Source organism: Tachypleus tridentatus, chromosome 13 (assembly GCF_004210375.1).
Source record: "Tachypleus tridentatus isolate NWPU-2018 chromosome 13, ASM421037v1, whole genome shotgun sequence".
Taxonomy (NCBI): Eukaryota; Metazoa; Arthropoda; class Merostomata; order Xiphosura; family Limulidae; genus Tachypleus; species Tachypleus tridentatus.
In genome coordinates this window covers 164,219,567-164,280,514 of record NC_134837.1, presented here as the reverse complement: position 1 = coordinate 164,280,514, position 60,948 = coordinate 164,219,567, and the positions used below count along the sequence as shown (strand labels likewise).

General features: G+C 34.8%; 2 long non-coding RNA genes across 2 annotated transcripts; one reads left to right on the top strand and one right to left on the bottom strand.

The window, feature by feature from the left end:
* Nucleotides 1-6,210: 6,210 nt before the first annotated feature.
* On the top strand, nucleotides 6,211-28,463 carry LOC143238361 (uncharacterized). Its single transcript, XR_013020548.1, has 3 exons — nucleotides 6,211-6,638; nucleotides 15,183-15,309; nucleotides 26,627-28,463. It is a non-coding gene; the product is annotated as an uncharacterized LOC143238361 (long non-coding RNA).
* LOC143238360 (uncharacterized) lies at nucleotides 11,915-54,850 on the bottom strand. The gene is made up of 8 exons (XR_013020547.1): nucleotides 54,717-54,850; nucleotides 32,085-32,183; nucleotides 31,356-31,514; nucleotides 30,972-31,105; nucleotides 28,688-28,778; nucleotides 27,355-27,493; nucleotides 24,040-24,175; nucleotides 11,915-12,092 (listed from the first exon to the last, which is right to left on the bottom strand). It is a non-coding gene; the product is annotated as an uncharacterized LOC143238360 (long non-coding RNA).
* Nucleotides 54,851-60,948: the final 6,098 nt, after the last annotated feature.

The window sequence follows — 60,948 nt, the reverse complement described above, 5'->3', positions numbered from 1 at the left end:
AGTTGCTGTGCAACTACTCTGATATCCAGTGAAAGGGTAGCCTATCCTAATTCTTGCATGGTTAATATGCCACAGCCTATGCTGCCAATGTCTCTTCCAGGATATTACATTGAAAAAAAATGTGTGAAGAACCTACTGTGCATATGGAACATTAAATTATTTTTATTGAACATCTCATATTTTGCAAAACAGCGAGGTAGATAAGACTATTGGTATCAACTGATGGTGCTTTATATAGAGGTTATCTCAAGAGCAGACAGTGATTATTGCTGCTACAGCTCTGAGAAACTAGAGAAACACAAGATGGACTTGGCTACAGACTTGGAAGAGTGCACCTGTAAAACTTATATACAAAACGTAGTACTCAGCCCAATTCTCTCAAAGTTGAGTGGGTAATGTTTTGTACATGCTGGAGTATAAAGATGAGAAATAGAATTCTCGGTTGATACACGAGTGGCAAAATATCTTGTAGATTTTGCAATGTATCAGACATTCTAAGTGATGCCACCACTCAGGCAAGCTCTAGAAAATGAAGATAAACAGAATACAAATGGAGAGGTCATGTTCTTACTCTATTTAAAGGATTTCATTTACAGGATGAAGATAATTACTGCTGACTTCGGTTCTGGTATTGGTATTCTTGCATTGGACATACTACAGAGCTAATTGGCCCATTTTCCCTGTGCAGATGAAGAACTGATGTTCCACAGTAGTTATCAAATGTCATTCAGATTGAGCCTTGGAACAGCAGACTGCACAAGTGTGTATGAAAGATGAAGTCTCAGTATCCCCATGTACACAAGTGGTATTCTGTGGTTTGCTAACTTTGTGCCATGTTTTTTTTATCCAAAAACTAGTAGTATAGCTTAGGTAATTACTTATTTAATGTTGTTTTACAATTATGGATAAACTTTTATCCAGTTGGATGTTTTAAAACGGTCATCAGTACAGGAAGCAAAGTAAAAGTAACCAGTGCTAGTGGTAATACTAGGATTGCATCTGCTGTGTTATGTTCAAAATTATATATATATGGTTACAAACACATCTAAGACTGCTAGTTGAGGATTGTGGAGACAAATTAGGTTCAATGCAGTGGCATCAGTTCAATGAGATGTTGGCAAAATATGCTGATGTATTTATGGCATCAGATGGCTGATTAATTCATACAAGATACATGTGGTGCATGCTTGTTTAGACAATAAAGACTTCCTTAGAGCACTAGAGGCATAACCAGTACCGAAGAACAGCGAATGTTACAGGATGAGATCATAAAGCCTTCAGGTAATGCATGGTTATTTCCAGTAGTCACTGTAAATAAGGTAAGGAAGTACACCCAGGTTATGCATTAAATGTAGATGAGTAAACACAATAACTGTTGTCGATGCCTTTCCAATACTAAAAACAGATGAATCTGTTGACGTATTGTAAGGGGCCTGTTGGCACAATATATGTTAGAGCTGATATCCATACACTGGTAAATCTAGTTGGATGAGAAAAGCAAAACTAAGATTTTTCTAGCATAAGAAACGGCTTTTACATGTTTTGTGTCAAACCATTTGCCCTGTGTAACATACCCACCACCTTCAAGAGGCTAATGGAAGAAGATGCAACAGAAGAAGTGCCTAATCTATATCGATAATGACTTACAGTTTGGTATATGTTGGAGTCTGTGGTTGAATAGCTGCAAATGGTATCACACTGTATAAAAATACTGGTTTGAAGCTGAAACTAGGAAAATGTTCATTTATGTACATGGAATTGTAATATCTCAATCAAATGGTAGATAGAAAAGGGATTTTCATGTATCCTGCCGAAATAAAAGTGGTGTAATATTGACCTCAATCTCTGACCAAATGAGAAATCCACATTTTCTTTGTTTTACATTGTATTACCAATTGTTTGTAGCCAACTTTGTTTGTGAGTCAATATTGACTCACTGTTATCTCCTCTAACTAAGACTGAGGCAGAAATAAACTTCAGGTGGAATGAGGAATGTGATAAAGTATTCAAGTTTTGAACTATTTTAGCAGAAAATTGTTTTAAAGAACAACTTCTATAAAACATCAAATTATTATATGAGGCATCGGTAGATATCTCGAATAATTACTTTAATAAACAGGAAGTAACGAAGTATAAGAAAGTATGTTTATGAAGCAATAATGTTTATACTGGGTTTTCAGAAAGTCACTGTGCAATTTTGTAATCATATTTTATTATATTTCACATTTTGATCCCAAAATGGTTTTAACAACTGAAGAACGTGTATGGCTTGTAAAACACGTATTCTGAGAAGGTGGTAGATACACAGATGTGGTGCGACAGCCATTTACTGAGAAATTCTCAGATACACCTGTTCCACATCGCAATGCAGTTCGTAACCTTGTTGATGAGTTTCGGGAAACAGGATCAGTGGATGATGTCAAACGCTGTGGAAGGCCAGCAAAGCTATCGGAGGAAAAACTGTTGGTTATTTTTGACAGTGTGATGCAGAGTCCATCAAAATCATTACGAAAGTTAGCTCAGCAGAATGATATTGGTCTTGGAACTGCTCATAAGGCCATCAGAAAGAAATTAAAGCTCTTCCCATAAAAATAATGGCGGTACAAGAACTGTAAGCAACTGATAATGACAAACGAATACACTATTGCAGGTGGTTTAACCGATTTCTTGAAGAGAATACAGCTAATGTGTTGGATGTGACCTTTTCACCGACGAAGCGTGGTTCCTACTCTCGGGTTACGTTAATTCACATTCAAGATTGTGGTCATCCGATAATCCTCACAGTTTACACGAAACACCCCAACATGATTTCAAGGTTGGTGTTTGTGGGTTACGATTTCCAGACATGGAATTGTTGACCCTATTTTCTTTATGAACACAATAAACAGCGAGCGCTATTTTTCAGAGATTCTTCACACCTTCATCGGTCAGATGACAAGTGATGAAATCAATTACTCATGATTTCAACAGATGTTGCTACTGCCCACACATCTCACAGATCCATACAGTTATGAAAGGAATATTTTGGAGACCGCATTATTTCCAAAGACGTGTGGTCCCCACGCTCACCAGATCTTAATCCACCAGACTTTTATCTATGGGGAGCAGCAAAATAGCAGTGTATCGAGATCATCCGCGCACGCTGGATGAATTGAAAGCAGCGATAACAGTATTCATTCAGTCTATTTCAAGCCAGCAACTGATAGCGGTGTTTAGAAACAAAATAAGAAGGATCCCAGCCTTATTGATGCCAACGGTGGTCACTTTCAACATTGTTTGTAATTGTCATTCATATTTATCTCCTGTTTTCAATATTAAAACATGTCTGTTAATAAATATATACGTGCACAGTGACTTTCCGAACACCCTGTAGAACAAAAACAACTCCAAGAATATACTAAGAAAGTTGTTGCCGTATGATCAAATAATATTTAGTTTAAGATGAACTGACGTTATCATGGGCAAGAGAGAGTTATTTCAAAACAGAGATTCAGAAAAATCCCCTAATTGTTTAGATTGGAACAGGCATACACTATCAACGTTAAAAAGTGTTATGCAAGCTATAAACTAGTGATGAGAAACTGTCTGTTGTATGTTTGAGTTGAAGTGAATTGACGCTATACAGGTTAAAAGAGGTTAAGCAAATTTGGACGTTGCAACCAAGAAAACCCTGAAAGGTGGACCAATGCTACAGTATGGGTTATTGTTTCCAGGAGTATGATTCACTAACAAACTTAGAAATTCGTAAACAAGAGAGAAACCTTGATCATTTGATGATGCGTCAGTGGAAGTATTGGTAATTAACGAGTGTCAGAAATCACAAACAGGAAGTCAACTGACACCATGGTGCTATACTTAGGCGGCAACAATTTCCCACTCAGTTGGTATAAAACAGGGGTTCCCAACCTTTTGGCACTCGCGACCCCTTACCTAAAAGTTTGAAACCCATGTGACCCCCTACTTAGGGCTTACTATCAGCAGCTTAATTTTTATTTTATTTTCTGTGAAGAAGAGGAAAGAAACATCTAAAAATATTTAAAAATTCTGTAATTATTTATTAGCAAATTAAATCACATTGGTCCAACCTGAATTCACAAAAAGAACATATATTTCTTAAAATAATATTAACATAGGTTTGAACAGCTATCCAACCCAGCTAGTGAGATGCCTGATGTTGCATTTCAGCAGCAAGCTTTGAAATTCGTGGCCGAGCGTTTGTTAGAGCCAGTCTCATGTCATCTCCAACATCCAATCTGTTCTTATTCTTTGTTTTTATATTGACAAGAGTGCAAAATCCTGCCTCACACAAGTAGGTAGAAGCAAATGGAACAAGGACACGTAAAGCTATCATGCTGACTTTGGAGTATGACTGATACATAGCGCACCAGAACTGAGTCACGGATTTCACCTTGAAGAGATCACGAGCTCAAGAGTCGTTCCTTAGATCCAGAAATTCATCTTGGATATCATCTGGGATGTTGGATACATCAAGTTCAGTACAAAATGGGTTCCTTACCAGGGCCTCCTGTTCCTGTGATATCTCAGGAAAGTAACGCTCGACTTCCTTTTCTGGAGACTGAAGATGTTCGGTAATCTCATCCTTGAAGAACTGATCCAGTTGGATCTGAGACTCATCCGTCACTCCACAAAGTTTTTCAAACATAGCGATGTTTCCAAGATTGGTTTTCCGACGCCAGTTCTGCAGTTTGGAAACAAAGGCCCGAAGACTATCTTGAAAAAGGAAAACATGTGTTTCCCTTCCTTGAAGCTTCAAATTGAGCTTGTTCAGCTGGTCAAAAATTTCGGCTAGGTACGCAACCCTTTTATCTCATGCTTCATCTTCGAAGTGAGCTACAAGATCTTTCCTTTCTTGAGTCTCCAGGAATAGCTTAATTTCATCTTTCATTTCAAAGGCATGATTAATAACGTTTCCTTTCGACAACCAACGTACTGCTGTGTAGAAGAGAAGGACTTCGCGGTCAGCATTCATGTCTTTGCATCGTTCTTTGAATAGGCGAGTGTTGAGTGCTTGAGTCTTCACATAATTTACAATTTTGATTACAGATTCAAGCACTTCCTGCAGAGAGGCAGGGAGAGTCTTACTGGCGAGAGCATATCAGTGAATCATGCAGTGGATGCCCTTTGATTGAGGTGTTAGCTTCTTCACTCTCGACTGGAATCCTGATTTCGATCCCAGCATAGCCGGTGCCCCATCCGTACAAACCCCACACACGTTTTCCCATTGAAGATCTTCGTCTTGAAAAAAAGTTGAAACTTTTTCCATGACATCATCAGCTTTTGTTGTGGTTTCAAGTGCACTGCAGAATAAGAATTCGTCTTTGATGCCACCTGAATTAATGTATCTCACGAAGACAAGCAACTGAGAACATGAACTTACATCTGTTGGCTCGTCTAGCTGAAAGGAGAACAAAGGGGAACCCTTGATTTCAGTCAAAACCTGTTCCTTCACATCCATAGACATTTTAGAAATGCGCCTCTGTATAGTATTATTTGACAGGGATACTTGCTGCATCTTCTTTGCACTGGCTTCTCCAAGAATAAGATTTATTGTTTTCATCATGCAGGGTTTAAGAAGTGTTTCTCCAATCGTGTGAGGCTTTTTTTTGTTTAGCAATTTCGAATTCAATCTCATATGAAGCTTCCACCACGGCTGCACTGCTGCTGAAACGACCCACTTCTATCGTTCCTTTGGCTTTTAAGACACCGTTCATGCCGTTTGAAGAAATCCAAACCCTTCTTTGCGTGTTCTGGATGTTTCGTCTCGAGATGACGCTTGAGTTTTGATGGTTTCATTGACTATGCACTCAGGACAGCATGGCACAAAACACACTGTGCTTTCTCGATGCCGTCGTTGGCGAGCACAGTGGTGAAGCCAATGTTGAGGTAGCATTCTGAGTATCTGCGCCGTTTAGCAATGGACACAACTCACCTCTACTGCTTACTTATCGCCTTGTTAAAATAAAATAAAAATGTTGAATGAACGCTTTGGCAACTGTAGATCTTACACTGACTACTTGTGGGGGGTGCAGGTAGAGTAATGATGGGGTAAGTATTGGGAGGGAAGGGAGCGTGGCCAGTCGCGCGATTCGTCATCCACCAATCAGCAACGGACATGTGACTCACGTGTCGACAGCGAGCGCACACACACTTAATCACAGCTAAATAGACACACAAGCATACGTACATGCGCGTGCACTCACATACTCGCTACTCACTAGTACACACATACATATAGTTGCAGACACACATTCACTCACAGGCACGCATACATACACCCATAATATCACCTAATGACATTGAACTAACGTAGCACACGTTTTGCTTTGCACCGAAACAAAAAAATGTAAGAGCATGAAAATGTAATTGAAATAAAATTAATGTTATCCTAAGCTACTTCTAACAAGGCTACGCGACTACCCTGCCAAGGCTTCGCGACCCCCCAAGGGGTCGCGACCCACCGGTTGGGAACCCCTGGTATAAAAGGTTCTGTAACAGGCGCCACAATAGACAATATCTTCAAACTCTGGCAAGCACTCCGACTGATCTAAATATTCAGAGAAAGGAGAAAAAATCTCTCTTACCATTAGTAAAAACACCATTTCCAGGTCAAGTTCTTTGTAAGTATTATAATGCCATTCTTTCTTAAACATCAGTCATTATGATAAAAGAGTTAAAATGACTTCTTATGATAAACGAGAATAAAGATGAATTATATACACGTGTGTAAATATTAATTGTTTGACGACTTAAATAAGCGTTGTTAGTTTCTCTGTTTTAACTCTAAAATCTCGAGTTAGTAACCTGTGTGCTCCATTCGCCCACTGCATCCTCACTTCAAATAAATATTTCATGTAACAGCAGGCAGCATTAGTCGAAACTACAACAGCTAAACCAAAACACTCCACTCGGCCTGCCTGCAAGTCAGCCCACGATCACGTTACATATACTTATATAGTAATTTCCACATAAACACACATCGCTTTCAGTTACTACAGACTGTATTCTTATAGTATAATGAAAATAACACTAACTGATGTGAAATTAACTAATAAATGTAAAAAAGAAAAAGAGAAGGTATTTACACTACTTCACATTCTACTATGACAGTCTTCTAGTAATTGTACATAAACCAATACTCACGTACAATCTTCCTTTTTAAGAAGTTTTTACGATAAGAAAATAATCACTACCCAATGGACCACCATAAGCTCTCCAAGAAAAACAAAAGAAAAGGAACAAACAGTTAGATAAATAGCAGTAAAGTTTGACTAGGTGCATAAAAAACGGATAATGGAATCAGTGTTGAAGAAAGAAAGGATGTGCTCCACAGAACAACCCTTCCCATCAATATCAACACCCCAAAATGGGAATTGTGTTTATTAAAGTCACCCAAGATGAAAAAGAGAGACAGTAACTTGTAACAAAAGCACTAAGGTCTATATGACCATAAATCTCTCAATAAAATGGGAAAAGATAACAAACAGGGATAGTATGACCTTAGGAGATATAGATGACTATTGCCCTAAGAATGTATTGAGTGGTACAGACAAGGTGGGTATATGCTGGTCAAACAGTAATGCCACGCCTACATGTCAGCAGAAACAGATTCCAGCAACTAAGGGTGTGAATGAATAACTGTTTGGCTTCTAGGGGCCAAATGACACAATGGGGATAAAGACAGGAGTACACATTGACTTGTTTCCTCTCTTATCCATAGAGGGTAAAAGACTCTTCACACAGTGTGAGAAAGGTTTTGTAGGAGGTATGTAAAGATTTGTCTACACACCCATTACAGTAGTGGAATGCAGTGCAGCAGCATACATTCTAAATGGAGTGGGGAACAACAACTTCTGAGCCCCCGGATAAGAATTGTTGTTTAGAGTATATAAACATTGTACCTTTTTCTTCTCCACCACCTTTAGCCAAAATTGAAAATAAAAGGGATAGATAGGAACCATTACAACTGATGCATTGAGAGTCCAGTTGACACTTATATGTGTCATGGTTTTTGCCACTACAACAAGCACACATAAAAGAACCATGACAAGATGAATTTTAGTGTCCAAACTGTTGATATTGGAAACATCTGAGAGGGCTAGGAATATATGGATGTATCATACAGTTAAGATAACCTGTTTTGACAGAAGTAGATGGATGGGGCAAGATAAATGTTAAAATTAGAACATTGGTTGGCAGTACAATTCCATTCTTGCAAGTGGAGATGCATTGCACAGCAGAAACTCCTTGACTGGAGAAACCAGAGAGGATCTCCAACTGGGAGATGTTCTTTAAATCCATTTCTATGATAACTCCTCTTGAGGAGTTCACTATAGTGTGGTATAGATGTTTCAACCAAGATGTCTCCAGAACATAATGTACCTCCCTCATACAGTGGTAAGTCTATGGACTTACAATGCTAAAATCAGGGGTTCAATTCTCCTCAGTAGACTCAGCAGAGAGCCTGATGTGGCTTTGCTATAAGGAAAGCACACACACACACACACAGAACATAACTTCTTGACTGACTTGATAGAGCCTGCAAGCCCCTCTAAATAATAGAAAGAGACATTTGCCCAAAGGATTTCTCAATCAAGGGATATGAAATGGACTTGGGTGGTGAATGTGGAACACAGTCCTTTATATATGGTCCTTTACCAATTAATTGTATTTTTATTGTTATATTTTTATTTGTAAGTCATGGATCCATAAGAAAACTATTCTGTACCAACTGATCCCACCCACTATGCAGTCTTATGAGAGGATGCACTAGAATGCCAAAGAAAGAGACTATAGCAATTCCAGTACTCAAACAGCAGCTTCAGATGCAATGTTTACAACACCTGTTAAGAACAATCAATACTATTACTCAGTTGACCCTGAAGGCCACTCCAAGGCTACTTGTTTACATATATTCAAGGCCAAAGTGGTGTGTTGCAGTGAGTCAGACACCACTCAACCACTACGATCCTTTCCTCCCCTTCATGGGCCAGTCACCACACACAGTAAACACGTGGGTGGATGTACAGATCCCAGAGGAGGTAAACTGAAATAATATAATTTTCCCAAGGAGATCCCTTCACCACATACAGGAATCCACTTCCAGTGGATTCTCCAGTGAGGTAGTGGTAAGTCTTTGGATTTACAACACTAAAATCAGGGGTTTGATTCCCCTCAGTAGACACAGCAGATAGCTTAATGTGACTTTGCTATAAGAAAACATCTTCTCTTGAAAATAAAAGAGCAGATGAGATCTGATTGAGATGTAAACATCTTGTAAATGGAATTGATAGCATTGATTGTTTTTTTTTCATACTTAACAGTAAGAATAGTAGAACTAAGGGGCATGAATATAGATTTTGGCAAGGTAGAAATCATCTTTAGCTTATATTTTTCTAACAGGGTAGTTGGCCTTTGAATGTTGTGAAGGCAGTAACTTTATGAGTTTAAGAGAAAGCTGTATAACAGTATGAATGACAAGGATTGGCTGTTAGGATTATTTTAAACATTTATTTATTAATACTTTTGGTTTTGAGTATGGGACAGCCAAGATGGACCAATATTTCCTATATTGTTCCAAAACATTTTCTTATGTTAAATTAAATATACAAGTACAAAAATCCAGTTCAATTTAAAAACAAATTTGAAGCAATGAACGACGTTAACTTGAAAGTGAATTTTATGTATTCTCGTGTATAAGTGCAAGTCAATTAAGATTATTGTCACATCAGATACTGAAAACTTGTATGTAAAAAGTTTAAAGTTAACTTTGATCAAAAGAAATAACAAATAAACAGTTGTTTTATTTTGAAAAAAAAACAACAAACCAAAAAGACAACACTTTATTTCAATACCATGAAAAATACAAATTAGCACAGCCATGTGAAAACACTTTATTTCTGCACATGTCCATCTTTATTGATGACTGAATCTCAAGGAAAATTTTGATTAGTTTACTCAATAAACACTAACTTTGCTTAATGTTATATTCTTTCCTAGCTTGTATTTACACACTGTTGATGTAATAAATACTAATAATAGTGACACTTTCAAAATGCATCCTCTCATTTTTTTATTCAGCACTACACAAATCCAGCAAAAATTCATGCTGAAGCCAACATCAAGAAGAATGCTGAAATCAAGATGTTTTTGTGTGTCTGCTCAGAAAATTTTTAATATACCCAATTCTGTCCATTAGTTATTTGAGAAGCCATATACGTTATACTAAAGGTCAATATAAACTCGTGTATTGCCCAAACATTCACTGACCTTAAGCACAGATTGTGATAAGCTTGCAGCATTAAACATGTTACCACAACTGATAACATCTCTAAGCTCATGAAACAGAAAACTTTGATTTATAAGGAATATATTAAGGATTTTTAAAAATGTAGTCATAAGCAGGAATACAGTTTTATCCTCTAACCTGATAATACAGCAATGAGTTTACATATGGGTTTTTAGATTCTAAAAGCCTGGTGACAATAATAACAACAAAATTGGGAATGTGATGATATTATTATGTATGGTCTTGAATGTAACCATGGAAGTACATGTGTATTGATAAAAATGACTCACACTGAAGATATGTAATGGGCCTAATTAGCATGGAGCAAAGTTAGCTGTATTACACAGGTGTCTTTACATAATGTCTGTAAGTAAATAGCTTAGACTATTTATCAAAATATATAGTATAAAAATGTTAAATATACGCGTTTTCTTCTATAAATTACCAAAAAGTCAAGGATTTCAAAACAAGATTTACGTTCCATATTTGTTATATTGAGAGGAAAAAAAAACACTTAAACTTTGGTGAAATGTAATGGCAAACTGTTATTGAATCATAATTTGAGTTTCTGATAACAGTGTGAAGTCAAAATTATATTCATTATATGCTTCTTTGTTTTGAGGAACTAAAGCATAACAGTATAACATTGTGAAGAGTTGTACACAGATTTTTTTTAATGTTCAAACACTTTTATCTGTTAACTTTTAACCCTCTTACCACTCCTTTCCCATTTGGGGTGGGTAGGGAGGCGAAGATTTTAAAGAGATTCAATAAATCAAAAAGCTAAAATTGATCTAAACTGCTAATAAAATGGCCATTAAAACAAACTGAAATAACTGTAATAGTACTTATGTTCTATTTTTCATTAAATGATACAAAACAAGTTTATTATATATAAAAGCTGATAAATAACGTGATTAATATGTCTAGATATTTTTTGGGAGATGGGCCCCTTTGGCTGTGCTTCTCTTTAAAAAACAATATAACATTTTGTTAACAAAAATTCAACTTAAATTATTTTACAAGATGCATATTCGAGCTTTCATACAGAAAATGAAAACATAACTGTAGATATTATACAATAAAACATGTTCTATTATATTCAATCATTTTTTTTAAACATGAGTTCATTGTTTATACTTTGTGCAGCTGTGATGGTATTCTCATCTCATGGTAAGAGAGTCCAACATTTATAACCAGGCACTTACAACAGTATTTGGTTTGTTTTGCAGCCATACACCAGTAATTAAAGCTCATATCATACTATGTTAAAAGTGCATAATGACTAGTACATGTACGGAAATCAGGGGAGAGATGTAACACTGCAATCACATCCATAAAGATTAACTGTTATGAAAGTTCAAAACGTTACTTCACAAGCTGAAAAGTTAGGAGAGAGCTTTTATGAACCTACTCTTCTTATAATTATGATTTTTTACGTTTTTGAAGTACATTACATTAACACATTCATCCTGCAAGATTCACATGAAAAATCTGTCACATGTTACTCATATATACCACCTTAGTATGACAGTGAAGTTGTACAGGTTCATTTTGTGATTATTAGTGATAGCATCAAAAAAGGCCTTGGGTAGCAATTTCTAACACTTTCTTACTCATGCTAAATATTTAAATGTATTTCTGCTCTACAACTATTTACCACAATAATTACAGTCTACAATTTACTTCTGTGATTATTGAAAAAGGCTTCCAACAGCTATTGCCAAATTTTTGGAATTCTCACCAGGCAGGTGCTCAAGCTTCCACAATTTGACAGGAAACAGTACTGTAACATGAGTACAAAATAAAGTTTTATGTACTGATTAATATAAATAACATAAGAATATATTTATATATGTATAGAAACAAAATATAAAAATCCTATAATAATGAAAGTTTAAGAATGTAAACATTTTTCCAATGTTTATATCAACAAATACTCAACAGTCAAACAAAATTAAACAAAACCAAAACAAATTTAAAACTTCTGACTGATAATATTTTCCAATAATAATAATAGAGAAGCCCAAACAAAAATAACAAATCATGCACAAATCAAATGGATCCACCACAGGGTATAGGCTATAACGTGGGATATAAAATGTACCTTAAGTTTTGAAGGTGAATGCAGAAGTAGGGCTCACGTTGCAGTTGGAAAACACCATCTCTCAGTCTCACATGAAGAAATTCAAAAGTAATAATAATAAAACTAATAAACATTAAAAGAAATATAAATTAGGAGAGCAAGGTATGAGTGATCAAGCTCACAATATCCCACATCTATATTGCCCTTCACTATCTGAAGACAGTTATGGAAAGGTAACTGCTCTCCTTTTTCTGTTTACATAATCCCTAATTATGTACAGTGGAACCCCTCTAGTCAGGCCAGTTTGTCTCAGTCCCAAAGGTGGCTGCTTTAGAGGGGTTCCACTGTATATGGACAGTTAATTTAATCATATAATTACATAAATCTCCAAGAAGCCCTAAAATTTTACATTGATCTTTAGTGCATTTATCCAGAAAGCTTTTGCATATTCCTGATGTTTTCTAAATACCTTGACGAAAGCTTGTCATACTTTATTAATATAACATTTCATGCCAATTTACATACAAAATAATCTGATACAGAAAAAAGATATAAAATGAAATAAAATACTATAACAGAGACTCTCCCCAAAAGACTTAAGATTTTTTTAAAGAGTTATTTTAAGTCTTTTTATGAACAAGCATTTATAGGTTTTTTTTAGAAAATTCTTACTACTGCATTTAATTGTTAGTGAGTATATTACTTAACATACTTATCCCTCAAATCATAGTAAGTATATACACAGCAGCTTATAACTCATGCATGATGTATAAATACTTTCTTTTATGTGAAAACATATATTTTCAAAAAATAAACATAAAACTCTGCACTTATTTCATCAAATGAGGGATAAATAATGAATTTTCTTAAAACTACAGTGTGGTCTCAAAACAAGTATGCTGAAATTAGAAGAATATAAACTTATAACTACCTGTAAAACATAACATACCAAGCAAAACAAACATACCCAAAAGTTCTTTAATATTACCATATAACATCCTATCTTTGGTATGATGTCATAACTGATGACATTGTAAGTATTTGTTGTGTATTGTAACCAAGGAGCATTTTACTGTACTGATTACAACAAATGTCAAATCTATGTTTTCCTTTCAGAAGTAATACCCTAAAATGCTGCAGCTTAGTATCAAAAAAGGATTTTTTTGTGGATTATTATTTTATGAGTACAGAATTTAGAAGAAATAATCAACCAAGAGTAAATCTTACATTTAAGCAGGAGCACCTAGAAGTATGTATTGAAGGTAAGGGAAATAACTATGAACATATCATATAACATAAATTTATGTAAGACACTACAATGGAACCCCTCTAAGAGACCACCCCTCAGATTCGGTCACCCCTTGAAAGTGGTCATTCAATCACAGTCCCTTTTTTTGTTTACATAATCCCTAATTATGTACAGTGGAACCCCTCTAATCAGGCCAGTTTGTCTCAGTCCCTGTATTATGCATATAAGTGATGTGTAAACAAAGAAGCTAAGTATTTTGTTACTTTATACAATAATTATGCATGTACATGTTTGTGTGGGGTGGGTTGGGTGTCACCCCCTATTTTTTGTGAAGTAAAAAAAATTATGCTTATATAGTTGTAATATAGTTCTGCATTGTTCATACTGTTCTTATGAAGCATTAGCATTTTTTAGCTTGACGAGCAATAGCTTCTGTTGATACTTTGTAACTGACAGAAGGGGTCAAAATTTACACTTTCCAGTTTCCCAAGGAAATCAAGTTTCATGAGGGCAACTTATCAGAAACGCTAGATAATTTGTACCAGAAATTGCTAAGTTATTGCATATTTTTGATAAATATTTGCAAGCAGTCAGACCATGACATTGATATCTCTTACCTATACATCGATTATCCAATTCATTACAACTCTTGCATGCTGTTAGAAAATTTATCTTCTTTCAATTCTAAAGATAAAAGTATATGTAGTTTGGGAAAGCATGGAGACATGCTATGTGGACAGCCATCTTTAATTATTAGAGTTACAATTTAAAATGTGCAGTAATCTCATTATTGTTTTTTTAAGTTTATTTTCATATAAAAGCAAATATAAATAAATAATCTTATCAAGTTACCAGATTATTCCTTTATGGTGTTTTCAATATAAAATATCATTTTAAGTCTCTTTAAGGAACTGTATAATTAAAGAAAAATTATTCAACCACAGATTGCAATTTTAGTATTCACTACACTATAATGCAGCACACAAAGTGATAGATAAGTAGCATGCAATTGTGAAAGCTAGTATATATGAGCCGATTATAATTCTGTTATAATCAACATGAGACATTTCAATTTTGAATTTATAAAAGAAAAATAAATCAGCCCCCTTAGATAAAAAACTGTTTAGCCTGAGGCAAAATCCACTGACAAGCCTACTGACATTGATTCGGGTAGCAAAGTGAAGAAGACCAAGAAGATAGCAATATCCCAAAGACACAACATCAACTTTTGTATGAATGCCCATGACATTCATCAGATAACTCTTATAAAACTATGGATGTTAAAGTTGTGGAAAAAGGCTTACCATTATCCTTGCCTATTGACAAGTGTAAATGTAAGTGTAGATTATGATCTTAAAGAAGCTTCCTCTTCTTTTTTTGGCAAGAAAAGAAATTTAACTCATAGAAGGTCAAAATTTGTAAGTCAATTTTGCTTTAGTGCAATATGTATGTTAATTTATTCAAATTTTGAATTTGATATTACATGAAATAAAACTTCTTTAACTGTATCTACCCAATGCAACTTATGAATTTGTGCTCAGCTTTAGGTTACTCCTGGAGCAAAATCCATACCAATGGGAGGTGAAGCAAAGAATTATCATCAGCTACTTGAATAGAACAGGCTATGAGCTCAGTAAACAAGAATGAAAGTTTTAGACCAGTTAGAAGGTAGGCATACCATGGATTGAAATTGAACAAAATAAAATATGATGTTCCTATTGTGTCACATATTACAACAAAGTTAGCCATTTAGAGCAATACAGTGATTTCCACAGGTAATGTGAGGCTTCATCTACAATACAGATCATGCCAACAAAGAATCAATTATCAATAGATTTGTGGCTACATTCAAAATTGTAAAACTCAACTAGTCATACAATGCTTTCACTGGAAAGGTATGGTGGATTTCAGTGTGTCAATATTACATCACAGTATTCATCTAATAAAGTGTGTACAGGGTTTGTGAAATTATTATTGAAAGTTTGAATGCAGCTTTGATAAATTATATTCAAAGTAGCATATTTTTTCTGTACCATGTGATGGTAGTACAGATGTTTCTTCACTGAAGGAGCATGTACAATACTTGAAAGATTATGAATATCACACTGTACATTTGTGAAATGTGGAAAATCCTGATGTAGACGAAATTTTTCATGATTTGTATAACAACCTGAAAAATTAATTAAAAGTGGATGATATCTTAGGCCTAGTTTCATCTATAATAATAACAACAACATGTAGAATTATACAGGCTTTTCTCTGTGTTAAAATACATTTATTTGTAAGCTTTCAGCACAAACAAAGGGTCTGAGAACAGCAACTAGACATATCAAACTTGTCCACCAGTGATATAACTTCTGGTGAAACTTGTTCTTATGAAAGTGCTTTAATTTTGATTGTGAAGTTTTTTGTTGAAATAATTTCGAACTAGATTATTTAATGAAGCCTTTTTTTTTTCAAGCTTTTGCTAGCTCTAGCTAACAACAGTTATGCTGTTGAACAGTTTTTCTTTCTGTGTTAAAAGTTAGACTTCTGCTATTTAGTAAATCTTTCTTAAAGTTTCTATGTAGAGTTAGTCAACATTTACAAAGAAGTAAATGCTCTAACTCAGTGATGTGATGAATATTTGTTCTTAATCTGTTTTAATCTATACACTCTCTAACCTGTTCAGTGCTGTAGACGAGATAACTTGTCCAAGCCGATCGGTAACACAGTGGCCACGGACGAGTTAATTTGTCCTCAATAATACCTAACTTCAACGTTAGATGTCAGTACCATACATGCATTAGACCTACTTACAAATTGTTTCACTTTTGATCCAAAATGGCATCACAAAAAAAGTTACAAAATGAAGAAGCATTAGAGTTGTATTGTAGCAGCTGAAATACTTGGCAGTCAACAGGTTAATCTATAATGTGATGTCTATTTAATTTTGATAAAGGTATGTGGATTATGTAGTCCTCTGTTTCAGCTGAAATGTTGGTAAGTATTAAAAAGTAGTGACCTTCCATTGTTCTTCCACTTAAATGGATAGTCTTAAAATGTACTGTTGTTTGCTTCATTAAAATTTTAATACATGTGTGAATAAACACTGAATAGGTAGGATAAGAGAACGGCCAGAAAATACAGAAAATATTAAAAAAAAACAAGAAATTTATAGATCAAAACTGGTCCTTGATTGTGGAGTCATTAGCTAAACAAACATTTTTGCTGTGGACTTGGCCTTGGGTTGGTGAGGCTGGGTAATAACTATCATATGACATACCTCTTGATCAATTGTATTATCCTACAAAAATTGTCTGAGATTGGTCAAAAGACCATGTAGTGGTTTCAGATGAATAAACACAAGTTTTTTTACTTTGATAAGATTAGAGACTTTTTCTGGTTCATACCATATAACAGATAACAAATTGAGATGAACACTAGTTCTACAAAGTTTGAAAAACGTAACTGATAATGCATCAAAAGACTCAACTATCTAAAACAGTTCTGTATAATTTATTTCATGTGTAATGCTCCTTTTTTGGCTTTAGTAGTTATTCTTCTAGTCAAATTATAATTTCCCTACCTTAAAAATTCATTTCTGAAACCTACTTACCTTCTTCACATACATATTATTGTTCAGTGCTGTCCTCTATATGCAAAAAAAAATTTACACATACCACAAGCTTTCTATCTCCCCTCCAATGGAATTCACTGATCCCACTGCTTGTCTAGTGCAAATCATCATGTCTCAACCCTTCACCAATAAGAGTGCAACATATTCTTTAAAGATGTATGTGATTTTGTTTAATTCTACTGAACAATGATTTCAAGTTTTGACAGAAGATGGAAGCACCACTTTTCAGTGGGAAGTACTTATCAGAAATACATTTATGGTGTAGGAAAATTATAACTTCCAATACAATACTTTATCTCTATTCACATAAATTGCTAGAATCCCATACTGAATAGGTGAAAGGAATGAAACAAGCACACTTTAAAAATGTTTGAAGGACACTACCTAAGATGAGACAGTCATATTTTAGGATCTGATGGGAAACTGCACCACTTCTGAACCAGGTATATCCTTTGTCCATCGCAGAAAGATGTCGCACATATGGGTGGAAAACAGAGGTGCACATTCAATTAGTAGAGAACTACGGCCAGAACTTGATTTGAACCATGCAATATTTATGAAACTAATTCCCAGAAATTATAAAAGTTGGTAAAATTAAAAGATGTCTTCCTAGGTATAGAATAGTTAGGACATGATGCACCATACACAGCAGGTCAACTACAGTTCAAACCTAGGCCACTGAAAACAAATATTCTTGTTGGAGTAAGAAAGAGAACCTTAACCTGGTAAGTCAACTACAATTAAAAAACTCAGCCACCTGGTGTAGGTAGGAAGGAGGACCATATCATCTTCTCCTCAAGTTCATGAGACTGGAGGGAATCTATTACCTCATGACTTATGAACCAGGTACTAGCAAACCTGATAAATTGATAGATTGACCCAGGAACTCGACATCTGATATCTAAAAGATGTCTACATAATATAAGCCATCTCCCTCAAAAGTAAAACTGACCAGTACCACTCTAAGCAAATTAAAAATCCTTGGAATAAAAAATATTGAGGGTTAATGAAGAGAAAAGAACAGTAACAACCTGCAGTTACCTCCACCATGACCCATAACACTGATAGAGTAAAAATGAGGGAGGAATATAGAGACCTGTAATACATGTGTGAGAACTTGTATTCTAAATCCCAAACCAAGCCACTGAGAACCAGCATCAGTACGGTGGTAGGATAAGAGATCTCAATCAAAAGGGTAAACTGCAATTCCAACATCTCCCTCCCATTTGTTTTTATGCTTTATACTGGAGGATATTACATCATCTACACCAGCAAAACACCACCACCTTACTCTCAACATAATGGTTTTACAATCATTTCTATTTTTTGTTAGTATTTCAGGAGGATGTTTCCATGGTTTACAACTCTAGCAGTGTGGAACTAGCAAGTGATAAGAGCTTTCAAACACCACTAGAAGAAAAGTGGGGGTGGATAGATGGGTAAAACATGATAAAGAATTCAGAGATACAACAACACCTGAGACAGTGCAAAGGGTGACCACCAAATTCTATTTGTAAGACAGATCATATTGATTTATTCAATATAAGACATGGGAAGCTATTCACCTTTGCTTTACCCATGCAGATCATGGGTGGATATGGTCCAGAAGGGGCAAACTTATGAAGAAACTATTGTAGAACACCCCATCTCTGCAGTATGTGTTGGGTAGCTATGGAGTTCAGTGGCAGATTTAAGGTTGTGTGGGCCCAGGGGCTAATAATTTTTGTGGGCCTTACATCCTGTGTAATTTTACATAGAATAAAATTATCAATTGGCTTCTATCAAGACCATAGTCCCTGAGGATGATCCTCCACTAGTCCCTAACTAAATACACCACTGACGGAGTTATAATATGCAAGTCAAATGGATGGACAGTGTAGATTTGAACAGTTAAAAATACATTCTCAGGTACCATTTGCTACTGAGTGGGATGCAAACAATGAGCATCAATAAAAGGGAAAAGAGAAGACAATAACTCAAAGAAGAAGAAAACTGCAATCTGATGCAGATGGTGAGAGACAAATATATCATGAGCAGTACACATGCCTGATTAAAGAAGTACCTCCAAAGGATGACAAAGATGAAATTCCATTGAAAAGGTATGGTATCAAATGAGGTGAGAAGACACTAGTAACAGAGCCAATTGAATGAAAGGATCAATCAACTGGTAGAGGAGGAAAGAAAAAAGAACATGAACAGAGGACAGTTGCCAAGAAAAAAAAAAAGAGGTGAGAATAGACATCACAGAAGGAAGCTGCACAGACAATATAACAGAGAAGAGTAAGTACAGGACAAATCAGGATGATAATAATTGTGTGAAATGGAAGGTGAGGAAGTAGCTAAATAGATGAATTATCCTCAAGAGCTGTTGAAGTGTTAGTAAAGAAAAGTGATCTGGAGAAGGGAGAAGAAATATAGGAGGATAAAGAGTACAGATAACATCAATGGCAAATAAACAGATCACTGATGTTCACTAGCAAATAGAAAGAAGGAAGGAAAACATAAGAGAAGGTGAAATAAGGAGCACTAGGAGAGTGGTTCAAACATAAACAAAGTGGGGCAGTGCAGGGCCACAGTAATATCCCATCCAGAAGAGCTGTCTGATGCAGCAGATGACAAATCTGGAAGTACTAGAGAGGCAAATACCTATGGGATCAGGAAAAATAAAATGTGTGGGAAAGGATTGCCCAAAAATCCGAGATCAAGTTGACAGAAGACCCCTGATCCAAAAGCTGAGAGAGGATATTGATGTGATTAAGAACAGTGGGTTGATTAGGTGAAAACCCTGGACCCAGAAATCAACGATGGAAAAAAATCAATTTGTACTGAGAAACTTCCATGTATGAAGGGTGACTGAAACATGTCAAAAAAGAGGCTAACCACTGATAGAAGTTGGATCACTTCACTAATGACCAAGAAAAACTAGGCATGAAGATAGAAGACAGAAAAGTTGGATAAATCACTAGTGACTGAGGGTGCCAAAAAGGGAAGGATAGAAAGGAAAAGGTAATTGAGGAAGCTGAAGCTGAGTAAGCTACTGAAACCACGGATGAGATGGACAGTAAAGAGCTATCAAAGGGACTAAACATGGAGTGTTAAAGATGATAAAAATCACAAAGAGAAGGAGAATAGAAGTTTAGAGAAATGTGTAGATCTAATCATGACTCAAAACAATAATAGCCATAACAAGAAAACATGGAATGGAGACCAAAACCAAGGCAATTTGTGGTTAAGGTTCACAGCAAAAGTCTCAGTGTGAGAAATACCTCACTGAAGTCAAAGTCACTGGGAAACAAAAGGACCAAAAGAATACTCCATCAAATAAATGTTATCTTGACAAATATTGATCCACCACAAGAACAAAAAGTATCCAGGACATGACATGCAATGATAGGAATACTAAGAGTGTGGGCCAAAAAATGAAGATCCAACATATAAATACAAAGGTAGGTAGAACTAGTTCTGCCTCAATAACAGATAAGCAACCAGTAAAAAAACGTTGAATGTTTCATTTTTAGATGATGTCTGACTTTATGGAGAAAACAAATCAATACACAATTTAGAGCAAGAAATTCCAAAATGATAAGACTTCTCAGCTGCAGACCAAAACCTTTGAATTTTCCAGTTGACCAACACATGACTCCCATTCACAAGGGATATGTCTGTGAAATGTGGAAAACTGGATGACAGGGAGAAAGTGTGACACTCACCTACATGTGAGACATATCTAACCACCAATCCCAATCAATGACAAGAGGATGAGGCAGGATAATAAGAGCCAGCAAAGGATCCTGTAAAATTCAACTGGTTGTGAAAAGCCCATGAAAGAGTCTGCAACTGAGCCTGATCTAAGATAATGGATAGGTCATGGTAAAGACTTCTCTGGCTTGATTGACAGTCCATTATAGACACCTTCAGAAGTAGCTGATGAGGGTAACAGGAGGACTCCTATTTGAAATGAGTGAACAACAGCCAGTTGAACAAAGAAACAAGAATGTGCAAACTGAGAGCATACAAGTGTCAAACAAATGCTCTGAATGCCTGACCAAACATACAGAGCCATAGAAAATTCAAAGGACAGTACTTGAAACAAATAAACTACCCCATGAAGGATAAAACCAATAAGCAGATCATAGGTGATAAAATATTGGGATATGTAGATATTCATTTGTCCTCTTTTTGTGGACTGTTTCTCCAGAGGGAAAAAGGGAAAAACAAAATAGGCCACCTGTCTTTGATTTGGTGCAAGGAAAACACAGCCTGGAGAAAGATGATGAACAGGTGCAATGGACTGTAAAGACAGAAAACCTTGTACTTCCTCAGATAGATGAAGAAAGGTCTCAGGATCCTAAGATCCTAATAGTGAAGGAAAGGGGTACCAGGGACAAAGTAGGCAGAGAAAGAAATAGTAGGATAAGTCCCTCTGATAAAACCCAAAGAACCCATGGAACTGTAGTTAATGATCACCAAATACAGCTACGCTCCAAATTGACCAGAACCTTCTGATTAGACTCTGATACTTTTGGCAACATGCCCATCAATGCTAAATAAAATAACAAATGAAAAAATCCTGGATGGGGGACAGGGATGGGAAAGGAATAGGGGCATGTTGTGGCTCCAACAACAACAAACAAGCAACTATAGAGAAAAAGGTTGAGTGTTGATGCAAAGATTACACAAGATTCCAAAGTCTCAGATCCATGATCAAAAATATGTCATCAAAGAAAAATGCAGAAATTGAAAACAAAACAAAACTGTAAATATATCCAGGACAAGGTCACACCATGACCCAGAAAATCTAACTACAGTGATAACATGTGTAAAGTGAGAGCTAAAGATGATAAATGAGCCAACATTGAGGTAATAAGAAATCATAGAAAAATGGGAAGTTGGGTAAAGCACAACATATTTGAAAAATCATATTAAAAAATGATGCATTAAGCCTAGCTGATTCTGCACGAGGCTAGAGAGAAAAAACAAATCTGGTAGTATAGAGAGGCTATCAAATCATCACTGACCCAAACAAGCTTGGCTTGTTTTGCAAGATTAGTGAGGAAAGTTCAGAGGAAGAAGGCTGACCTATAAATTGCAGACAATCACAGATAAATCCATTGACAGGTCTCCTCCATCTGCTACCTGTGAAAATAGTGCTAGATATAACATCCAAAGTGGGAACATGAACCATAGAATGCATTGTAGAAATATACAGATCAAAGAAAAGTGTTTGATGTAAAATATACAAGTATAAGAAAAAAAAATAAAGATTGGGAAACTAAATTAAATTAGAATATTTATTTAATATAAAGAAAAAAATAATGTAGAAACCTCTCTTTGGAAATTATTAAAATTATGACTCACATGAAGAGCATTAAAAGAAAAAAAAATCTTAACATGAGTACTGCCAAACAAAAGTGATAGTTCACTAAAATTGAATAGAAGGAGTCACATGCACCACGAAAGTATGTCACATTCTTATTGGTAGAGGATTGATACATGACGATTTGCAAGAATGCATTGGAATCAGTCAATTTCAATGGAGGGAAATAGAAAGCATGTGAATGCATATATATATATATTTTTTTCATATGGATGGTAATATTGAATGAGAATAGCTGTTTATGTGAAAGGAGGTAATGTACCATATCAAAATCTGTATTTAGTACAGACTGAGGAGGACTGAAATGTGCAACTAAATATTACATAAATATAATGTACATCTAGAGACTTCTTTATGATTGCCTTAGTTTAACTTGTAACACATCACAGATTTAGTTACTTTAATCTTCAATTTCATTAAGATCAACCTATATTTCACTCATGAGTTCACTGGGTTATATCACCAAGTAGTTGTTTCAGTCGAATATGTTATGACCATTATAAAATTGACTATTAAAAGTCTAATACATTTGGTTGTTAAGACTTCTTAAATAAATTATATTTCAGGTATTCTTTATACTTAGCTGTAGTTGTTACAAATTAAAAGTTTGTTCAAAGCTACACAGAAATATATAACAATCATTAATTTGTTAATTAAAATATTAAAGGTCTTAGTGTAATTTATCATTATTAATTTAAATAAAAATTAAAGAACTTTATGTTAATAATTTTCTGTTATGGCACTGAATCAAATCATATACGAAATTACGTCAACTAGCCTTTTATGGGGTAAGCCTCATGCTATAGATATTATGAAAATATTATTTCATAAAATACACTCAATAATATTGTTTAAAGTATATAGACTCTGGCTTGCTTATATCAGTTTATTGTTTAATTTTAATATGATTTACAAATCTGAAAAGCATGTATCACATTGTGTTATAACAACTTTCCTTAACAGATAGAGAAATGTTCAAAAATAAATACGATTTCTACTCTAGAAACTGCCAATAATATGTTTAAACATTGCTCTTTCTACTCTTTTAATTCTTCTTAAGCCTAACTACTATATGCATGCTTAATGACAAAAAGTACATAATTATATGCCAATTTTGTACTATCTTAAGATGTTATAAAAATAGTAACATATTTATGTTCATTATATGTATGCTAAATTTAAAACTCATTAACATATTAGTTAGATTCCTAAAGCCACAAGCCTATGAATTATTACAACAGCAAAAACTAGGTATCCTATTCATACAATTCTGCTAATTTATTATATTTAGTAATGTTATAAATGAGCTTACAAGCTGCATCAAGCATTATTGTCTTTGTTACTTACCAAAATGCTGATAACTTCTATTACTAATAGCCTTAAAGAACAAAAACTAACTTACAAGTATCTCCTTCTTTAAGAACATCTTCTAGATTTCCATAAAAGTTGTTACATGGGTTTCTGGGCCTTAGTCTAATGTGATTATATCCACGGACCTGAGCTAACCATATTACAAAAGTGCTTGCAACCACGTCTACCTGTATTAATAAAGATTCATTAATAATGAAATATTAATAAAGATTACTTCTGCAAAGTTTAAAAGATGAAGTGGGATATACCACAGAAATGAACTGGGTAGAGAACCTGCTAGATGGTAGAAATTAAAAAAAAACACTAAATTACACTTGAAAAATTTAACAAAGTACCAAAACATACAATCTGATAAAAAGCAATTTAAATCTCTGAAATAGAAGATCCCCTTGTTCAACTAATATTAATTTGAGACAAACAAGATCCATAAATAATAAAAATTTTAATTATATTTAGAGAAATTCTCCCTTTGAGAAATAAATGCATTGTAAGAAAGAAGTTAGTTCTGACTATTTTTAATTATTTAATTATAAATCTCAATGGAGAAATAAAGACCAAACTGTTTTTGAGAGGCTTAACTTGTATTTTCCCTATACATTAATGGTTTCTTGTTCTGTTAAATCAATTAATTTGTAAACTGTTAATTAATATCCAATAAAGACCTGAACAATGGAGGGAGGCTTGATTAAAACTTAGTTTAACACTTTCTGTCTTAGCAAATAAGTTCCCTAAAAAGTAAAATCAACTGAGAGAGGGTAATGCTTATACAAATATCTGACACACACCTTCCAATACCAGGGATTCTTCTGGTAAAGGGAAATGAAGCTGAATTGGTGATGAAGCATCAGGGTTGTGTGTATATGGAAGTTGGAATTTCAAAAATGTTTGTAAATTTGCTTATAAATTATTTGATCTACTATAAATAGTCTACTAGTTTAATCATCACAAGCTTCTCAAAATATGCTTTCTTTATTGTCAATTACAGATATCCTTTTGAGACTGTTCTAACTTTCAATTACAGTAAAGAACATGAACATAATGGACTGGTTTTTAACAATACCAAGAAATTATTTTTATTTTTTATAAATAAATGATCTTAAACAAGCTAATTCTTGAAATCAAGAGTCTAAAACATACATTTATATTTTCTTGAAAATGTTTGAGTACACCAGATGCAGCAACTTAAATGAGGAGTAAACATAATTAAACTGTAGGATATTAAAACTTGCACATTAAAAAAAATGGTAAAAGGTACCTACCCCTTAGATTTGGCAAAAAGAATTTAATAATACCTCATGTGTACAATGACCACTGAAACATTCAGGTTGCTAAAACCATATTTTGTTCTTGCACAATTCAAGAGAAGAATATATAGATCAATGGGCTATGAAGAAAAACATCATCAGTCTACCTTTGTTTTACCATGATGAGATCATGAATGTGACATTAATGGCTGCCGTAATCTCAGTGGCACTCAGTAGGAGTGAGAAATGGGCGAGGTGTTGGAGGAGGAGAGTAGAGGGATGGGTGACCTATACTCGATATAAATTTATCACTTAGCATGACTTACAACTATTATTTATTCTATATGCAATTTCCACGTGAATATTATATAAGTTCTGAACTTGTATTTACTATATTATCTGTTTGAAACAGTAACATGTGCAACTTAGACCACATGAGAATCAAGAGTGATTAAGAAATTTCACATGTATAATTTTTATCCACCATGACAATCTACAAAAGGAATCAAGTATCCATATACTTTATTGATGACTCAGCAAATAATGATTAACACTAATTAGCTAGTGTTTAGTAATATGGCTACTAATGAGCAAAAATGATAATATTTTAAATAATATGGGCCAAGAGGCATGTCATATGGTGATTATTAGTAGATTCCATCAACCACAAGCCACACCCACAACAAAAATATGTTTCTCTAGCTATTGACTCCACAATCAAGGACCAATTTTTATTCATAATTTCTGTTTTGAGTTTTTCTTAAAAAATGTAAGGTTTTTTCATTAAAAATGTCAAACATCACAGTTTTTACAGAAACTAATTGTAACCAAAGCACAAGATCAAACCCTGAGGTGGCAGGGTTATATCTGAAAAATCCTTTGCTTTTCATATGACCAATTATTCATGTTGGGTGTTCAAGAGTAAGATCACTATGAAATCTCTTTATTTTGGTCCAGGAAAGAGAAAGAACTTTTAATATCACATATCAAGAAGCACTCCAAGTACCAAAGGGGTGTAGAGGGGGATTAGTAAGTGCAATAAAGTAATTGTTACACCATTTTTAACCAAATATAATTTTTTTCCCAGTGATACTTTATATTTTATTAGTTATTTTTCCTATTCAAACTCTACACACATTCAGTCGACCTAAAATAAGGTGAAACAAATCTAAATTACACTTTTTTTCTTTCTAAAATGATTGCAAATTGTAACATAAAACTATAATTGTTCATCCTAAATAGCTTAAAGCTCTTAACAATATGTATATTTGTTTGTGCTTAATTCTACAAGGTGGCCCGTAAGTCCATACCCATCCATATGTTATTATGTTATATTCAATTATGCATGTATTATAAATGTTTCTTTTTTTTCAGAGAAATATGGCCGATGTAAGCCCATTTACACTTGAAGAGCATATTGTGACAAGTACGTGGGTACATGAGCGCAAGAATACTGGTGACTCCCTGGATACATAAGATAAATGGATGGGTAAGGACTTATGGGCCACCCTGTATTGCTCTCTGACTTATGTTTAGCTCATAACCTCAGCATACAAGTTTTAAATCATTACGTGAATGCACAGCTTATGTTACTAAATTGAATAATGTAGTGTACAAACTGTTCATGAATACACCTCAAAAATAATAATAATAATTTTAACTAATCTAACTAAGTAAGTTTCTAACTTTTACATTTTAGATACTTTTAAATAATAAATAGAGAATATACATGAACAACAAGAAATAGTGCACCTAATAGTACAAAATAATAACATGCACTGAGCAAACTCTCTGAAAAGCTGTGACATGCACACTTTGGCTTACTCGTAGTCAGAAACTATAGACAAAGCAACACTAGTACACAGCTGAGAAAAGTACTGTTCACTGGTGTATTGTGAGAAGTATCTTCCTAGCTGTTTCATGCATCCTTTTCAGCAGCTGTTAGATAGGTACACACATGGAATATGTAGGATGGGTAAGAACTGAAAAAGTTAATAAACCGTTGAGCTACTTCAGAGTAATTGTATATCCATGGTTTCTAAAGTAGAAAAGGAAATGAGGTTTTCATTAAACATTTAACTACAAAATGAAAAACTTCTCACCTTCTTATAAAAATATCCTTTGTAATTAAATGACATCAGGATCCAGTTTGAATGCATCATCTCAAACATTGGAGGTAAAAAATATGGTCGTAAATAAAATTTACGAAGAAACTTTTGTGCAGCCTTTCCACAGTTATTCCTGCATATAACAAAGAGGTATATTGTTTTTTTACTCTTTTTGCAAACAGGTTTCTCTAGGTAATATAAAAATGTTAATTCACAAACCAGTTTGAATAAACAAGTTAACTACCAGATTATGAAAAAGTCAATAAATTAGATATACACAGTAAGTTTGGTTGAAAAGAAATAAGGTACTAAAATAGAAACATTTCAGTAACAAATAATATGAGCACAATGAATTTTTCTTTTTTTCAGCCTCTGGAAGTTATTTCTAGGGACACACTAACATATTAATAGGATTTCAGCCTGATATCAATATAAGAAAAAAAATTAGATTATTAGCTACTGGTTATTTGTTTTTCTTAGTTGATATTTTGCTTGTTGTCACTCACTGTTAAAATTTTGTATTTTATTATTATGGCCAAATCAATCATCATTACACAACTCTCACATACTATTCTATAAAGGCCATCAAGTTTAATGATGTCAAGTTCCTCAATACTGATCCTGATAAATTTATCAAGATAGTAATGTGTTTGCATCAGTTTCATAAAATTATAAATATCTAGATGTTAATTTAAAGCAATAATTTAATGATACGATTATTATTTTTTCTTAAATAACTCCAAATTTTATTTTTCACATCATGAGTCAAGATGGAATGGAAGCAAATAATACCGGACATGAATTTTAGTATATCTGTCTATAAAATGCATGCAGGTATGGTTGAGTACCATACAATGCACAAAAAGTGAATAAACTTTTTGAGGTTGCATAATTATGCTGGATTTGTATCATAATATTTGCATTGTGTTTTGAAGATGAAATACATCTTCTGTTCTCCAAGGTGGCAAAACTGTTAGGATGTATTTTGTAAAAATGCTTAATAGCTTCATGCTGTTTTTTGTGGTGACGTTGGGAGTTACATTTATATGTATGAAGTTTCTACTATAAACTAATAAAAGTTAAAGGTACAGTTCAAAAGTTAATGTGTGTATTGTGTATATTTTCATTTTGCTAAGTTTCTCTAGAAGCATTAAAGTTTTCAGCTTTTCATGACTGTTATTCTTTTTATTCATTTTATGAAATAAACTCAATTACAATAAATTCACTTATAGCTAAAATTTTGATTTGTTACAGTAGTTTAAAGTACCTTACATATACTAAAGATAACATCAGTATAGACCAATATGGTTGGGTACTCATCACTTACTTGTGTTAGTCAAGAAACTTTAAATCTGTGCACTCCTATTTACTTCTAGTTCAATGACTGGCCAGATAACTGATAATATTATGAGGTATGTCTGTGAAAACAAATGACTGAATTCTAAAAATACTGAATAATACTGTATATAGAATTTATAAACTGACATGGTAACAACATTTCCCAAGATTTAATTTTCAAAGCTATGAACATTATTCAGTACATACTTCATATGTAGAATTATTTTCTTTTCAGTAAATGAAATTTAAGAACACTAAGCCATATCATGTATGTAATTTTTACACTGAAATGTGGTATTAGTATTTATAACAAAGCTGCTAAGGCTTCATGCCATTATCTCTAACTTTGAGCTACTAATATAAGGGAACATAGCTAACCAGCATTGTACCACTCATGCTAAATGTGTGGGGAATATACACTGCTGGTCAAAATCTTAAGGCCAATGAACAAAGAAAAAATATGCATTTTGCATTGTTAGACTCAACCAATTATTTGAGTAGAGCTTTGAAAGATGAAAATAAGAAAAGAGAAAATAAAATTAAAAAACTATTTCGCATTTAATATGGAAAATGTAAACACTATGAAATTAGCCTAAATACTAGCTGATCAAAAGTTTAAGACCATACCAAAAAGAAGCTATAAACAGTGTAGGAAATGCCCAACAAGAGGTCTCAGTAGTGAGTTGCATGGCTGTCATTGCAAATAACTGCAAACATTCGCTTCGCATGGTCGATATAAGCATTTGCAGAAGGCTGGTTGGAACGTTATTCCAAGTGGTGAAGATGGCTTCACGAAGATCATGCACTGTTTGGAATTGACATCCATTTCTATAGACTTCCCTTACCATCCAAAAAAATCATGTTATTTGCCATGAAAAAGTCCTTTGTCCTGCGAGTATTGTGGATTGCAGCATTGTCCTGCTGAAAGATCCAGTCATATCCACACAAATGAGGGCCTTCAGTCAATAAGGATGCTCTCTCCAACATGCCAATGTAGCCAGCCACTGTTTGATGCTCCTGTATAGCCTGAAGCTCCATTGTTCCATGGAAGGAGAAAGCACCCCAGATCATGATGGAACCTCCTCCACTGTGTCATGTACAAATTGTCTCCAGTGGGATATCTTTATCGTGCCAGTGATGTTGGAAGCCATCTGGACCATCCAGATAAAATTTTTTCTCATCAGAGAACAAAACCTTCTTCCACTTTTCTATGTCCCATGTTTTGGTGCTTCTTAGCAAAGTTTAACCAAGCTGTTTCGTAGTGTGGAAGGAAGCAAGGCCTTTGTAGACATTTATAGTTTTTAAAGCCTTTCTCTTGTAGATGCAGTCTTATTGTTCTTGAGCTGCATTCTGTGTCTGTAAGGGCCTTAATCTGATTTGACGATCGGCTGTTGTCTTGCAGGACAACACGTTGATTCCTCTTGCTCAACACGGGCGAAAATATTTTGGGCCGACCACTTGAAATTCTCGTTCCATATCCCTCAGGGTCTTTTAAGAAATTTGTAACAGCAGTTTTACTAAGCCTAATCTCATCAGCGATGGCACATTAAGAGAGACCTTGCTTTTGTAGCTCGACAATTCTGCCACGTTCAAACTCTGTCAACTTTTTAGCCTTTGCCATATTTTTATCCAATGTAACACAGTAGATGTCAGTAGGAGATGTTGACAATGCTAATGCTTGAACACAAATGACTAAATTTTGTTACATGTTTACCGATTAACGCTTTGTTTCAGTATGGTCATAAACTTTTGACCAGCTAGTATTTAGGTTAATTTCATAGTGTTCACATTTTCCCTGTTAAATGCTAAAAATCTTTTTTTTTTATTTTCTCTTTTCTTATAGCTATCTTTCGAAGCTCTACTCAAATAAGTGGTTGAGTCTAATAATGCAGAATGCATATTTTTTTTTTATGTTTATTGGCCTTACGATTTTGGCCAGCAGTGTATACTATGGTAATTGTGGATTCAAACCTGGATCATCGGTTTCAAAATCCAGAACTATACCACAGGGCCGACATCTCCATTCTGAAAAGGTTATACTGTTTGGAGTAAATTGTTTCAAGTAATAAAAGAAGATATATAAATGCAAGTTTCTTTTTTTAAATTTTATGTTCATGGAAACTTCATTGTCTTGTACCAAAATGTAACTAACACTAGCCCTAAAAAGCTTACCTTACCTCTGGTATTTAATACTATAATTACAAATTGTATAATTCATTTTTATAAAGTTATAGACATTTTGTAAAACTAGTATTTCAGTAAATATGACTTACCAGTGAACATACCACTGATCCATTTTGGGGTATGTCTTTAAATTGTGTAAAAATGTTTGAGGTGTACAAAACCTCAAATTTGTTTGAAACATACAAACACCAAACCTATTTAGTCGAGAATCATCCAGATAACCCTGAAATGAGGAAAAAAGTACAGTAACTTTGAAATTAACTAGTTGAAAATAAAGTTAAATATAATTTTTATCTGGTACTTTATTCTGGCATGTTATATTTTTATAATCATTACATATTTTTGTTTTATTGTTAGTTAGGTTGGTATATTACATAATCTACATATTTACTGAATTGATGTTTAGTTTTTATTTGTGTAAATGGTTTACTTTGTTCAGAAACTACTGATATTGTACCTACTAGTTTACTTACCTCACTTAAGTTAGCAATACTGAATGATTCCTCTGTGATTGGCCAGTTATTGGTAGATTCCATTACAATTAATGGTATATCATGTTTCAAAAAATGCTCAGTAATTTCATCCTGTGATGTTTGATTACATCTCTTGATTTCTACCACATCTTTACATATCTGCAAATTAGCAGGTTATTTCAGTGCCAGATTAAAGAAATAAATTTACATGCATCAGTTGGTATAATTAACTAAGTATATTGTTAGAATTTTAACAAAGAACTTTACATGTATAGAAGACTGGCTGAAAACGTCCTCCAAATTTACTTTTTATAGCTGTTACCACACAACATACTAATAATCATGTGAAATTAGTTTTACTTTGAACTATACCACATCATAATCTACACAAGCACTTACATTATATTAGAAATAATTAACTATCAAACAAGAAAAGACTTTCTTTAATTAGTTTTTCTGAGAAACTTTTCAGTAAAGACCTAGGATATCATGCTATAGTCTATATTTCTAAGCACTGACACTAAACTACATTATGAAAGGCTGTACTATATTTTTATTTCTAATATTTACTAAAATAATATTTTTATTTGCTTTATTACAGAAAAAGTTTAAAGGAGTTTCAAAACAACAAACTTAGTAATATGAGATTAGGATACTGAAATGCACTGTAAAGGCATTTAACATAACAATTCCAACAAATATTTAAAACACAAAAATAAATTATATTACCTGACAGTCACTCTCTGTAATCTTATTTATTGAAAATAAAGGATTATCAACAAGGCAAGAATAATAATAAATTTTTGTCCAGTCCCAAAATGGAAGAAGCTGTCAAAAAATGAAAGCACATTTTAAATTTTTTTCTAAAAATGCACAACAGGAATAAAAACTATTATTTACACTAAACTTAAATAAAAATAATGTTTTCACATAATAATAAGATATTTTCCTTGATAACAAGGGCAATTATTACAGTCACTAAACATATTTATTCTATACAGATGAGAATAATAATATTAATAAAGTTTTTATCTTTCTTGGCAACTACATATTTATTATTTTGATATCTTTTTAAATCCAACACTAAAAGTACAGTATGTCCTATACTACTTCATTTGTTGTAATTCACAATTTTTACAGTTCTTCTTCTGCAAGACATAAATACAATTTTCATCCTGGCTTCATTGATAATTCAAAATGTAAATATTTCTAGAATAAAAATTTAATTTTTACTGTAATGTAAGAAAATAATTAAAAGGTTTAAAAATCATGGTGTGAGCTTGTTCTTTTAAAGTTAAAGGCAGATATGACTTAAAAATTAAAGATGTTAAAAACTTTAACACCTTTGATCAAAAGTATGCAAAAATGACAAGACTAGTGGTCCAAGTTTTGCCTTTTCTGGTCCAGTTAAGTATTGTACAAAATACATGTTTAAGGCAAAGAACATGCTTTTCAATGCGTATCAAATCTATGAACGTGGTTATCAAATTACTACCTCCTCTGGTCTTGTTATACAACATATATGTTTAAGGTAGAGCTCTTAAATTCATGTTAAAATATGCATGCTTATAGCAAAATGTTTTTCCTACCCTTCTCATATTGTATAACATGCGTATTTATTAATTAAGACAAAGAATTTACTTTTCAATTCATATAAAATATTTTGTATAATAATGTAATTAATACAGTGGACAGCACAAAGCTCTGCACATGAGTAGCAATTAAACATATTGAAACTTTTTGTTTAAAGCTTATAATTAAGGACTCTTTTGAAGCTACATCAACAAAACTTACAATACAAGTTAATCAAAACATAGTGCTATCACTAAATGAAGTATGTGATACTTCAATATGAGTTGAGTCAAATTTACACTGCAATGATCACAAATTTTTGGATGATAATTGAAGTAAGTGGTGTTTGATACTGTTGGTAGAATTAGTTTCAAGCAAAAAATAAAACTATAGTTAAACACAGAAATGTAGGTGTTACTGTAACTTTCACTTGCGTTTTTTCTTAACATAAAATTTAAGATACAACATAATACAGTAAACAAAATAAATACAGGCACTTATTAGTCAACTAAACAAAAGCAAGCATTGTGTCAAATTCAATAGGCAATTATGTTCTATAAATGTATCCTCATATTGTATCTCATGCACAGTACAATTTGAGTAGCATTCTCAAATGTACTTAATACTTGAAATATATTAATTTGTTTAAAGTGCTATATAATATTCTGCTGATTTATATAATTTTAAAGAGCTGTTAATGTCAATTTTAGCTATAATGAGTGCTTTGTTATGCAAATTTATTAACAAAATCTTTCACTCTGCTGTACACAGTGTCATGACCACATTTCATGAAGCTGGCTACACCACAATATTGCATTTTTTTTTGGTTTGGCTAACTAAACTTCTTTCATCTCTGAAAATGCAAATATTTCCCAAATTTTAGAGCAGGGAAAGAGACTTACTCTTAAGTCACAAACTTTATTTCAAACATTTCCTGAAATATCATGTGATTTAAGCATAAATGAAAATAAACAATGTTTTTAGATTTTTGTCAAAACCTGTGTAATACAGGCTAAAATAAAATGTATAAATCTACAAAGAAATTAAATGGATTACAAAAATGTGATGCACAAGTGGAATGTTCCATCAGAACTCTCATAAAATGCTAAATGTAATTTAATCTCATCATCACAGAAATCAAGTAATTCAATTTTCATACTATAGAGCAGTCATTCCCAAACTTTTTTATGCCACACACCCCTAAAAAATTTTAACATGTTCTCGCACCCCTCACAGTAATTATTTATTTAAGAATAAAGGTGAAGGTGGCCAAATCAAATGTTATCTCACACCACCTGGAACACATTCTCGCACCCCTGGATGGGAACCACTGCTATAGAGTTTCAGAACATAACAGTGATATCCATTATGGGTCAAAATGTGCATATTTCGAGAACATCATTTTTTTATGTTGATTTGTTTAAGTATGAATTAGCTAGCTAGCTTACTGAATTATGTTTACTTATTAGTTATTATAGAGGCATCAATAATAATTCTATCACATTAAGGTAAAATCTACACTTCATCTTATTGCTATTTTTCTAATTTACCTAATTTATCTGGGCTGTAGAAAATGACACCACATACTGTCATCCAGTTAACAACAGGATCATAAAGTACTAAACTAGTACTAAAGATTAACAAAAGAAATGTTGCATGCTTGCTATATTAATGAAGCTTTGCAATCTGATTGCCTAAGGTATTGTTTTATTGTTGCCTTGTATTAAGTAATTTATAGAACTTAGCTTAAATAAAGTTATAATCTTCTCAGAACAAATACAAAGAGCATTGTCTCTAGATTTGAGTATAAAAGTTTTGTGAGTAATGGCCACAATAAAGATGAAAGGAAAAACAAAACATTAAATAAAATGAAGCAGTTCACTTGAAATAATTTGTATACACTTCACAGGATTTCAATAAAGTTATCACAAACTGCTAACTTTAGCTCAGGCAACTGAAATAATAAATAAGGACATTTAAGTTTTCAACACCCCAGAAAACTGAAAAATTTTGGATTTTGATTCTATACTGAATATTTTTTAATGTTTGTAAAAGATGTTTTGTTAATTCTTCATTTGTTTCTTATTATATTAAGTTCTCATTGTTGGAATGATTCCATATTTAATATTAATATGTAAAATAAATTTTAGGGTTTTCATTCAGATCCTTTTCTCTGAGAAAGGATTTTACTTGTTGATGGAGGTGGTATGAGTTTTTAAGTACCAATGTCTATAAACATGATATGATTGTATTCTCCAGGAATTTTTATAAATTCTTCTAACATAGCACAGTTTTATGGGTACCAATGTTTCTCACACTAAAAGTTATCATTCTGAAATAAAAAGCATAATATTAGGGTATTTTGAGAATTACTCCGTCGTATTTCAGTCAGTTCATGTGAGGTTTGGCAAAGAGATAATTTTTACAGGTCCCATACACTGTGTTTGTGTGTTTTTCTTACAGCAAAGCCACGTCGGGCTATCTGCTCAGCCCACCGCGGGGAATCGAACCCCTGATTTTAGCGTTGTAAATCCGGAGACATACCGCTGTACTAGCGGGAGGCAGGTCCCACCCACATACGTACAATAATATGGGACATTCTTATTTTTGATAGTTTTGGAAAAAGTTAGAAGGTTAAATAAGCCCATAATTTTAGGGCTTTTATTCAATTACGTTTCTACAGGCAAAAAAATTAGTAAATAAAAAATTAGCCTTGCCTATTTTTTTTTTTATAATTATAGAAGGGGTTATAATAATACAAAAATTGTAATTTTAGGATTTTATGACAATTGCTTCCCAGTATGTCAGATAATTTACATGGAATTTGGTACAAAAATACTTTAATACAGGTCTCAAACAGAGATTTAAACAATTTTTGTCTTTTGATAAATTTTTATAGATAATAATTTCAGGTCTTCTTGAAATATTCGTGCGTACGTCAACCATCTGACATGAGGGCTTATGCAATGATGCCTTTTTTCAGGTCTTAATCAGTGATATGGCCAATTTTCGATTTCTCATATGTTTTTCAGTTTTTCTGGTGTCATAATTGGCCATGTTGTGATTGCATGTTGGAGACATGTTGCCTTCCCTCGCAAATGCTTGTCTCTTTAATTTTACTTAAATCCAATGTACTTCAATAATTCAGTGAAAAACAGATATATATACACAATGGATGTGTTAGAACATTGGAATCTTGACGATATTGCTTATCATGTCAAAGTATCGTTTACGTTGAAGTCCACTGAGAATTGTGTATTTTAATTATAATATTTACGTTTCCGCAAAGACCGCCCCCATTGGCTCAGCGGTATGTCTGCAGACTTACAACGCTAAAAACCGAGTTTCGATACCCGTGGTGAGCAGAGCACAGATAGCTCATTGTGTAGCTTTGTGCTTAATTAATAACAACAACAAAAAAATACTTACGTTTCCGCAAAGATCGCCTCCCAGTTACTCAGCAGTATGTCTGCGAACTTACAATGCTTAAAACTGGGTTTCGATACCCATGGTGGACAGAGCACAGATAGCCCATTGTGTAGTTTTGTACTTTATTTAAAACAACAACAACTCCTGATAGATCTGCAGAACACTTAAACTACAGTGTAATGTTTTTGAAGCCATTTTACATTTAAATGAAAGTACAACAGCGTTATAATTGTAGTTTACTTTCTTACACACAAACACGAAGTAACAACTGTTATTCTCAACTTTGTTTAACGCAAACTGGAATTTATTATAGTACATTTTGATAAACGTAAATAAAGTAACGATATATATAGCAACATTTTACTTTATATTTTCAGAAGTTTTATTAATGTAACATCGGCAAATGCCACCGATAATGTCGCAAATACATCTGGGGTAGTACATTATATTGTACTAACTTACAGTAAAACCACGGTTATATAATTCTGACATATTAGTTCATCAACCATTCTATAAAATGTTCATCAAATAACAGACTTACAACGGTAAAGCTACATGTAAAATTTCGGAATCATTTCTATTATGCGATCTTAAAAAATCAGTAAATTGACGTTAACATGACACTTATATTGCAGTACTAATATCTTTAAGAGATTTGTTGCATAAACACGGCATTACATACATCATAGAGTAGATTTTATTGAAGTCTTTCTTTGTAGACGCAATTATCAATGAAAGTGCTTTGCTTTTCTCTTGCAACACTCATGAGGTATTCACTAAAGTGTGTGTTTGTGTGCGTTTTTCATATAGCAAAGCCACAAAGGGCTATCTGCTCAGCCCACCGCTTCACTAAAGAAAAACAAATATTTTTATGTGTTTCTTATTGTTTTGCATCAGAAATTCACTCCTTTTTGTAATTTTTTATTAGTTAAGTCTGAAACATATCATTTTTGTGGAAATTTCAATTGTTTTATCTATTGCTTAGCTGTAAAAAATACTGTTCAGTCATAAAAATATTACCCAGTTATGATTGGTGCGGTAGTTTCCGAGATCTGAGTTCTGGTCGTATAAACTGCAAACTGTATTATAATAAGATATAATTTATAATAATTACAATTTATTCTCCCAAACTAATTGAAATCATAGAAGTTTAGTTCAAGAAAACAAAGATATAAACAGCACTTTGACAAATATTATGCCTGTCGTATCCAATTCTGCCTAATGACCTTTTGGTATTGAGCAAAAGGCTTTGTTGGCAAAGGATATGGCAGAGGTAGCGTGGTTGACATTTTGGTTTTTTTAGTGTAACTCAGGAGTTCTTGGAGTTGTGACTCTTGTTATTGCTTTCCATCCCTGCAGTCAAGATATTATTTATTCAGAATAGAAAGAAGCCTGGCTAGTTTGGTGACGTGAATTAAGGTTTTTATGTTTCCATTATGTTTTATGTTTTTTTTCTAAAGTTTAAAGAACGATATAGCACGTGAGCCAGGTAATACTTATTCAACGGTTTTGAAAGAGGTTAATTATAGGTCATGTGATTTACTTGCTATTAGCTGTAAGAAACAAAGGTTTGTTATAAATTGAGATCAGTCAAAATGAATTGATGTCACGAGTGGCCCTCATTGTTGAGACCTTTGATCGTTTTTATTTAGATCATTGATACAGATAAAGGAATGATCAATAGTTTATTAAAATTTGCTGATTAAATTAATATTTTTGTGTTGTTGGCTTTGGGAATGATGCTACCGTCTTACAAGAGGACTTGGATTATTTGATGAAATGACGAAAAATGGCAGATGGCTTTTAATTATAATATGGAAATGGAATTGTTAAGGGAATTGGTAGTATTAATGTAAGCCATTTTTTCAAAATTAAAGATGAGGATGGTCAGAGTAAGGACACAAATACGAGGTCTGTTAAAAAAATATGCGGACTGACGTTATAGAACAAAATGTACTTTATTTAGAAGTTACAGGTCTGGGACCCCTTCAAAGTACTCCCCTCCCCAACGCACACACTTATCCCAACGGTGTTTCCACTTGTTGAAACAGTCCTGGTACGCTTCTTTTGTAATGTCCTCCAGCTCCTTCGTCGCATTTGCCTTAATCTCGGGAATCGTCTCAAATCTTCTTCCTTTCAAGAGTCTTTTGAGTTTGAGGAACAAGAAAAAATCGCAAGGAGCAAGGTCAGGTGAGTAGGGGGGGTGGGGAAGAACAGTGATCGAGTGTTTGGCCAAAAACTCACGAGTTCTGAGGGCTGAATTTCGCAGCAACGCGGTGCATCTTCAATTTTTCGATCAAAATCTCGTAACAAGATCCAACTGATATCCCACACTCTTCAGCAAGCTCCCTGACAGTCAGACGTCGATTTGCTCGCACCAGGGTGTTGATTTTGTCGACGTGTGGGTCGTCAGTTGACGTGGAAGGACGTCCAGGACGCTCATCATCTTCAATGGACTGTCGACCATCCTTAAAACGTTCATGCCACTTGGAACATGCCGTACGCTTCATAGCAACATCACCGTAAGCCGTGTTAAGCACAGCAAAAGTTTCAGTCGCAGATTTTCCAAGTTTAACACAAAATTTCACAGCAAGTCGTTGCTCCTTCAGGTCATTCATTCTGAAATCCGCCAAACGAAAAAATCGCACTTCACTTAAAACCGCGTAGCTAATAACCAAATAAAGATATCTGCAATCGGAAAATGGCGTGGTAATCAGCTGAGCTGTGCGAACCTAGCGAAACCAAGCGGATTCCCTTGGAACCAACTGGAGCCGCGCAATTCAAACAGTCCGCGTATTTTTTAAACAGCCCTCGTATAAATTTTGGCTGTTACAAAGTAATCCTCAACTAAGACAAATTTATTTTTCTAACAGGGTGGTTGGCTTCTGAAAGAGATTTACTTCCCACGTGGTAGATGCAATTAATTAAAAGGTTGTTTGTTTTGAGTTTCGCACAAAGCTACATGAAGGCTATCTGTGCTAGCCATCCCTAATTTTGCAGTGTAAGGCAAAAGGGAAAGCAGCTAGTCATCGCCACCCACTGCCAACTCTTGGGCTACTCTATTACCAACGAATAGTGGGATTTACTGTCATGTTATAACGCCCTCACGGCTGAAAGGACGAGCATGTTTGGAGTTATGGGGTTTGAACGTGCGACCCTCAAATTACGAGTCGAGTGCCTTAAGTATCTGGCCATGTTGGGCCATACCCATTCAGACTGTCATATGTAGGAAATCCACCTTGTATAGCAGTAACATTTTACTTGTGTCCTGTTTGCGGGATATTGCTGGAGATGTGGTTTTTATTTTGAATCTGCTTTATCAAGCGTCACTGCTGTGTTTCTGTGTACTAATGTCTAGATGCAATGTTCTGACTTTTACATAAAGGATAATCAGCGAGCGCCTAGGATTTGTGCTTTGAGATAAATATCGTCATTTTTGTGTGTGTCTGGGTTGACATGGAGGATGTGAGAGCGAGGTGAAGTGAGGAAAAAAGGAATATGCTACCAGTAAGAAACAAAACCCAGTTTTCTCATATTTCAGTGATATAGTAATAAACATTAATTTGTAATGTTTACATTTTGTTTGAGTCGAGTCAATTCTTGATAAAAATCAGTGCAACTTAATAAAAACTCGGTTTTTAGCGTTGGAAGTCCGCAGATATGCCGTTGCGCCACTGGAGGGGACGCAAGATTTTATAAAAATATTTACATATTATAAATAAACTCAAGACAGGAAGAAGTGTTGTGTATCTATTTATAGCTCTTGTCCTCTGCTGGGACAGTGATGCATCCCCCTCGCGTCAAACATGCTTGCCCTTTCAGCCGTGGGTGCGTTATAATGTTATGGTCAATCCCACTATTCGTTGGTAAAAGAGTAGCCTAAGAGTTGGCAGTGGGTGGTGATGACTAGCTGCCTTCCCTCTAGTCTTACACTGCTAAATTAGGGACGGCTAGCACAGATAGCCCTCGAGTAGCTTTGTGCGAAATTCAAAAACAAACAAACAAACAAAACAAACAAAACAAACAAGGACAGTGGTAAGCCTACTGATTTACAACACTAAAATCAGGGGTTCGATTTCCCTCGGTGGACACAGCAGACAGTCCGATGTGGCTTTGCTATAAGAAAACACACACACACATATTTATTACAAATCAAAATAAGTAGTTGCGTTTTCATACAAATTACTGGTTAGGTCTCATTCCGAACACAAGGATACGGACTTATAGACAAAGTTTCAGAGTAAGGATACAAGAACGATTCTAGGATGGAAGGGCTGCATTATTTTAATATCTCTTAACATTTTCTTTTAAGAAAATAAGTGTAAGAAGTAAGCTTACGGAAGTTTATGAGGATCGATAAGATAAAGACATTAGATTTTTTGTGCTGCTTTCTGAATAGAACAGGGCGATAGGACACAAGCAAGAAATTTGGAAAAAGGCAGACTAGACTCCACTTAAGACAGATTTTTTCTCATGTGTTATTAACGTATGAAACTGATGACTTTTCAGAACAGAAAGAGTAAGTTTATTTTTTTTTTTTTGTTTCATGGAAGGGGTATACAAGGACAACGTGAAACAACAAATGGTCTCTTGTTGTCTGTGTGTTAAAAGATGACACTAACCTTATCAGTTATGAAAGTAACGACTGGTAACCGATGTCTTCTGGTTTGTTACTTGTAAAGACATTTTGCAGTTACATAAGCGATTTTTACGTAGAGAAGGAGCTGTACATCTGACTGTTATTAGTATATCTCACCAGCTCTATATAGAATAGGTTTTGAGAAATGTATTTTAAAATAAGCCAGCAACTATTTTGACAGTGTTTCAGATTTTTTGTACAACAGACATTTTTAAAGAATATGACAAAAAAGAAAAGTGAGAGAAGGTCAATTTGCCCATCAAAATAAACCCTGAAACAAACAGTTTAACATCACTGGACAAACAATTCTACAAGTTTGTAACTCCAGACAAAACTTTGTTGTCGAAGAACAAGTGACAACAGAGTTCCCAAAGTTTAAACCTGTTACGTGTTATATTCAATCTAGTATTTCCGTCTTTTTCATAACTTATTTCTTCTCGCTAAGCTGGCACTGGTTACTGATTCGCGCTTTATCAGTGAAGGTGGGATTTCTCGAGGTACTTCCGTTTCCATCCATATAAAAACTCTTGACATAGGATTTATATATCCTAGTCGCCCTGGATGACCTTATGTCCTATATTGGTCGTTTATTTGTATTAATTTCTGCACTAATCCGCTCATTAATCCTATCTAGCTTTCAACGCATTCAATTTATCTACACTTTGCCCCCTATTACAAACCTTCACAAATTAGGCACACATCACCTATTAGCCACGAGCGAGGCGAAGGAGCATTGCTTTAACTTTGAGCGCCCTTGACGATTAATTAGTTCAACTGAATTAATTAATTTCATATTAAAAGAACTTCTAGAGAGAGATAGAGACTGCTCGAGCAACATGCACAATTTTATTTAAACAAATAACGCGTGTAGTTAACAGCGGTTAATGGCTGTAATATGTACGCGGTTAGATTAATTGACACAAAATGTCCCTGTCTTGTTTAGCTAATGGTTGCAAAAATAAATCATACATTTGGATGATGTTCCATTTCACTGTCTGCCTATAAATAATGTAAAGTGACTCTTATGTGCTGAAATGGTACAAGAAGAGATCTGTCGAAGTGTAAAGTGACAACGAAACAGTGTCGTTCGTGGCATATTTGTGTTAAAGGCTCAATACATCAAAGTACGGAGTTAAACATGTTAAAATGTTTAACGTTTTAGGTATGTATGTTGTGTACAGTGGCGAATTTTAGGTTATGTGGGTTTAAGAGCTAATAATTTGTGTAGGTCCTACACCCATGTAATTTTACATAGAATAAAATTATTAATGAAATCCCATTAAGACCTTGGGGCTTAACCACCTGTAGACCCTACAAAAATACGCCATTGGTTGCGTATAAAATTTTTGAAAAATATGGGAATTTATACATTGTTTCCACGAAGAAATTGCTTGCATTTTTTATACCCAACTAGAAACGTTTGTTTTGAATTTCGCGCAAAGCTACACGAGGGCTATCTGCGCTAGTCGTTCCTAATTTTGCAGTGTAAGACTAGAGGGAAGACAGCTAGTCATCACCACTCACCCCTACTCTGGGGCTACTCTTTTACTAATGAATAGTGGGCTTGACCTTGTAGCTCCCCCACGGCTGAAAGGGCGAGCATGTTTTGGCGTGACGGGGATTCGAACCCGCCACCCTAAGATTACAAGTCGAGCGCCCTGACCACCTGGCCAACTATTAATGCACTACCCTTGCTGTGTAATCGGAGTCGCTACTGTTTGTATACAGATAATTAAAAGAAAAGAGAATCCACAAGTTTGATTTTGTTTTTGCAGTTAACGAAAGAATTACAACCGAAAATACGGCACTCTTTGAAATTCATTTGGAGACATAAGCCATAACAGTCAACGGTATCTATTATTATTATTATTTTCCATATTAAAAAAAATACGTGTAGACCTCTTGTAACTCTTTAATTTTTTTGTTTATTTGTTTGAAATTAAGCACAAAGCTATACAATGGTCCACCACGGGTATCGAAACCCAGTTTCTAGCGGTTTGAGTCCGCAGGACTACAGCTGGATTATAAATATAAGATACGTAACTATAGCATATCTAATTATCTGTAATGTTAAAATTATAATTTTTGCACAACAACATAACTATTTTTAATCATATGTTTGATTATAATATTTATTCTAATGAGAAATATCAATATTTTGAAGTAATAATATTAAACATTGTATTATTACAGTGAACCACAATAGGCGACTCAAACTGCGCATACCACGACGTATAAATGAGTTATGCTCAAATTCAAAATTTAATTAAACTACTTAATTATCGTGGTATATGAATAAAGTTGACATCTAAACATACATAATATTCAAATTTGATTTATTATGTAAGTTTTAGGTTCTTAGTTTTATAAAGAAATATCTAATAAAACCTCAATCTCTAACAGCGTGGGATTTGTGAAATTTGTTCTCTAGGCGTCCCTTCTTCTCGAATTTATTTGCCACCCCTTCGCAAAGTACGGAATATAACGTAAATTACTCTCTACAAGGATTGGTAAAGAAAAGTTTTACGTTTGACTTGAATTTCAGCAGAACAAAAGTGGTTATTTGTTTTTGATTTCGCCCTAAGCTACACGAGAGCTATCTGCCCCTAACTGAGCAGTATAAGACTAGAAGGAAGGCAACTAGCCATCATCACCCATCGCCAACCTTAGGGCTACTTTTTACCTACAAATATTGTGGTTGATCGTCATATTATAGTGTCCCCATGGCTGAAAGGGCAAGCATGTTTGGTGCGACGGGGATTCGAACCATCGATCCTCAAATTACGAGTCGAACGCCCTAATAATCTGTGCTTACTTGTACAGGTTCGTTGATAAACAGCTCATATGAAACTTCCCGGATCGACCTGGATTCAGCATAGTTTTTTTACAAAAGTAGTAGCAGTTGTTGGTATATTAAATTTGCAATTTTTTTCTGGTAATTTTCTTGATGGAAAGTGTCTTTTATTTCATAAAAAGAAGTTGAATTGCACGGTTTTGCAGATCCAATCATTATTCATCTCTGTTCTACTCAAGAATTCCATTGATTGATGCAGTCACGTGACACGTCTCCATGTGATTTTATTTATTAGAATCGCTGGTGATTCCTAACTATCGCTATTTGAAAACTAGTGGACCAAACTTTACTTTTTTCTGTAGAATAATATATACCCACTGTACACAAGGCAAGTTGTTCAGTATAATTATATAGCAATATAAAAATTATATGGTTAGTAAATATAGTTGTGTCTATAATTTAAGTACAGCTGGATGTCTAAAAAACCAGGCCCTTCTTATTTATTTAAAGAAAATATTTTGCTCTTAATTATGATGTTAGGAAGACACACAGGTTCAATAAATTAATTTAACATAATAATATGATACCCTATAAGTATAACCCGAGCACCTTTTCTGAAAAAACGGTTCTTTTTTCTCAGGTCGACTCCTTATTCGAGGGTCGCGGGTTCGAATCCCCGTTACATCAAACATGTTCGTCCTTTCAGCTGTGTTATAATGTGATGGTCAATCCCACTATTCGTTGGTAAAATAGTAGCCCAAGAGTTGGCGGTGGTTGGTGATGACTAGCTGCCTTCCCTCTTGTCTTAAACTGCAAAATTAAGGACAGCTAGCGAAGATAGCCCTCGTGTAGCTTTGCGCGAAATTCCAAACAAACCAAGCCTACCTTTCGAAAGTGGTTAAGTTATAGGGTTTCGTAGTTTGCTTTTCTGAATTCTCTTTACCCCTATCCAGCAAGAGAGTTATGAATAATTTTGAAACCACTGTTCTTCCCAAACTGTCACTTAAACCTAACCGTTAGTAGAGATGTACAGTAACATTTGGCCTGGCATGGCCATGTGGTTAAGGCACTCGACTCGTAATCCGAGAGTCACGGGTTTGAATCCCCGTCACACCAAACATACTCGCCCTTTCAGCCGTGGAGGCATTATAATATTACGATCAATCCCATTATTCGTTGATAAAAGAGTAGCCCAAGAGTTGGCGGTGGGTGGTGATGACTAGCTACCTCCTTTCTAGTCCTACAGTGCTAAATTAGGGACGGCTAGCGCAGATAGACCTCGAGTAGCTTTGCGTGAAATTCAAAACAAACCAAACCAGTAACTCTCATAGCGTGGAGTCATGGTGACATTATGTTACACTTAACAACTCACACATGACAATAAATAATCAAGATGGCTTGCTGATTGAAACTTTCGATTCTTCTCTAAAAATATCAGTGCTTCGAAAGCCTTTTGCATTCAATTCACCAATACATATGGGTTCGTGTCATACTATTCTTCACGAATTTGGTATGTTCCATGCTGTAACTTAAAGTGTATTTCGTGTTTTGTACTTTTCAATGGAATCCGCATCTTTAACATGTGTCTATAGATAGGTTTGGTTTTTTAAATTTCGCGGAAAGCTACACGAGGGCTATCAGCGCTTCTATAGATAGGATTCCGACATGGTTGTTAGGCGCTCGACTTGCAGTCCGTGGGTCTAGGATTCGCATCCCCTTCCAATCAAATGCCCCCGTCCTTCAGCCGTGCGTGCGTTATAATATGACAGTTAATCAAATTATTCGTTGGTAAAAGAGTAGCCCAAGAGTTGGCGGTGGGTGGTGATAAAAACTGCATTCTCTCTAGTCTGTCAGTGGTAAATTAAGGACAGCTAGCATAGATAACCCTCGTATAACTTTGCACGAAATTCAAAACAAACAAATCATAGACAAGGGTATACGAGCTGATAATCGTTGATAAAGCTTTTAAAAAAGTTTCTTGCAAAGTGCATTTGTCTAACCTAACGAAACTTTCATGTGTTTACACAAAAAAAGATAGATAAAACGATATGCCTACCCTATTTTCCTAAGATCTCAAACTAAACAGGAAACCTTTTTTTTTTTTTTTTTCTAGATTTACGAACTGCCAAATCGCTTAGATATCTCTTAATAAAAATTGTAATATTCTTCCTTCGTTGAAAGATAACAACTTTGAAGAAAAATGGAATTTATAAACTAAAGTGTGCATTCAACAAAGCCTTATATCCGTCAGGCAATTTATAAATTAAAATGTCGTTTGAATGAACACAAACTTACTGAAAAAACAATAGCGAACAGAAATGACATTTTATCATGCAGCAGAATATGTCATTAATTATAACCGTTGTATGTTACGAGATGAGACCGAATCAATTTGTTACACGAGTAATTACGTATAGGAGTGCCGATGTAAAATGTCAAACACAGAGATGTTTCTTAAAATAAATAAAAGTGTCCTGGAATTTCAGTCCGACAGTTATACTTGTATTAACATTGCATAGACAAGTGTGTGGGTGTGTATTATCAGCACGTTTTGTTTATTGTTTTATAATTACGTTGAACACCTTACCTTGTATAGTGTGTGTATACATGTATTGGATGGGAGCGTTTGCACTGAACAGAAATGTGAAACTGACATGCACTACGAATTATAATTAGAAATGTGTGTGTGTGTGTGTTTTCTTATAGCAAGCCACATTGGGCTATCTGCTGAGTCCACCGAGGAGAATAGAACCCTTTATTTTAGCATTGTAAATCCGTAGACTTACCGCTGTACCAGCGGGAGACAGTTCTCATTAGGAATGAGCTTTTTAAAATATATTATTGTATTGCCCACTTTCCACCAGAAGTGATCGAAACATGTAGCGAAATATAATTGTTTTGCGATAATAAATAATTTAGGTTTAAAAGACGTATCATTGTTATTAATTAAACCTCACATGCTGTATGAGTAAACCAATTAATTATGCCGTTTATGCTGTTGAATTGATTTAAATTTTGGTTGGTGATAATATGAGTTAGAAGGCCTACCTTTAGGTTGAGTTAATTATTTTGCTTGCTTTTGTAAATGTGGGAAAACTAATGGACCAAATTTAATCCTTAGATAATGAATATATATTATGCCTGAACTTTACATCTTAAGAACGTTCAATTTCAAACCCACAACACAAGCAATCTCATTAACTCGTGTTATTTCATGTCCAACTACACTGAAAAACACTTGCCTCAGATATACCAACAACCAGTGGTCAAGTGCGCCTGTGAGAAGGCCTAAATATATTTGGAAATAAGCAAAAACCACGATCACAAACATTTTGTCTGGATAATTTCATGACTATTATCATGACCTTCAAAACTGTTTAAAACAGTAAATGCTTTTGCACAAGATTTGTATTTGTATGTTTCTCCCCTGTATTTGTGTGTATGAAATACGTATATTCATGATCAAGTTTCCTGTAGGGCCTTAGTGGAGAAACACCTGTAGCGGCAGTTCGTTATTAGTTTCTGTCAATCGTTGAAAACAAATCATGTGGGTTTAAGTAGAATATTCACAGTTACGACAGAAAGTGTTCGTACACCTGTGTCGTGAGTAGGTTTTTTCCTCATAACTTAAAAAGTATCACGATTAGAATAATGAAAGTAGAGTATATTATAAATATTATACAAACACACATTTAAATAGATTTTCATGTAAATTGAATGACAAATAAACTGTTTATAAATAAATAACCAAACATAGGAGGGGCAGAAAGTTTTTGTGCGTCTACTTTAATGGTCAGTTGTGCAGCCTTTCAGGAGAATCGTTTGACAGTACTCGGCTGGTATTTTCTTCCATTCCTCTTTACAGAAGGCCTCCAATTCTTGCAAGTTTTTTGGATGACGCTGATGAACCCTGGACTTCAACTCATGCCAAACGTTTTCAATTGGGCTGAGATCGGGTGACTGCGATGGCCACTCCAGAACGCTTATATGGTTCCTCTGCAACCAGGATTTCACATATTTCGATGTGTGATTACGGTCATTATAGTGCTGGAAGATCCAACAACGCCCAAGCCGCAAGTTCCGAGCATCATTCTTGATATAATTGCCTAATATATCAACGTACTCTTCTTTTCTCAAGATTCCGTTGACGCGGTGAAGGCTGCCTACACCAGAAGAGCTGAAGGAACCCCATAGCATGATCGAGCCACCTCCGTGTTTAACTGTAAGGACGGTGTTCTTGGGAAGATTTCGTTTCCCCTTCTTACGGAAAATATAGCGAACATCATTGTGGCCAAAAAGCTCGATTTTAGTCTCGTCTGACTAAAGAATACACTTCCAATAGGTAAAGGGTTTATTTACATGCTTTCTTGCAAACCACAATCGTGCTTCTAAATGAACAGGCTTTAAATATGGAGTTCTACGAGGACGGCATGCTTTGAACCCAGAAGAGCGTAACATGTTTATAACTGTAGAGGTGCTTACTTCAACCCCAGTTTCCCTTACCAGTTTCTGTATGTCATTACATGTTAAAAGAGGGTTCCTACTAACCTCTCTGAGAACCTTCCTCTTGGTTCTCTTTGGAATTTTGGTGGGGCGTCAGGAACGAGGGAGGTTAGCAATTGGTCCTGTAAACTTAAACTTGGTAATTATGCTTTGAACAGTAGTTTTCGGCACTTTAAGTTGTGTAGCAATACCGGAAAGAGACACACGAGACTTGTATTTTGCAATAATTCGGTTTTTTTAAATCACTGGACAGTTGCTTCCTGTTCCCCATGATGACCAAGCAGATAATGAAGGAGACGGCGCTAAATTGCCGGAAGTACATTTTTTGCTGGCTAAATTCCAATAATTATTAACCAAGTGTCGAGTTTTGGAATGGTATAATGTAGTTTATTCGCCAAACTAAACAACATTTTTACAAGAATATCAGCTTTTTCACACGTTCTGAACTGTACGAACACTTTCTGCTCCTCCTATTTTTGGTTATTTGTTTATGAACAGTTTATTTGTCGTTTAATTGACATAAAAATTGTGTAGATGTGTGCTAGTATAATATTTATAATATATTATACTTTTATTATCTTAATCGTGATACTTTTTAAGTTATGAGCAAAAACCACTCGGAACGCATGGGTACGAACACTTTCTGTCGTAACTGTAGATTTGGTAACTGGAATGTCAAAGATGCAAAAACTTAAATACAAGATTAGTATTTATGTCAACGGATTTAATGCATATAAAAATGTTAACAATAATAATACTAAACAAAAAGGCCCGGCAAGGCCAAGCGTGTTAAGGCGTTCGACACGTAATCCAAGGGTCGCGGGTTCGAATCCCGATCGCACCAAACATGCTCGCCCTTTCAGCTATGGGGACGTTATAATATGACGGTCAATCCCACTATTCGCTGATAAAAGAGTAGCCCAAGAGTTGGCGGTGGGTGGTGATGACTAGCTGACTTTTCTCTAGTCTTACACTGCTAAATTAGGGACGGCTAGCGCAGATAGCCCTCTAGTACTCTAGCTTTAAGCGAAATATAAAAGAAAAACTAAACAAGAAAAGGCAGGTACTATTCTCACTTTTAAAGCTGCTATATTAAAGACTCCTTTTAAACAGCTACCATAAACAACCGTAAAGTTATTTATAGAATTATTCTACACATCTCAAAGTTTAGATATATAAAGAGCAATATCTCTCAAATAGTATACCATAAGAAAATGTTTGTTTGCTTGTTTTGAATTTTCGCACAAAGCTACACAAGGGCTATCTGCGCTAGCCATCCCTAATTTAGTAGTGAAAGACTAGAGGAAAGGCAACTACTCATCACCACCCACCGCCAATTCTTGGGCTACTCTTTTATCAACGAATAGTGGGATTGAGCGTCACATTATAATGCATCCACAGCTGACAGGGTGAGCATGTTTGGTGTATAGGAAAATGAAACTGTAGAATTTGCAAATGCCACAGTTGTCACGTTACCAACAGGGGTACCATTATGGTTTCTTATGATATATTTTCCATGGGTATAATTGGGCTTGTTAATCGCAGTGCTACTCATTCAAGCAATATGAAACTTACATGTCTGAAGAGAGGTGAAATGCTACTACACCAAAGGCTACACCGAGGTTGTTCTCAGAAATTACTGTACACTGCAAAAGATTTACAGAGAGTCTTGTTCCAGTGTTGCTGTGTGCAAGTCCATTAAAAAATTAAGGAGAAAGTTTGTGCTTGTGATAATACACTTACAAACAATCAACACATTGTAACTGCTGCTGAAGTCGACTATGGTGTAACAGACAAAAGCCAGCAGTGCAGGTGCATCAATGCATGCTATGTTGTCTCGTGTCTGAATTTACCATTTTAAACTGTTCATAGAGCTCTTCAGTTAGCTTTGAAAATATTTTATTGAAAACTACATCATGTTTAAGCACTGAAACAGACGGATGTAACCTGATGAGTCGATGACCAATGGCTTGCCAATATCTTAATGACTGACGGAGAACACTTCATCCATTTTGGAAGTGTCAACACGCACAACTGTATTTAATGTATGGAAACTAATCGACATGCAACACTTTATACACACATAAATAATGTTATGGTAATAAATAAAGTTGTTTCATAGTTGATTTCGTGATTACGTTGTATTTTTTTAAAAAAGCCATCAGCACATAGACTATAGGCCTGGCATGGTCAAGCGCGTAAGGCGTGCGACTCGTAATCCGAGGGTTGCGGGTTCGTGCCCGCGTCGCGCCAAACATGCTCGCCCTCTCAGCCGTGGGGGCGTTATAATGTGACGGTCAATCCCACTATTCGTTGGTACAAGAGTAGCCCAAGAGTTGGCGGTGGGTGGTGATGACTAGCTGCCTTCCCTCTAGTCTTACACTGCTAAATTAGGGACGGCTCGGTGCAGTGGGCTAACAACCTACTCACTTAAATACTTGAAGAATCCGCAAGCGATTGCGGCCCTATGTTCCTAGATGGAATCTAATGGTGATAACTAACTAACTAACATAGATAACATACATCTACGCAATCAGTACTGAAAGATACCGTACAATGTTCGCAACCAATGTGATTCCCATGCTATACTATGTGATAAAGGCTACAGTTTTTATTGAGGATGGTGCCCCTGAGGACAAAATAATTTCTCGTGATCTCTCTTGTGAATGGCCGTTTAGTTCACTAGGCATAACACTACATGATTTGTTGTGGGTGGTACCCGAAGTTACACATGTACCGTGAGAAGCTTCGTGTAATTCCAGTCCTCAAGGATGTAACTGTGTATTTAGTGGCCAACTTATTAGGTGAGATGTGAATTTTTGCCGTAATGGCTATTGACGCACGAACGCAGTGTATTTTGAACTTGTGAATGATTAGACATTAGGTCATTATGGTACAACATGTCACAACTATGAAATTTGACACAACGCATTACCCATAACACTACTAAGCAATTTGATCTTCCTAAGCCATACCATTTATGAAATATAACGCATTGAATTGCGAAACTTCCTTTTTAAATACACTCTAGTTGCTACGAAATATTCATCCTATAAAGATATAACAATTCATGTCCGGTGTTTTACATGGTCTTCCTGTTCTATAAGATATTTCGTTACTAAAGCTCTTTGTTGGTACTCTTTTATGATCTTACAGCATATAGCCTGATGAGGCATAGATTTTAAAAAGAGCTGAAGCCAGCGTTGAAAATGTTGGATTAGAAACAAATATTATTTGTGTTCGTAAATGAATTGATTGAAACAGTAATTTGTGGTTTCTCGATACGTTAGATTCCAGAGCTCTTGTAGAGGTCGGCAAACGGAAGCTTATAACATTCAGAAACAAATCACAAATCTAGGATTTTCTATAAACTATGTAGACATCCTATTCGTTCCTAAAATGCCTTAATGTTAAATTATATCTATATCAAAGCTATAGAAATTGTTTTCTATGATAAAACGTCAGGTAAGACCCGTTAGATTTAACGTGTATGGAAAAATACACATGGCTTATGGATTTGGAAAAAAGAATTTCAGGATGTATGGAAATAATGAGATAAGTTAAGTTAAGCGTATGTTTCTTACAGGTGTAATTAAATGCAATTTTCTGGACAAAACCTTTCTCACAAATATCGCACAGATGCTGTCTCACGCTGTCGGAAAGTTTTGTACGAAATTCCTTCTCATATGTTCATCTCTGACATCAGTCAGTAATAAAAGACAATTTCGATTGTTCGACAACCGTACGGTTTAATTCCTTCAGGACGCCGACAGATTTTTGAAAACATAAATTGTCTGTAGTTTAAAAAGCCAGTTGTTTTGGTGAAGATGGACTGCGAAATTTCCGAAAAGTTGGAATGAAGTTTTTTGGTTTTTTTACTTTGGTTCTGAATGTAGTTAAGTACGAGTATTCTCTATTCTAACAGGTTAACCCTCTTATGATGTTCCAGTATATAGCCTAAATAAATATTAATGAGACACAGATTAAAACCTATAACTAATAAAACTTATCTTTGTTCGTTAATATAAAGTAAATGAATTGATTTTCAAGCAGTAATTTGTGGTTTCTCCAAATGCAGCTATCCAGAGTTGATCTTGACTTGATATGACAAGAGTTCATGGCAGCATGCCTGTGCCAAGGTCGTTGAGACTGTCAGTAACAAGCTGAAGAGATTTGGGTTGTCACTGATGGTGCTTCAATTACGTATAAGGTGGATCAGTTGATGGGTGTCAGCCATCATCTTTGTCACAGCCATGGAATTCATTTACTGTTGTTGGTAGCCCAAAAATAACGGAGAAAGATTTGTTTGTTTTTTAATTTTGCGCATATGAGAGCTGTCTGCGCTAGCCGTCCCTAATTTAGCAGTGTAAGACTAGAAGGAAGGCAGCTATTATCACCACCCACTGCCAACTCTTGGGCTACTCTTTTACCAACGAATAGTGGGATTGAACGTCATATTATAACGCACCCACTGCTGGTAGGGCGAGCATGTTTGGTGTTGTAGGGATTCGAACCCGCGACCCTCGAATTACCAGTCGAGCGTCCTAACCATCTTCTATATTAAGGATCAAAAACAATTTTGGTAGATAATTTATATTTTTCATAACATAATAGTAATATTAGGCTTATTTTATTTTCAGTACTACACTCTAGGCCTAATAGCAATGTTTTATGACAAAAACTCTCAGTGGCGACTCTATTAGGTACACTTATATAGTACCAGGCACTTTTGTATCTAGAACAACCCGAATTCTTCATGGCATAGATTCAACAAGGTGCTGGAAATATTCCTTCGGGATTTTGGTACATATTGACTCAATAACATCACCCAGTTTAGGGCCAACGACGGAAGAAACAACAAAGTTGGAAAAGACAATAACCTAACAGAATTATCATTTTGTTCTCAGAGTTATTTTTTTCGGTGTTATTCACAACTTACTTCATCTTAAAATGCACTTTAACAGGTAATAAAATGCTGAATTTGTTGTTACCACTTACAGAAATTATTTTAATATGAAGAGGCGGACGCGCAAAGGTAACTTTTTATGGGTTGAATTATGGGGGAGCTGATATTTAAAGTTTGAAAATCACTGTATTAACTTAAACCAATTAATAAACACTGTACTAATGTATCGACGCTAGGTGGCAAAGGCACTTGACATATCTTCTGAGGGTCACGGGTTTGAATTCCTGTCACACCAAACATACTTGCTATTTCAACTTTAGTGGCATTATAATATGACGGTCAATCTGACTATTCTTTGGTAAAAGAATAGCCCAAGGGTTGACATTGGGTGGCAATGGACAAGCTGACTTTCCTCTAGTTTTACGCTGCTAAATTCGGTACGGCTTGAACATATAATATTTGTGTAGCTTTGCGTGAAATTCAAAAGAAACAAATAAAACCAGTTATGAGCTATAACTGTACAATTAGACTTATATGCAAATTATAATGGAAAATTATTCATTATACTCTGCAAAAAACGAAAGTTGTTGTGATATAACCTAATTACATTAATTCAAATATTATATATCTAAATGTAAGTGTGAAAATTCATAAAACTTATAGTGCGTGACCAAAATGCACTAAATTAAACCATTTCGAGTTGGTATTCTCGTTACCAGCTGTGTTCTTAATTGTTTTAAAGGTCCATAACTTTGGTAAATAAATGTATAGAGTTATTCAAGCGCTGTAATTTGCATTAAAATACTCTTTCTTTGCAAGCATTCAGACTTCTTATTCCATTTAATGTTTTGACCAATTTATTGTTGTCAGATGAAGACTCTGGTGAGAGGGCCGAAAACTCGCAAATACAGAAAAGTGTTTTAATATTTATAATTCTACATACTAAATGCATTGTTACATGTAATTCTAATAATAATAACTGCTAACTTTCCCAAATTGGCTGGAAAATTCCGGAACTGTTGCCAACTTCCTGTGATCCCGTCGCTTACTGTACTCGCTAAAATTACCGCTGTTAGTGTATTTTACATAATACATTTCTGTAGTTTTCAAAAAGATATAATTGTATACAAATATTTTCAAGAAGTAAGCGAACGTTTAAATAAACTTAGAAAAATCTTATATCTGCTATTTGTTTTAAATGTTGTAACGGCTCGGCATGGCCAGGCGGGTTAAGGCGTTCGACTCGTAATCTGAGGGTCGCGGGTTCGAATCTCCGTCGCATCAATCATGCTCGCCCCTTTCAGCCGTGGGGGCGTTATAATGTGACGGCCAATCACAGTATTCGTTGTAAAAGAGTAGTCCAAGAATTGGTGGTCGGTGGTGATGACTAACTGCCTTCCCTCTAGTCTTACAATCCTAAATTAGGAACGGCTAGCGCACAACGTGCAGCTTTGCGCAAAATTAAAAAACAAACAAAGAAACAAGTGTTGTAACCTTACTTTATGGTATTTTCTTTACCTCTAATACGAGTTCCAGATAGCCAGTAACTCGATAAGTAACAGATCACATCTTAAATCACGATCTCCTCTTTCCCCAGTGGCACAGCGGTATGTCTGCGGACTCACACTGCTAAAAACCTTATTTCAAAATACAAAAAACAACGACAAAAAATCACTCTATTTACCACATAATATATATGACCAATTGTTTCAGTCATTGGCTGTAGCTATTATCAACGTTGAGCTTCGTCACTAACACAAACGTAATCTAAAAAAACAAGGTATGAATCACAATATTTTCAAGGGATAATAGGTTCTCACCAAATATAAACGTATGTTTCGGAAAGGAGACAAAAATCTAAACAGAAGCGATAAATATAATATTTACAGTTGTTAATAGCAGCTGGTTAAAATGAATAGCGTTTTTTTTCAAATTAGAATGTTAGCGTTTTTTCCTTTTGTGCTTAATTATAGTGATGTCAGTAAATGATAAAAAGTAAGTAATTTTCTTACAATTTTAGCATCATCTTTTTCCATGTATTTTTAATGTTGCATTTAAATTTGGCACATTTTTGTATATATAAATTGGCCAATCCCTTCATGGATGGTTGTTTGAACTAAAACAAACTAAACAGATGTGAAAAATAAGGATCAGCTACTTAAGCTAAAAGAAAGATTCTCGATGTAATGCGTCTTTAACTCTTTTTTACATTATTTTGAGAAGAAATTAAGGCGATGTGCAATTGAGTTTGTTCTATTGACTCAAACGTGAGTGTGAAAATCTACCAGTTACAGTCAAGTCCAAAGTATGGAGAAGTTCATCCCAAAGTCCAAGAACGTGTTGTAGTGTTTGTTACTTCACTATGTGAGTGTTGCCATCTTATAACTAATTTGTGAACGATTTTCATATATTTACCTCTGAGATAAATGGATTATAGAGTTATATATATAATCTACACATATAACTGATTTGGGTAGGCTGTATCCACTGAACTGTGTAATTGAATTTCGGAAGCTCGGACTAATATTTGTAGTGCATAGATTTTTATTTTATTTTTTTGAGAGAAAAAATGTCAAATATAGATTGTGAATGGCTCCATCCAAAGAAAAAAACATCCAGAATAAATACAGTGGTGTAATACAAACATTGTTAAGAAACCTTTAAAGTCCATCTGTCAACGTCAAAATTCATTTATGAACTTGACTACAAACATAATTTGAAAATTTGTCTCGCCATCATTTTTACACCTTCTTCCTCCACATTTGACGACACTCAACTTCCGCTCCTATCCCATTTTCTAAAGGCCAACTAAGCTTTCGTAGAAGTCATTGTAAATTTACTTGAATTAGACAGCATTCCCTTTGTCAACTTGGTTAATAACACAAAAATCAAGAATGAGTGGAAAGCTTAAGGACTGATGATGTCTGTAACAAAGAAAATAATCAGGATAATTATTTTTTTGGAGAACAGCTTCAAGAGGAAATGAAGGATGAACTCAAACAAAAGAGAGATGCAGGCGAAATATTTTTCTCTAAATGAAATAGAAAGTACATATACTAAGGCAAAAGCTACGGACTTGGCATGAAAAGATCTCATGGTAGCATGCCTTCTACCAAGGTTGCTGAGATTGTCAGTAACAAGTTGAACTTGAAAAACGTCATTGCTGTTGTCACTGACTTCTGTTATGAAGAAGATGGGTCAGTTGATGAGTGTGAGCTACTATATTTGTTATAGTAATGGAATTCATCTGATTGTTGATGTCATCAATAAAAAAGTATGGTAAATTTCATGAGGAAGAAAAAAATTTGAGGTAGTTTCTAATGAAAACAGAGTCAGAAGATGATGTCGAAAAACAGACGGAATGTAGGTTCACATGAAAAACTCTCAGATGAGAATGATAAGTTTGCAGAGGAAGTTGGAATTGTGGTTGGAAAGATTTGAAAAATGTTTGCAAATCTCTGGTCGTAAGCGATGATCTTCAAAAACTATGCAAGGCTCAAAAATTATCTTTGTTTATAGACACTTGTACCATATGGAACAATATGCTCATGATGTTACAGAGGTTCATGGAATTGTAGATGATCTGACTAATATTTCTGCCATTGACTTTCTTTTCTCTGAAGAAGGGATAAAAATTCATTTTGGAGCTTTTTGAGGCCTTAGCAGTTCTGGAAGTGAGTGTCTTAGCATCGGTCAAAAGAGAATATGACTTGATCAAGGCTGAATTTTTTTTGCTGAGAAAAGTACATGAACAGAAGAGTACGATAGGGCATAAGATGTATCTGACCATAGGTAGAGGATTTAGCAAAGGAGAAATGCAAATCTTGTTACCTTGGTATGTTATCTGGGGGACCAAAGCGCATATGACTCTGTCTACTCCCACATCCATCTAGGAATTAAATTGCCAATACAGTCTCTTCCAAAACTATAGTAATGAGAATAGGGCCAAGAAAGACAATGAGGATCAAACTGTAGATGAAGAAGAACTACCAAAGCATTTGAGCAATGCTGAGGATATAGATACTCCGATATCAGAAAAAGAAGAAACGAGAAAAAGTGCTGGGCCCCATATTCGTCATCCGAAAAAAAACTTGAAGTGTTTAAAGAGAGAAATGGCGATCTTCCAAAAGACAATGAAACGCCAAAATTCATTGGAGAGTGTATTCAATGCTGTGACGAATATACTTTAAAATTTCTGTTACGATAAGGAAAAGTTTGAATGCATCTGACCTGTTTGTTTTGAAATTGTGCACATCTTTGAATGATGAGACTGTTTACAAACTGTTATTTATTCAATGTTATCTCACGGAACAGAAAGAATAAAGTCCTTTCTTACCTTTTTATGGAAATATTAACATTTAATAAATTAATCATTGAGTGACTAATTAGAAAGAATTCATCTTTCATCACTTTTCCAAAAAAAATTAATTAGTCATGCTTAAGTGACTGGAGGTTACTTTAATCATTCTATAGTTGTTAAAACGTTTCTTAATTGTACAATGTTTTAATTATTTTTTTCCTATGATAAATTACATGCCACCTTTTCTCTGGCATCTTTCTTTTTTACATTCAAGGGAGGCAGGTAGGATGCTATTGATTATGCATGGGTGAGGAACATAATCCTTCTATTTAATTTTCTGAATTATTAAATTAAGATTATCTACGGTTGTATTGTTTATTTTGTATGTGATCTTTCCATAAGATGCAAAACACTTGTATGCCAGATAGCTATCATAAGTCTTTGATTTTTTTTCTCATTATGATAAATACATTGTAATAAATTAAAATAAAAAATACGTCCTACATAGAGATGTAGTTCAACGAGGTCTGAGTGATTTATGTCTCATCTGGAACGTACCAGAGTCTCATCCATACTTTCTTGTTGAGATTAATCTATTTTATCATATTGTTTTCTGTTTTCTTAAGTAACAGGTGTTTCAATGCGAAATATTCATCAATTCAAATCATAAATATCTTGTTATATCGTGGATTTAGAATTTCCAAGATGGGAATATCTCTTGTAATTAATTACATTAAAAACAAAGGAATATGGATCAACTTGGCGTACGAAGATCATCTAGAAAGAGACTTGTAACAACACCACGTTTGTTCTTTTACATATAATGATATTAAGTTATCATTTCTAATTGCATATTTATTATTACTAAATCGTATTTTACTAGTTTGTATACCACTGACGTTCCACTTAGCACACAAAAATTGCCAGGATAAATCTGCCACAGATATCTTAAAGTTAACAGCTATGTATCAACTCACGAGAACTGATCATTTAGCACACATATATTTAGCTGCAGTGGCGGCACCAGGATATTTTCGTTGGGGGGGGGGCTGAGGTAAACTGTGGAGGGGCTTCCCAAAATGCCATCAACATGAAGTATAGATGGTAAATTATAATAATGTAAATACCAAGGTACTTTTCATAAAGGTGTGCTATTTTGAACTGCATTGAAAACTCGTACTCTGATTAATAATTCATTATTACAAATTAGAAATAATCTGTTTATGAAAATATGCGTATATGTAAAAGAGGAAGCTCACCTAAATTCCACCAAATGTAATACATAATAATAAAAAAAATCAAGATTAGCTTAGATTGAACATTTGATATACCATTATGAGTACAGCTACAAATCCAAAGAAATATAACATCAAGACATAGTTTACATAGTAGAAACGAATTATCCCATGTGAAGTTAATACACTCTGAGAAAAAGTAAGGTCACTATCAGGCTAACTATCTTTCATCATGTTGTGTTTATAGTCAATATTACTTCAAAACAATGCACCTGTTCTGGTGATTGGCAGTAAATGTGTCTATAACAGTATCAATATCGAGTTGTTTTGCCCTCCTGGAGTTTACTGATATGACAGCGAGGTTGCTGGTGCGGTTGTTACCACTGCTGTTGCGCAAGTATGTCTTGAGAAGCTTCAGACATGAGAAACTTCTCTCACAGGCAGCTTAAGTGACAGGCAGGGTCACAGCGATGCATACAAGTTTATGGAGATCCATGAAGACATCCTTGTATGGCTCCAGCATGGTTGCAAGCTCCAATGGTATGGATACTTCCTGCCCCTTGTCTTTCTTCCTGGCAGTTAGCCGGTTCAACTGGTGGACCTCTACTGCGAGGTCATCCTCTGCCACATCATAGTTTGCTGCCATTCCTGAGAGTGCTTGCTTGTCCAGAAATGTGGAGTGTTTGGGGTTCAATGCAGTTGCACCCATCAGAACACTGCAGACATCAGAGGAGAATCTTCTATTTAGCTCGTTGAGCATCTTGTTTATGATGGTATAGAAGGTGTGTCTCCTGGCATCTGGTGTTGGTTCATCTCTTTGGCCAGTACTAGATGTGATTATGAATTTGTCCAGGTGTCTGGGGGCAGATTGCTGTCCACCTTGACGCACCGTCTCAGTGTGTATTCCCACTTTCTTACATATATCTTCAGCAGTCTCTTCCAAGTCTTTCCATGCTGCTTGAGAGGGGGTGGCGCGCTGCTGGTATCTGGATCTCGAACGGGTTGAGCCGATCGTTAGCCGTACGCAGAGCGTATACCATTGTCAGCGGCTCGGTGATCATATGCTTAAGGCGTTCGAGGCGGGAATCACGCGCTCGAACAAAGCAAACCCGCGGCCTGGATATTGAATGGTCATAGTAGCACCAAAACAAAATGTTTTACAGTTGACCTTCACAGAATAGCTGGTTTATTCATAAGTTCACATTATTCATACAGGCTTAACTGTGATTGTGATATTGTTCTTATTATCATAAGTGTGACAAGCACCTGCTACAATAATGTAACTACTACATTACATTAAATTAGGCACAATAATAGCTCAATAACAATTTCAAAATTCATTCTAGAATTGTTTAGAAATATTATTTGTTCAATTAACATGTAAGGTTATTACCTAATCATAAGTATAACATTAATTGGATTGTAAGTCACAATTTTAAGTGTATGCTACAATCATCAGTACAATTTTGGATGGCTGATACACAATGCAAAATGATCTCACAGAGGACACAACACCGGCTAAATGCTTCTTAGTTTTGACCTATACACAATACACTTATACATGCATGCTATGTTTTACTTTTCAATGAAAGATAAATGAAATTAATTTGTAAATACCTGTGAAACCTTTGGTTTATCAAGTAAAATCCCTGATGATCTATTGTATCTTGAAATCAACGTGGTTGTCTAATCTTCATCAAAGCTCAAGATAGAATGGCATTACACAGGGAGCGGCAATACAGTTCATGAGTTTCAGTGCATTCAGTACATTGCTGTGGGACGCATGACACATACTTCCGTCTTAATAAAGACGTTGAGTTCTATAGATCTGTTTCTTTGATGTTAATTGTTAAGCAACAACGACGATTGTGTTTTCCATATTTTATGAATATATGTAAGTAACAATATTGGGGGCTGAGGGGGCTTGGCTCATTTTTGGGTGGCTCAAGCCCCTCCCCCAAGCCCCCCTTGGCACTACAATTGGTTAGGTGTAATAACTATGTGAGGTTTTCCTCTTCTGCTGGAGATGAGTGATACTTGATAGTTTTAAGCAAAGTGAAGCATTTTGTAACAGATGAAAATCCACGAATATAGAGGTTGGTGACAAAATACCGTCTACCTTTCTCATGCAACAGTATAAATAAAAAGGACTTCCGCCTGTAAAAGTAACACCAGTCATATGTACACAAGCTACTTACATTATACATTGATTTAA